Source organism: Mytilus galloprovincialis, chromosome 7 (genome assembly GCF_965363235.1).
Source record: "Mytilus galloprovincialis chromosome 7, xbMytGall1.hap1.1, whole genome shotgun sequence".
Lineage (NCBI taxonomy): Eukaryota > Metazoa > Mollusca > Bivalvia > Mytilida > Mytilidae > Mytilus > Mytilus galloprovincialis.
The window spans coordinates 70431963-70485679 of NC_134844.1; the positions used below are offsets into that span (position 1 = coordinate 70431963).

Here is a 53717-nt window from a genome sequence, read left to right on the forward strand (position 1 = left end):
GTCACACATTATATTGTAATTATGTATAATATAACACATTAATTACACATTTTCATTGTGTAATAAACTTGTATGAGGGTAGTAGGCTTATACCCAGTTGATATTAAAGAAAAGAAATGAAAATTTGTATAAGAGAAGGTCAAGTTGATATAATTGAACTGCTTATATTAGACATGTTTTTATGGGCTCTACAAGTGGTATGTAGGTTCTTTATTTGTATACTTTTTTTTTCTTAAATTATCGTACGAAGCTTCACGGTATTTGTAAACCTTTACACTAAAGATTTTTTTTTTAAACAGTCGATTGTTGTAGATGCAAATACATGTGGGTCTTGCTTGTACATAAGATAAATTCAACCGGGAAAAAATTCTCCAAAATTTAAAAGATTGATTTTTTAAGCATAAATGTGCATCTCTTCACCCGACAACAGTCTTTTGGAAAAAATCACACAAATTTGACATCTAAAAACGTGTAGTCTGCCCTTTCAACAAAATATTTAATTAGATTTATTTTAAAAAAATTTTGAACTTTCATAAATTCCCCCTGAAAACTGATCAGACAAAATTTTTAAGTTGATTGTTAGCAATTAACTGATGCTTAATAGATAGTTAACTCATTTGTCTTTTAAAATACAACTGTCATATTAGGGTCGTAATGATGCTGTGAATAGGTTTTCAAGAGCAAACTTTACACCTCGTCAAACTTGCCATAGATTAAATTTTTATAGCGCGTCATCCCTAAACTGGCTTACAATCTTACGATTGAGTAATAAGTAGCGTAATGGAGACATAACTTTGAAAGTAGAATCTTGACTGATATAAGGGTGTTGCCCGGGTAAACACACATGGAGGTCTCTTATCTTTTCTAGTTCGTCATTAAAATTCCATCGTCCTGGATTTATATTGAGATTAGTATATGTTCAGTCATGTATGGACATTTAATTCGATTAACGGTTTAAAATGAGAGTCACGATATCTGAAATTCAATGATCCCGTGCAACAACTCTTTGAACGGTTCCTAGTTGCAAATACTATAAGTTATATGGTTCGCTACTGACCCTTTACGGATCCATAGAGGGTAAATAAAATCCATAGGGGATGAGGCCGGAGGCCGAATCCCTTATGGATTTTATTCACCCTCTATGGATCCGTAGGGGGTCCGTAGTTAACCGTATAACGAATTTATCGCACGTCGGTCTTTTTCTGCTGCGCTTTGTTGGAAAATAAACAATGAAACACAACAATATTAATAGATGACATCACCATTATCGCGTCATGATTCCCCAATGAAATTTACCAACCCCCTACGGTCTCATAGGGGGTCACCACGTGACGGCGTTAAACCAATCACAACGTTATAATTTACCCGCGGTGCGATAAAAAAAAAGTTTACTCTACCCAACACACTATTTTTTTTCCATTCACAGACCCAATATGTTTCACTGTCTTATGGGGTCACCTATATACCAGCATAACCATACAATTTGATTTAATTGTTTATCTATTGTCGTATGCAACAAATGATTTGACTTTATCTCAATATCCATCAATAATACGAATATCAATTATGTATGGCCCGAAAGCAATAAAAAAATATGATGAATAGAAACTAGAGGCTCCAAGGATCCTGTGTCGTTCATCTGCTATTTTTATTTACAATTGATGCATGAAAGAATTCAACCATTATACAATGTTTACCTTTGTTTTAATTTCAGATATTTTACCCCTATGTTATAGTTATATCCATGTGGGCCATGTTGGTTGGCAAGCAGGGTCGTAAGACAGATTGTTTAAACAAGATACCCTTATGATAATTTTTGCCAATTTTGATTAGAAATGGTCTAGCAGTGTCAGAGAAGTTTGTTTGTAAAAGTTAACAGACGATGACAGACGACGAAAAGGAACGACGACGGACGCTAAGTGATGAGAGAAGCTCACTCGGCCCTTTTTGGGCCAGGTGAGATAAAAGGTTGTAAAAGGGGGAAAATAAAACAAATCTAGGGGAACTTGAATATTTAAGTGCATACGACACAGTTTAAGGAAGATATTGACGTTGTTTACGTAAATTTTTCTCGACGTCAGACTGCGACATATCGGGAAAAGATGCATTGCTCGGGTATTTTCATCATAAGCTCGAAACTAGTACATGAACTCCTCTTTTTAAAATTGATATTTGACATATTGCTGTAAAAAGATTATTTATTCCATTTTATTATGGAGAAATCACCGATGAAATTTTTTTTTTAATTAAGAGAAATATACAGAAAGAAATGCAGGGTTTTTTCTTATATCAAGAAAATTCAGTAAAAATGAATTATTTACAAAAAATGGTTACACAAATAAATGTACTACTTTTGTGACGAAGATTTTCCGAATTTTTTTACACAAATTTGCATGTATTTTTCTTTCAAAACACAAACGTTAAGTATATGTATGTCTGTTCATAGGTAATTGAAATTTTAAGTAAGTGTCTAATATTTTGACCCCGTTTATATCTTAATTAGGCATATGAAGGTAGATTTTTTATAACAAAGGGGAAGTATAAACAAATCTAGAGGAACTTCAATATTAAAGATTGTTATTCATATCATTCGTCAACAATTTGTATTACAACTATTGCTACTTAGCTGTGCATTTATATTGAAGACAATTGAGTAATTTGATAGAGTAATTGTATTGCAAGCTTTTTAAGGACGAATGCTTCGTTTATATAATATCTCAACATTAGCAAGATTTTGTTGTTAAAATTGAAGCGTTAAGCCAAAAGAGTTTTGAAATATTTGGCACATGTCCTGATTACGATATTGTGGTATTTTGCATTTAATTTAGCCTTTTAATTTTTTGTTTCTATCGTTACTGTTGCGTCTAATGTAGACTAAACGTGTGTCTTATGACGACTCTTTTGCAGACAAACACGTGTCTGGCATACAAAATATAAACTTGTATCTTTGATTGATTTTGTTCTTTTAAAAAATGAAGGTTCATATGATTGACACAAAAGTTCACAAACATCTTGATGTGAAAGAATCCAATTCAAAAATTATTAAACCAATCAAAACTATGATAAAAATTTAACAATATTGTTTAACTTACTTTCACAGTTGACTGTTTTGTTTCCAAGATTAAATTCATAAAACAAAGTTTTAGGCAAACAATCCTCTTCAAGATCATAGCAATCTTCGTGGTTTTTACAACACCTGTGAAATAAAATGAAGTATAAAATTGAGAATAGAAATGGGGAATATGTCAAAGAGACAACAATCCGACCATAGAACAGACAACACCAATGGGTCGTTAATGCAGTGAGGATTTCCCGCACCCGGAGGAGTCCTTCAGCTGATCCCTATATAGATATATATACTAGTTCAGTGATAATAAATCCCATACTAAACTTCAAATTAAACACAAGAAACTAAAATTAAAAATAATACAAGACTAACAAAGGGCGGAGGCTCCTGACTTGGGACAGGCGCAGAATTGCGGCGGGGTTAAACATGTTTATGATATCTCAACCCTCCCCCAATACCTTTAGCCAATGTAGAAAAGTAAACGCATAACAATACGCACATTAAAATTCAGTTCAAGAGAAGTCCGAGTCTAATGTCAGAAGATGTAATTAAAGAAAATAAACAAAATGACAATAATATAGTCCATAAATAAGGGCAACAATAGTATACCGCTGTTCGAAATTCATAAATCGATTGAGGAAAAACAATCCGGGCTACAAACTTAAACTGAGGGAAACACATCAAATGTAGGAGGTAAACAATGACATAACATCAACACAACTCTAAAATGATTAATTCAAAGAATGTCTCCAAATATATTAATGAGAATTGCGATAGGGTTGATGTGATAATGGAAAAGAAAACATTTTTGTTCTTTAATGAAAATAAATGGACAATTTTGAAGAATACTATAGTTTTTAATTTCTGTGTTATTTAGTTCTCTTCTGGGTGGAGAGTTGTCTCATCAGCAATCATACCACATCTTTTATCTTATAAAGAATAATAGATGAGCAAACAAACAATAGTAAAAAAAGGCCTAAAATGTTTTAAATACAAACAATAAGGACTCTCACTTTCCATTCTCTTTAAGAATTGAAAAATTATATGATATAAATCGATCGAAGATATTCACAAAACGGTCATAATTCAAATCAGAAGTAAATATGACTCTGTGTCAAGTAAAATGAAAGAGTTACAATCTGTTTTGTTATTGATATAATTATATCTTACTATGTTAAAGAGATATTGCAATGTTCCTTCTGTGTTAAAGATTTCTCAATGATTATACATTTGTTCATAACATCAGACTAATGTGTTATTTTTTTCCCTGCATTTTTTGTGGACTTTCGCTTATGTTTGTAACAAATTCTTCGTATTGTCGAACAAGACTCTTATCTGAAACTAAATTTGAATGATTAACATTGAACAAATCTGCAATTTGATGCATTGTTACAAAGTTTTGGTATGTTTTGTCATGAAAAATAGGGTATGTTGAAGTTGGGCAGACATTTTTTTTCTACATTGGCTACCTATGTAAGTGTAAAGATTGTTAATATCTGATTTATAACTTTGTGCGTTTGTCCTGAATGTTTTGCTTATTGCAAGTAGTGCTATATCTTAACTGCGACTATCCTTTCATTTAACGTTTTTTTTATTATTTATTTTGATATTTTTCTAAATGAATTACAACTCTACGACATACTTTCATCTTAATCGGTTAACCCGGTTTATTTCGCAACAAATACATCATCTTTATCATAATGAAGATGTGGTATGATTGCCAATGAGGCAACTGTCCACAAGAGACCAAAATGACACAGACATTAACAACTATAGGTCATCGTATGACCTTCAACAATGAGCAAAGCCCATACCGCATAGTCGGCCATAAAAGGCCCCGATAAGACAATGTAAAACAATTCAAACGAGAAAACTAACGGCCTTATTTATATAATAAAAAAATGAACGAACAACAAATATGTAACACATAAACAAACGACAACCACTGAATTACAGGCTCCTGACTTGGAACAGGCACATACATAAATAGATATACTCCTTCAACATCTTCAAGCTGTTGAAATTAGTTTTTTTTTTATAAATCTGGGACGAATACACAATATAATGCAATAATATCGTATGCAATTTATTGTTAAACTGTATCCGTCGTGCATACTTACTGGTCCACATCATCTAGTGGGTAGCTTTCACCAGACTTTCCACAATAACATCCGTAGTTTAAAAGTGCAGTAGCTCGATCTTCTCCAAAATGATATTTTATTTGATATTCAAGCTGCTGTAAAGCTCTCTTATGTCTCATAGTTCTGGCCTCTGCAATGAAACTGACCATTATATATGTTTACATAGAACCAAGAATATCATGTATTTGAATTATAACTTGATACTAATTTTTACCTTTGCACATTTGTTGTTTTGTTTCTGTTTTTATTTTATTTGAAATATATTTTATGGCATACAATGTAAAAAAACATATAAACCAACCACATGCGTGGATAAACAAATGTCAGTTTAAGCAACAACTTATATATATTTCCCCCATTTGTCTTTTCTTAGTTAAAGTTAAAATATACTAACGACTTAAATGAACATCGGGGTTTCTGAGAATAGAGAATAGTCATGTTTACTGTTACTGCACTAGCTTACCAATCTACAGTATAACAACGCTCACCTGTATGAGTTAACGGAACTATGCATGGTTTTTTAACCGTTTAAGTATCCCTGTTTGGTTTAAGATGTGCTCATATTTCATACGGCCTACAACAATGACCAAAGCCAATACCACATAGTCGTCAGCTGTAACACCTGTGTAAAGGCCCCGAAATGACTAAATTTATTTCTATTTTCAACCTACAGTTCACGTACCTCCTTTATAACTGTACACCATTATACATGTTAAGAATGCAGCAATATTCTGAAATTTAAAAAATATATATATGAAAAGAGGCTATGCAAATGACGAGATAAATCTTTCACCAAATTAGAATAATTACGTAGCATGTATGTTTCACGAGAATCTGTTAGTTTGATTGGCTAATAACAATCGCGCGTCATTTGAAAACTAATCTTTATATCAAAATGTTACTTTCGTGATGACTCGTGCTTTCACAAAAAAAAAGAACACACTTTAAGTAGTTTTTCCTTTATCTTACTGTGACACAGTAAGATAAAAGAAAAACTACTTTAGACTTTTTTCACGGTCTTATTAGCATAACAATATAATTATAAGAAATGAATGCTTCTTTTTTGTAATTTTATTGGTGTGTAAAAGTGTTGATCGTGCATACATATTTAGAATGAAGCGCGAAACATACAAAATGCGCTTCGTTCAACACTGAAACTCCCCTAACAGAATTACAAAAGGAAGCATTCATTTTTAAATAAAGTACTTGTAAATGATTTGTTCTTCATAATTTAAAAAATGTCAAAAACATTGTTTATTGATATTTCTACAGTAACTATGAATAGAATTAAGTTCACACTTATTTCATAAGTTATTTTGAAAATTGCTCTTTTTAACATGTATGTCTAAATAAGAACAATGAGATGATTAGATTAAAAAAGTAAATGAACAAAAATAATCAATTCCAAGGAAAATTTAATGCGGAAAGTTCCATATCAAATGTCAAAGTTAAAGTTCAAAGACATCAAACGAATGAAAAATAAACAATAATAAAATGCAAGTGTGTTGGTACATATAAATTACATACATCATATACATTAAACAGGTTTAAGAGAATTGAAAATTCTTAGGAAATGTTCTGACCTAAAGATCATTGATTATATAAATTCATGAATTGCCAAATTCTCCCACTAATTTAATTGAAACTGTCTTTATTTTGGTTGTTGCTCTTGTTGTACTATTTAAAACGATTCGTTTTTGTTAGTTAACGTATAGTTCAATCTTGTTATTCCTCGTTTTGTTCCTCTATGGGTAATTCCAAACAAAATGAATTCCACAAATATCCTACGAAAATGATACTATTCAATTGAGAAAAAGCAAGATATCCAGCCACCAAAAGCAGGATGTTGAAATCATATATCCATCAAATAGTTAGATCTAATATCTGTAAACCAAACGACTTCAGCAAAAGACTCGTAAGTCACACTCGATCTTGATACTATATTCAGTTACTCACACGTAAAAACTGCATAATTGGACCCTTTTCGTCCGCTATTTGATAATAAGATATGCAATATATAAACGAATTCAAAGGCCGTCTTGTAAATAACACTGCTATTTTCAGACTTATCTAGACTTCTACTGACATTGTGTATATATATACAGGTCAAACTAACCTAATTTGCATTTATTATATAACAGTTGCAATGTGAATGTTTGTCATAATGACAACAGATGACGTTAAATTATACGATGCATGTAAGAGGTAACTGTTTCGATTATGACATCTGTTCTGTCTACTTACAATTTATTAAGGATATATATTAAGTAAGTGGATTTTTAAGTCGAACCGATGACGGGATAGCTCTACAATACGATGAAATTTTACATATAATATTTAATAACGATATCGGGATATTGGTGCCTGTATTTAGCCAAAACTTCACATGAAGATCTGATAATATTAAAAAACCGGCACTGCTAAAAATAAAACTTGTCAAAAAGTAAAATCACAAAAAAACTGAACTTAGAGGAAAATCAATTCGGAAAGTCCATAATCACAGGGCAAAATCATATAACAATACGCATAAAAAACGAATGGACAAGAACGTTTTGTATTGTTTCTTAAATAGTTAAAGCTAGGAAAATAATGTTTAAAAGAATATATAATAAATCACAATGTCATGAAAGTGTAAACATTCTAATTTGTGAGCTATGAACATCAAGTAGTTCGTGCATTAATCTGAGTAGGTTTTAAAAAATTTCGAACAAATATACGTTACTTGACTGTGAGTCTACTCTTTTATTTTACTTTATCCCTTTGTTCTGTGTTCCAATTCCCACAAGTTTTACGAGGCGTATTGAAAGAGGTTCATTATTTCACTTTCATATATTTGTAATTGATTTATTTTTAATTCGTTACAAAATTCATAAGTTTAATAGACTTGCTAAATCGTGTATTAAAGATATGTATTTTTTTTTTTACAATTTTTTCAATATAAAACACTAATATAAAGTACCTTTCATAATTTTATAAAAATAAAATATTTATCTACATTTCTGTTAGTGTCTATTCAACGACCTTTCCAACCAGAAAGGGTAGCCCTTTTGACACGAAATAATGTGGCGATTATGTAATCGGAAAACTGTACTATGGTAATTATTGTAGTTTGTTTAATGCTGTGTAAAGTGTGTTCACATTTAACGTTATGTAAGTTATACAGTGTATTACAATTGTGTTTCATGTGACATCTGTAGTCAGTCTGTCCGGCATAAACTGTTTTAATTTATAAGATGAAATGTAGAATATTTCTGTGCGCGACTTTTATCTTGAATTTCAAATATAAGTCTTTGAGTGTTGTTCTTGATGAAGTAAATCCAGAAAAGCTCTTCGAAACGAGTTGCTTTCATTTTTTATTTTCTTTATTTTTCTGTAAACCATTCAGTTGTTTGGATATATATTGTGTATAGTATGTCTCGTCAGAATTCAGATGAAGCAGACAAATTGTCTTGTTTAAAGACTTTAATATAAGGTCAAATGTTTTAGTGAGAGTTTATGAATGATACTTATATTTGCTTTGCATCACGGTGCGGAGCTATTAGTTTCCGTCGACATAAACGCCATCTTGAAATAATTACTTATCACATATAGATTATGATTGGTTGATTTATGGTGTGGCTGAGATACAACGACTGATATTGGCTTAACAGAGAATGTCTCAGGATAAGACATCAAATGCCGGAAAATTAACTATGTGTATTTCAGTTCCGATCAAATGTCACTAATTCAAGTTCGTTTTATTATACATATATTGCACAGTGAAATAAATTTGCTTTGTCAATCTGTAATATGCGCAATATGTTTTGCTAAACAATGTTCCTATTCAATACTTACAAAAATGCATTATCTGTAATCTATAATTCTGACAATCTTAGGTCTAAGTACACCTCCAAAGTCGTGTCTTTTGGTACATGTTTTAATCTTTAACAAGTAATTTCAAAATTTTAAAAGCATGGGTGTATAACGCACACTCTTACAGTTAATCCATTTCATATCGATCAATATCTAAAAAGACACCATTCCCAATACTAAATCAACAACCACATGCACACCTTAAATTAAGAAATAACGAAGCAGTCCATAGCTTTTAAGAAAGCTCAAACTTGTAGGCATTTTACTTTTATAAAAAGTCTATCTGAAAGATAAATTTGATAATCTCCCCGTAAGGGAAATCAAGAACCAACATGACCACAACAAACTACAAGAGGACCTTAAATCACTAGAAAAATGGGCCGACTTGGGTATGCGCTTCAACGCAAACAAATGTTATAGGCTAAGTCTTAAAACCAAAAGCCAGCGATTTTACAACCTTAACAACCACACGTTCGAACAAGTGTCATCCAATCCATACCATGGATTACAAATACCGGAAGACATAAAATGGACGGAAAAAATACATGCAACAAAGCTAGTTCCTCGCTAGGCTTCCTTAGGGGAAACCTACAACACTGCCCTAGACAATACCGTAAAACAGCATATATAGCACTCATAAGATCAATTATGGAGTATGGATCAATTATTTGGGACCTATAAACGCCAAAAGACATCGATAAATTGGAATCCATACAAATTGAGGGGATATATTCATCACTAAGTAAAATTAAGAATGGAAATGGGAAATGTGTCAAAGAGACAACAACCCGAAAATAGAGCAAACAAAAGCCGAAGGCCTACAAGTCAAGAGATGAAGGACGTATGACAAAAATACTAGTATAACTTCAGCTTCCGTCACTACAATCAAGACGTCAACAGCAACGACTGATTTTCTTTTTAAAAGTGGTGGAGGTGAAGATACCAGCACTCCCCCTGACGACCTCTTCAAATTTCACAGACCAAAATGAGAAATTAGAGCAACAAACCCTTAATACATGTAACTTTATGACTGAGGATATTATAGACCAACAAGCCCGTAACAACAAACGAGCAGCCATAGTTCCAAACAGTAAGACCGACCAGTTCAAAAATTCTACTTTTGTGCGCACTGCAGTAGTTTGGAATATTCTGAAAGACTCAGTGGCGAGCGTCACTACAACCCAGCTAAGACTTTAAATCAGCACTCTTCAGCAAGCGCCACGAATTTGTGTGCAGACCAACCAGTCACACAATAACCGAAAGGAATCTGTGACGTACCCATCTATAGAGAAAAGTAGTAAATACAAATACCTAGGATAGTGGTGTGTAACAAACTTAAAATGTGCCTTTCAATATCATCTTTTTGTTGCTTTCAAAACGAGTTTTCTAAAATATATTTCATGTGTTTGTCTTCCTGATGTCAGCCAATCGGAAACATATATTCAATCAAGTGGAAACAAAGAAAACACTTCTTTTGGCCTTTATGCATGTAATGCTCACAAGTTTGTATCCATAATTCAATGAAATATGAAAATACTTATGTAAGAAAAGTAACTAAGAGTAATGTGTTTCAAATTTATTATCACCCCTGACAATGTTTATTTTGGTCTACATCATGATTGTCCGGATTATACGTGTTGTTATGAAGACAGTCAACAAAAACTTTGTCACACATACATATTCTCCCCTTACAGGAACTGGCACGATCTGTAAAAAAATGGCATAGCATTAAACTAAAATGTTAGAAAAATTAGTAACATGGAAAGTGAGAATGCTATAGGTGTCAGACCACCAATTAAAAGTCCCTATCTGTTCAACCAATTTTCTAATTTTCAGAGCTTTTAAAATATTTTACCTTAAGTTTAAGTTTATAGAAACTAGGTATACCCTGAATTTTACATGTATCAGCTTTCTACATGCCAATTTTAAACATAACTTTAAAATCATGCAAGAAATCAGAGGTCTCCCGAATAGAGGTACCACTTAAAATAACCCCTGGTTTTCTTGAAATCTTAAATCAGTATATTATGGATAGCATTAATCCTCAATGGTGTATGCAAACTCATAGACTAAAAATGGTTTTCCGCTCTTTAGTTTCGTTTTCTAAAGACTCGACAAACGCAGTCGTGTTGTCTGTCATGTTTACAAACAAATGTTCGGAAATGAAGAAAGTTGCATGCGATGAAAGTCACAGACTTTAACGGAAAGGCATGTGATAACATTCCGGAAGCAGTTCATTAAGGTTCGTTTATCAGCCCGCCGAGGAAATTCTTAGGAATCTGGTTAATAAACACAGCAATCCTTTCATAGCCTATTAATATTTTTAAATGTTATTGAACTGTAATATTGTATACAAGTATAGTATGATAACGCTTATTATCATTTGAAGTAGCAGTAGTAGTAATCGTAGTAGTACTATTATAAGTATTTTTGTTTATCCTTATCACCATCATCTTTATCATTATCATTAATTAATTTACTTTGGCAGTTGACTGTTCCATCTTGAAGCTCATATGAGTAGGGCCAAATCTTAGGCCAGCATTCGTCCACACGACCATAGCAATCATCGTGGTCTTTGCAACATCTGTAAAATAAATAAAGTTTAATCATACCACATCTTCTTTTTTTATAATTAATTGATGAATGGTTGACAGAAATCTATACAAAACGAGAATACACAAAACAGTCTTTTCTGAACTCAGTTATGTTTCAACCTATAAGTTACTAATTTGTTAATGTATCCATAACCTCAAAATTAAGAATGGGAATGAGGAATATGCCGATGGGACAAAAAACGGGATCCTAAAGTGAGGAGCATAGAGACCTTCTCGCTCGGGCGAGCACTCCATACGCATGGGCATAGATATCATAAGAGCGTTAACCTGAAGCATGGTGAGACAAAAGCTTTAAAAAATAGAATCTATCGTCTACATTCGGAACCAAAGAGACAAAAACTCGATCATAAAGTAATAAACATGGTGAAGTTCTCGCTTGGTAAATACACTTTTATTATCTTGTATATTATATACTTACTGATCTACTCCATCGACTGGTGTACCACTACCATACCATCCACAAAAACATCCGTAGTCGAGAAGTGCAGTGGCTCGGCCCGCTCCAAAATAATAGGTTAATTGATATGCGATGTTCCAAATAGCTCTTTTACTTTTTACGCTTCTCGTCTCTGTAACAAATATATGAATATTCAATTTGGGTCTACGGCCATTCAATTTTACACAGTACTCGGAATGTAAATTTGGTACTAAGTACTCGAAACACCAAATCCAGTATTTTGATTGATTGGTTTTAGTCTAAATAGATTAGTCATACTTCGAGTTTCTAAGACTGCCAGGTCAGTATTTTGCATACAACCACAAATATATTTATTGAAATTAAAATGATATACATGTTTTCAATTCTTATTCAGTTTTATACTTTCGGTGTTTGGTACATTTTTTTTTCTTTTATAATATATCAGGTATCAAACATATAGGAATATAGAAAACGGATAAAACATACTACATGTACCAGTGTTTTCAATAAGGGTGAATATAGACAAAAACTACATTAAGGAGTGGGTGAACATTTAGATTAAACGAAAGATAAGTTGTCTATATCGGAAACATGACCAATAAACTGCTTGAAATATTTGAACTATCATGTCTATCAAATATTTATCAACCTGTCAGGAATTTAAAGTCGACGAACGATTATTTTCTACTAGTTGCTTACGTACCGACTTGATTAAAGTCAATGAACAGGATGATGAACAACACACATGCAGTTATATTCTGAAATAAGAATACAATTAAAAAATAACGTTTTTCATTCATTTTCTGTATCAGGATATAAATAAAACTAAGTAATTAACCGAAACGTACTTCGAAGTATTAATCAGTTTTTTAGGATAGAGTTATTCTTCTTTTTAGGTATAAAAATGAATTAAATGCAATCAGTTATATTTTACAATTAATTCCTATTGTTATAAAGTTGTTAAAAGAAGTACTTAATATCTATCTTGGTATAATTATTCCAAAATACATTTCATTTTGGTTATATTTAGTTTTATCATGAAGAAAAATATGTTTTCAAAGTGTTGTAAAGGACTTGAATGAAACACTTTAGTATGTTGTTAAATATGCACAATCGATAGTCAGAACGTTTTTCATGGTTACAAAGTTTATAGGATTTGGGCAATGCCAAACAATGTAGATACACAAATTTGCAACTGCATTCAAAATAAGAAAGCATTATGAACAGAATTAAAAATCAACAAACATGCCATCAATATTGCAGGTAGGATATGAAAGTTGATTTATATTATTTTTATAAGCTAGTTTTACCAATTATATGTCTAAATATGTACACTGCAAGTACACTGTTGTCATATTTACAATGTACAGAGGTACAGCAGTTGAGCCTGTATTCCATTAAAAAGATACTTACCCGTAAACACAGCATAATTAATCTGTTTCCGCCTGCAAAGTGACAAAACATGTAGAAATATATTGTCAAAACACTCGTGGGTTTGTATGGTCACAAAACGTTGAGAGAATAAGAAAAGTGGAACCAGATAGATTGGGATAATCATTTTATTATACAATATTTAAAAAAAAACTATTTTCACCAACACTTCCAATTACGTACTAGTTCATAATTATGCACAAGTAAAAACTAGCGAATGATTTTTCACAACACTGAGGTATGAGGGTTGTAATGGGGTTTACAGAATAAAGAAAAGGGGACATAAAGTAAACAATGATTTGCAATAAAAATTTAAAAATAGACAAAAATAAGCCAAAAAAGTAACGAATAGTGAACAATGGACAAAATATATAATAATACAGAAAAATGGCATAAATATTTAAAGATTGCAGCAATAAAGTACCACTTATTCAGACCCTCATATACAAAATGTATGCATGTCTCTCATGTCGTGAACATGACGTTTGTGGTTTTAAATGTAATGATAATAGCTACAGGATTTGTTTAATTGTTTAACGTATATATATGACGATTATTGTGTCAATTTATTAAGGAAATATAATTAATTAGAAATTGAAGAGATCTAGTGATACATTCGTTGATAATCATACCCCGTCGTTTTATTTTGTATACACAAGTTAAAGGACAGACTAGTTCTGGCAAAAAAATAATATATAGCATGTCCTAAAGTCAAAACTCTTACGATGATTATGGACCAACGAATGTATTTTTAATGGTATAGTTATACTACCAGTAATTTAAAGTACACAAACGGCCATCAATAATGAAACTATTGCTTTCGAAGAGCTTTTATAAATAATCATATTATGCATATCTGCAAAACAATGATTTATCGCACGTGTGACAAGCCATAAAGGTGAAGATGCTCTCTGGAGGCTATATATCGACATTAAAATAATCAATTAATACAATACACTTTAATATGATGAATATAAAAAAAAAATATGTTTTTATGATTGCTAATGAGAAGACTCCCCAAAACAGAACAAATGGAGTAGAAGTACGCCGCTGTATAGGTTACCATAGGCCTTCAAAAATAAGCAAAAACCCGCAATACATTGCAAGCTAAAATAGGAATTTAAAATCTGTAATGTTTATCCTAGTCTTTAAATTTGAAACATGAAAACTTATTGAAAAACGATTTTTATAAGTCATGGACGACATAGCCAAGAAATATCATTCCACCAGCAGGAGAGCTTAAACGTGATCAAAAAGTCAGTCCAGGTCTTTGTAGCATTATATCCGTTGGTGGTATTTGATCTCCTTAGAGAGTGTTTTGGCTAACGATTAAAAAAATATATTTTTAAATAGCTTACCTGAGTTACAAATCAATTGTACAATTTGCAAATTATTGAATAGCATCAAGAGAGATTTGACTGAAATATATACCATTGCTCAAGGACCCCGTGAAATTTCCAGTTTGAGTTTTAAAATCGGGAAACACTTGAGATTATAAAATTTAAGGTGTATACATTTGTAAGGTGGTTTCCATTTAAAAAAAAGGATCGTTTTAGTAGAAAATATTTGGGAAATACTGTGCTACTGTTATAAACAAAACAAGGTACATAAAATAAATACTTTAAATCTTGTAAAATATTAAATAATGACGCCATTACAAACACAATTACAACTTTTTAAGACGGAAATCGTATCGGCAACAAACCTATGGCGAATAATCTTTTTGGTCAGGAACTTCCTTAGTGGGTGTACAAGTGCTTATTTTTGTAATCATTTCAATATCATACTTTTTTTGTTTTTATTTCATCAGAAAGTTATTGATACACTTAAAATTGTCCGTTTATACATACATTTTATAAATTATTAAGAAACTAAGGTTTCAACTCCCTCAGGCAAAGTTGGCTTTATATGAATTTGGCTATTTATTTTAGGTATTTTGACATATAGCTCTTCGACGGTTTCGGTACTTATACGTCTTCAGATTTCAAATGTTTGGAAGTGAGCTGTGGCTAAGTTGAACTTGAACATTTATTTATAGTACTCAGTTGAAGTTGAACTTGAACTATAAAATGAAATTATCAGTTGAAGTTAAATGTTCAAGTTCAACTGATAATATTATTTTATAGTTCAAGTTCAACTGAGTACTATAATTAAATTTTCAAGTTCAACTGAGTACTATATTTAAAAGATCTAGTTCAGCTGTGTACTATAGCTATAAATGTTCAAGTTATATATATAGGGCTCACAATTTTTCTTTATACTAATACGTATGTTAACCAATACCACTGTGTTAATTGTAAGATATGTTTTTTCAAAATAAAACATCAGTTAGCTATAGAATGTAGATGTTACTCTGCCGGTTACTCTATAATTTCTACTAGAAGATTGGAAATGACTTTAAACGTTTAGTTAGGATGACATTGAGGATGAGATATACGTTTCCTTTTAAATTGTCCTATCTTTTAAGGTCTTAAATATTTTTTAAATAAATGTAGTCATTTCAGGTTTATAAAATTGAATTTGTCAGCTATTTGGACTCCTTTGGTTTTTTCCTACGATAAAGTGTAAACTATTTTACCCTATATCACCACTTTTCTTTTCTTAGAAGACTTCATTAGATCATAAAAGTTCATTACCCAAACTTAAGCAGATTCGAGATTTTTTATCTTACAATTATCAGGTTAAAGTCAGAATCAGTATTTTCCTGACATTTTAAATAAATCAAAATGCTTGAAAGGAGTTTTGTAACCTATCATTATATTTTTGTTCGCTTATTGTGTTCATTAACTAATAATACTGATCTTTTGAATTAATTTTAAATTGAAGTTTTATCTTAATTGCATCGAACTACATCTTAATATTTGTAAGTCGTCTTATTGGGGAAAAACTTCTATGTAAAAAACAAGATTATCAATGAGTTTAATGAACCTGAAAGGGCTATGTAATGTAAGTAAATTCATGGATGTGAAGTTAGCAGCTGGTTCCTTATTCAATATTCGATATCCAATATCCATCCGACTGCTAGTAGTCGGTTGGATATTCCAATTTATTTGAAAATCATAAAAAAAATATAATATTTGATAAGATTAAAGCATGATTTTCATAGTTCAAAGGAGCGAAAAGATACGTAGGAAATCGTTTTATGACCCAATCAAGCTGTCTTAAAACTTCGTTGTCCTCGAATATAAACCCCTATCAATGCTTATATAAGTTGCATATTTGTCTTTATGATGTACAGGTTTTCATCAATAAAACGAAATAAAAAAATATTATTTTATATCTTGTATTTCTTAAACAAAACCCGAGATCAGGGGCTCTCACCATTACCCTGTGCCCTTTGTCCTAAAATTTTGATAATTTTCAGCCCTCTATAGATATCGAATATGACATTGTTCTGTGAAATCCTTCTAATACAACCTCTATATATACAGAGTCTATGATTAGTAAAATGTTATGGACATCGAAAGACCAGCAGGTAGGTTTTCACTATATATTGTGAATATCGAACTGGCTCTTTGGGCGCTCCGTAAACATGAAAGAGTTAAATTGTACACAAATTCCTTCTAGTCACGTTTGTATCTACTTATTGACTATATGTCTGCATAATATTAGAAAGATTGAGAAATCAGGCGGCTCTGGCCATTGCCCTGTGCCTTTTGTCCTAAATTTTGATATTTTTAGCTGATAAGTGGCAATCAAAGCCGTCCATAGATATCGAATATTACATTATTCTGGGAGATCCTTCTTATACAACTTTATATAAACAAAGTCTATGATTTAATTAAATTTTATGGACATTGAAAGACCAGGTGGTCTCACCCTCATTTAAGCTGTCTCAGGTAGGTTTTCACTAAATATTTCTTTTTTGGGCTTTCCATTAATATTTCTATTTATATTCCTAAATGTTTTCTAGAGGTATCGGTTTTTCTTTTTGTTTTAAAAAATATCATGTATAAAAGTACATCTTTGGAGTTTTTTTATTGACAACAAATTATCTATATTACATAAAGACAAATATGCAAGATGGAAACGGGTTTATATTCGAGAATGTACGACAGGTTGAAGAGGTCATGAAACAATTTCCTACGTATCCTACGTATCTTATCAGTCCTATTAACTATGAAAATCATGTTTTTAATGTTATAAAGTGGGTTGTTTTATGATTTTCAACTTTTAGCCGGTTGGATATTGAATATCGAATATCGAATAACGCTGCTAACTTTACATACATAGTAAATTCTCTTTTCGTACACACCTAAATTAAATTAGGAAAAAAAAAACAATTATGATATGACATATATGACAATACGTTTTAAAATACCTGCTTTATTTCTATATGCATGCACGTAGCTACGTTTACGTCAAAACGCCCGGACGTACACTTGAATTTCGGTAAAAAATATTTTAATCTAAATAAATTAAAAAGAAATGGTTAAAAGCACATCAGCCCACAGGCAAGTGCCTGTGCATCAGCCTTGTAAATCTTTCTTCAGTAGCTTTAACAATTGCGAATAAAAGTGACGACATTTACTTTTCAGTCTAATGGTACCGTGTTATATATTTGTTCATTTTCTATCAAAGTCTGAATCTACTGTGAATTTTACTTACTTTCCTTTTGTTTAAAGCATTTCATTATCTGCTGATATTTGGTTTGATTTTTTTTTTCGAGCCTGTGACATTTATGTCGCGGAAGCGAGACATAGCGATCATAGATTCCGTTGGCGTCGTCACCATTTAGTTTTAGTATGTAGTTTTAACTTTATTAAACCTTCATGAAATTTTACGAAATTTGAACAGAAGCTTTTTGTGATCAAAAGACTTAGAGTATCTAGAGCATAATGATGAAATAATATTTTTAATTTGCCTGTATTTTACTGATAAACGGAATTTCTATTTGAAGTTAACAAATAGATACATTCTGGTGTTAAAGTTTGTTACACATCAATTATTTTGTCAAACCCTCATCGAATTTTATGAATCTTTGGCAGAAGCTTTTTTATGATTAAAGTAAAAATTTTGAAAGTATTTTTTTTTTTCATTTTTCAGTTGACAGACGGACTTTTCTTTTCGCAATTAAAAGACGGTCTGGGATTAGTATTTTTTACATAATAAAATTGAAAACCTTCAGAGATTGTCATGAAACTTGAGTAGAAGTAATATTCCTGATCAAGAAAACATATCTTAAGAAAATGTTTGATTTTTTAAAACCTGTAATTGACTGATAAATGGATTTTCTTTTTGCGGGAAGTAATCCCAGGCGAGAACCAGGGTTCCAAGGAACGCTTTACGAATTTTCATAATACACCTGAACATCTATGAAAATTAATTACTTTATGTCCATTAACGAAATTTGCACAAATAAGGGGTTTTAATCGAGTGCGGCTCCTTTTATACATAACTGGTTTGGGCATTTTCTCTTAAACCAATGACCATTAGATTCCAAATCAACACAATAAATAAATTAAACAAGAGTATTACGATAAATAAATTAAACAAGAGTATTACGATAAACAAATATGATTAACAGCAACACATGTCAACCAGTGAATTACATGCACCTGACTCCAGATAGACGCATATAAAAGGTGACGGGGTTAAAGATGTTCAAATGCGTCCAACCCTACGATGATCTGGTACAGTGGTTTAACAGCACAATATATGAATAAACACAAAAATCAGTTGAAAAGGGCTTTAAAGTTAACTCATCAGATCTATACAAATCAGAAAAAAAGTAACAAAAACACAAACCGGACGTGGCAGGGTGTATACATTTCTATAACAAAAAGACATTAAGTACAGATCTGAGAGTTTTCGCAGTTACTGACAGCTAGTTGAAACCGAAAGACAAACTAATAAAGAAGTATGTACTGTATTTAAGACTGAAAATCATGTTTGTAGGCACTACAGAAAGAAGTCAAAGTAAAATCGATGCTTTGTTCTCTATATTTATATACTATTAGTTACTTATCAATAAACTGTTGTCACTATCTTTAAGAAATAAAACGTACCAGATGGAATTTAGTAGATCTGTGTGGCAGCGAATGCATTTCACTCCTCCATATCATAACGTATCCATACAACTAACAGGATAATAGATACAAATAAAGCTTCTTTTCTGTCACAACAAATAATGTTTCCTTTTGAGATGTATTAGAACAAAGACATTATATTGTAATGATTTATTTAACTTATTCATGTATAAACGTACTTGCAATATATTCGACAAAAACTATTGCCAGGTGACGTCAGGTAGAGGTAAAAACTGAAGATATAAGACGACTGCATACATTGTTGTCATTAAATGACGATTATGTCACTCATTTGTGTGTACTTTCGTCATTCAATTTGTCGAATTGATATAAATGTACCTATACAAGGTATTTTCTCTATGACTTCACAGACATTAATATTAATGTAACTTGTTCTAGAGAATGAAGGTGTTATCGCTTTTAGGATTTGCACCGAGATGTTGTTGAATGAAATTGGGATAACATTACCCTTCATGTATTATGGTTTTCGATAACATAATGGTCAAATCGCTGAAAGACCCCATTCTAAATTATTGAAAACTATGCATAGGCGGATCCAGGGTAGGCCCTCTTTTGTGTACAAATTTGGTTGCTTAAATAGGGAATCACTGACTCATACTAGAGGCCCCTTTTTGGTTCAGTCAGTGCCCACCCTTATAAAAACTTCTGGATCCGCTACGAAATAACACAATATTGGTGAAAGTGGCGTTAAACTCAAATCAACTTATCAGTTTTATACAGTTGAAGTGATAATTTATTTAGGAAAACAACAGCCCTCGACGATAAACTAATTGGACCTTAATAGTTGCAGAATTGTCTCTCGTTAACGTTCAAAATGCACTAGATCAGTTTGAAATGCTCTATAGCTTCGTGCTTTATTATAGGTCTTATAACTTTTTTGATCCGAACGTTATGGATAATGGGTCGCTGCAGAAGAAACCATTTGCTAGTGTACAAACTTGTAGGCCTGGTTTTATACGAAAAGTTTATTTCATTCCCGACACATGTATGTCTGACTGTGACATGGTAGTCTGCTTAAATGCCCTAAACATTCAAAATCTGGAAAACTATTACTCATATAGTTAAATAGGAATATATAAGTAACGAGTTTGACTTTGATAGTTGATCCTGTTATTTGAGTTGTTTGCAAATAACGATTGGAACGTATCACATTGCGTATCCCACCGAAATCCGCGGAGGGAACATAATCCTTTGGAGCAATTAATGATAAGTGTGTAATTGTGGATAGCATGAAAAATCAAGATCCTATTCCCACAGAATAATTAGGCTCTTCGTATATTATGGCCCGCATGCATGAAGCTACTAAAGTTAGGATTATTTTTTTGAATAGACTGAGTTGCCAACGAGGAATAGGTACTATGATTGGATTTAAGTGATTGTATGCATAGGGCCCGAATCTAGATTTATTCTATCCATCGTAGCATTTTTATTTCAATTGATCCTTGGAATTCGGATCCTTCCGCATTTCTTAATTGGAAACGTTGTTGGTATCCATGGGTTTTCCAATCACAAAGCATTGATTAATAAGTACTTGTTCTACTTCCTGTGGCAAATTTTTAATGTAAGTGCAGAGAGAAGAAACAATCAAAATGATACAAATGGTATTTTCGAAAGTATGTCAAACAGGTTAAAAATATAGAAATTTTGACTCCTGCTCCATGGTACATTCTTTTCTTTGTAAATAATTGTACAGCACATTTAATTTAACACATGTCACATACGAACCCTAGGACATTTAAAGTCGTAGCAAGCGTACTATGAAGAAATCGTGCCATGAGGAGAAGCAGAGCCGCAAATAATACAAACGAAAGGTTAATGAAGGCTTTACGAGTTTAGAGGGGAAGCAGTAAAGCAAAATAGTGAGCCATGGATTTATCGTTCTAGTTCCAACTGGACGCGCTTACGTATCTATAGATCGCACACAGCTGAACAGACACAAGTGAGAAGATTGTTAATCTAAGTGAAAACAATACAGGCAGAAGAATATATACAAGAGCTACTAGTACACCTCTGTGACTCAAGCGTTAGAGTATATGATTACCAAAGAAAGCGGAGCAAACAGAATAGAAGATATTTTCAACAACAACAAAACTCCTACCGAAGCTCTGTTAAACTCTCCGGACACTGTCTTCACCATTAACAACTAACCGCAATGAAAAAGCACAATAGAGTTGAAAATGTTTTTTTTCATCAATCAATCATCAAAGAAAGAAATATACCATATTTATGCAAAAAATCTTAACTTAATTTAACATTTGACAATTTTGCAAGCATCCCATTTTTTCGCCATGCAATTTCCAAAAAAAAAAAAACCGGTTTTGAATACTGTTTTACTGTTTTTATAACTTTAAATCGGAAATCTTTCTTTATCCTTTATATTTCAACATTTTGATACGTGTTCAAATCGATTGTGATAAATTTTAGGACTGTTCATTTTTCTTCCGAAGGTCGGTGTGGTGTGTTCTCTTCAAATACTCCGGCTTCTTTCGCCGATCAAAACTGGCCGCTAGAATGAAGCCAAGATGGAATTAAACACCATCAATAACAAATAACAAATCAGATGCACATTTATTTATTTCTATAGAATTGATACTTTAAAAAATACATGAAAAATATAGTCTTGCTTCAAAAGTGTCTTCAACATCAATGCTTAAGAACAAATATATATATATATATACCCTGTCAAAATTGTGCTTTGAAAATAACCACTAGTATTACATGTATAAGTCTTAAATGTTTAGGATTGTTTGTAATATCTAATCATATTTCTTAATAAGCACATTTTATAATGTATGCATGTCTTGAGTATAAACACTTTTAAGTATGTTTTAGCGTAATAAGAACATAACACAATCCTAAACACCACTTCGACCTAGAAATGTTGAGAAATATGGCCAGTTTAGACATAATAAGGTGCACGAAAAAAATGTGTTCTTGATTTAAACACTATTTTTACAATGAATGAAAATATTATGTTGGCAATGCTATTAATTAGTTGAATACCCATATATCTTAAGTTAAAACGTTTAAAAAATATCCATTTTTTTTGTAATATTTGTAAAACAGTACACCAAATTACGTTCTAAACAATTGAAATTGAACTAATGATGTGTGGTAGATTTCACAATTCTCGTTAATGTTATGTGTACAGGTAGCAATTTAATAAATAACTATACTATTCATCAAAAGAAACGATACAATGCTATGCATTTTCCATATATAATGAAGTTTGATTCACTGTACCAAGGTTAATGGTTGCCCAGTTAGTCTTATATTTACAGAGTGTTATTTTCTTATAAAAACCAATGATCTAAGGCAAATACGCGATTTTTCTTTTGTAATTACAAAAATCATATTTTCACAAAAAATTCAAAATATTATAAAACTTCAAACTTTAAACATGAAAATAGTATCCTTAAAATTTTGAATCAGGCCTTTGCAGATATTTGAATGTTTTAATCTCATCTTAGAAATTAAATATCGACTTTTGTTATCAGTTTCCGCAAAATAAATTTGACCTCTTTGTTCAATAACACGTTTTTTTTCTAACTTTCCAATATGGTCAAATTCTTTTAATCATATGTAATGTATTTGCTTTGCAAATGTATATTTTTCACCAGATAATGAAACAGTTTGTCCTATTTATCATATATTATTATAAATTCGATCTCAAATTGTATATGTTTTCTCATGTAACACATATTTTGTGTCTGAAAGTAAATAAAGTATTGGAATTGTTAACTAGTACAAAATGTATAATGTAAATAGCAGGATAGCACATTAAAGACATTGTGTGTAGTTTCTATCTCTCTTCGCACTTTTCTTCTGTATCTAAAAATAAGCTTTCATCGTTGTATTCCTCAATGTGTAAATGGATACAATCTACAAAAATCTTTTCACACATACACACATCCCAATGACAACTGTCTTTTTCGTCTGAAAAAAAAAAAAAAACAAGAATGCGTCACTCATACTTTCATTTTCTATGTTCGATCGACCGTGATATTGGGGTCAAAACTCTATTTTGGCTTTTAAATTAGAAAGATCATATCATAGGGAACATGTGTACTAATTTTCAATTCGATTGGACTTCAACTTCATCAAAAACTACCTTGACCAAAATCTATAACCAAAACCTTTAACCTGAAGCGGGACAGACGGACGAACGGACGGACGCACAGACCGAAAACCATAATGTTCCTAAAAGATCATAATGTATACGTCTAGTTCTTCAACATTTTTAAATAGCTTCCATACGTTTTAAAGCTTTTTAGTGGATATCTGTATTCTAATTTTATTCTTAAACAAACATGAATATAGTGTTACATTATGAGCTGGTACATAAAGGGTCCGACTGAATATGTTGTCGGCAGATTCGGTGGTCGATTGGTCTAAGTAGATCAACTACTATTGTACCAGCAGCTTGTCGACACTAAGGTTGTGGGTTTCAAGTCTGAACGTGGCAGATGCGTTTGACCCCAATCTTAATTGACTAGGATTGTCAGTTTTTCTGTCGATGGTATATGGGTTTCTCTGGTCCTCCTCTGAAAATAACTAACCCCATGGTATAGTGAATAAAGCCGAAAGTAGCGTTAAACACCAACATGTATATACATGTATGTATATAATTCAATATATCCCATTTAAACGCATTCTTCGGCTTTTGTATCTAATATTTGTCACTGGTCGGTTAGCAATCCCTAATAAAACAATCCACTCATCAAAAAATGCAATAGGGCAAACCAGTTTTTTTTTTATTTTCGTTGTGTCCTGTTTGTTTTTCAAAGGCAACTATAAAGCAGTGTAAAAACAGAGGACAAACACGCAAATTTACTGAACATATCATATACCTAGAAACAATCTTTTGTTTAAACAAGAAGACCATTATTTTTTTTCAACTGTTTTAGGGAATACTAGTAGTATGACTCATTTCAGATATTGATGTATACTCAAGGTTGCAATTCTGTAAATATAGACAATGTAATTTTCCATAGGAACTCCCTTTGCGGCTAAAACTGTGCCACTACAGGGAGATAACTCTGTAAAGTCAGCTAAACGTTTTAATAACGTTGTGTTGTAAAGGGAATATTAAGCTTCTCAGTGATCAAAACTGGCGTTTGTCAAACTGCTATATAACCAGTGTAATTTTTCTGATAAAATGGTTGGTTCAAAATGTTTGAAATTTTTATATTTTTGTTAAAGGGTCAAAGTAAATACTTTGTCAAAATTTTATGAAAATTAAACGAGCCAAATTAATTTTAGTGAAAGTGTTGGGTACCACCTTAATATGAAGTTCTGTGAAAAATTATACCCCAGAACGGAAAGTTGATCTACACTACTATTTTATTCAACACTATTTTATTCAAAGATAAAAAAAATATAGAGCTGTGCAGTATGGCATATTTTCAACATTTATATGCCCTGAATTTCTAAAAGTTTAAACTTATACTAAAATTCTATACTACCACTACCTTCAATTTTTGTAGACTTACTAAGAATTAAATTTTAGGCGCTACCATATTTTTCTATACTGGTAACATTCCCAAGTTATGTCTCTATGAGAAGAAACACAGAGAACATATCTGGGAATCAGTACGTTAAAAAATTAATATATCTATGGATATTATATATCTTCCCAAAAGAGGCGGTATTTAAAGTGCAAAAGTGAAAAAGACAACATTGACATTATACATGTTTGACTTGCAGATATCAAAGATGTGAAATTGCTTCTTCGTATGATCATTGAAAAGAAATGATTGACATTAAGACAACATTCAAAACTCCGTGGACAAAACAAACGTTGACAAAAAGTTAAACAAGATCACAAACGATACAAAGTACTACTAAAGTGTCAATCAATACCAAATAACACAACAAAAGACCGTATACTACCTCCTTTTAAAGTAGCCTAGTTCTACAGACAGATAGTTGGTTATCTGTCGGACTAGTCTACTCTTAAAGAAGGGTAGTTTAACTAACCTTACACTGACTTCTCGGTTCAGCTAACAAGCAAGCTAACCAAAGAAATTACCTTTGCCTACAAACTCAATGCAATCGGCTGTAACATTTAGATGCTGTCTTTTACAAGGACCATTATACCTCAAGAACGGTAAAAGTTAAAATCACCAATATTACACTTTGACCTCCATTTTGCCATCAGTAACAACATATTAAAACGGTTGAATGGTTCATGAGTAAATGCACGGGCACCGTTTGGCAGACGCCCACTAGCCCGCCGGAACATCTCCATCGGAAATCCGGTTAAAATATGTTTTTGTACTGAATAACTTATACATTTGTAATTAATTACATTAATCATACCTTTACATTCTACTCTGTTTTTCCCTGTTATGTTAGAAATAATGTAATCATAAGGAGTCCATTTAGGATGAAACCAGCATTTGTTTTCCTCTTCTACCATGGAGTAGCAAGCGTCGTGGACTTGACAGCAACTATAAATAAAAAAATAACACGATACTGGTACATGTATCATGATAACAGGGCATTGCAACATTTATATCATTTTTCCTTTTTTCTATACTTTTTTAATAGGGGAGGGGGGTATCGGTTGAAGGACCCAATAAAGATCCGTCGTTTAATTGATAAATTAGATAACAATTACTGTTACCTTGGCAATATGTTGGGTTTGAATATATTCAAAAAATCTGTAATTACAATATACTACGTAGTGCTTTAAATAAATCTGAATTAACAGAATGATAATTTTAAAGATTTCATGTATTTCTTTCCGCACGTGAAACTCAAAAAAAAAAAAAAAATCGAAAATATTTGTTTTTTTCAAGTTTGGCTGTACCTGTAGAATTCTTATTATAAACGAAATATCCCATGTACCCGGTGAATAAAGACCTATACATTTTTATTGGATATATCTAATTAAGGAATTGTTTTCAATATATTTTTCAATCAATGACATTAAGGGATTGGGGCATGTGTCCTGGTATTTTAAATAATTTCGACGTCTTTAATATTTTAAGACGTCCACTCTGTGTAGTATATCTATTTGGATCCATCTGATGAGTTAGGCCTTTTTCAAATGATTTTTATAGTTCGTTCTTATGTTGTAATGTTACACCACTGCCACAGGTTAGGGGAAAGGTTGGGATCCTGCTAACATGAATAACCCCGCCACATTCTGTATATATGTTCCTGTCCCAAGTCAGGAGCCTGTAATTCGGTGGTTGTCGTTTGTTGCTGTGTTACATATTTGTTTTTCGTTCATTTTTGTACAAAAATTAGGCCGTTAGTTTTCTCGTTTGAATTGTTTTACATTTGTTATTTCGGGGCATTTTAAAGTTGACTATGCGTTATGGGCGTTGCTCATTGTTGAAGGCTGTACGGTGACCTATAGTTGTTAATTTCTGTGTCATTTGGTATCTAGTGGAGAGTTGTCTCATTGGCAAGTATACCACATCTTCTTTTTTATAATAATATTTATTTTAACTAGTAGTATCCTGGAAACAGATTCTACGCTGAACAAAAATAAACGTCTTACCAAGGCTATTAGGAATATAGAAAAATATATATAATTGTTGGGTGGATATTTAAGGTGGTACCTAACACCTTAGCTAAAATTAATTTGGCTCGTTTAATTTTCTTTAAATTTTGACAAAGTATTTACTCTGACCCTTTGACAAAAATATAAAGAAAATCAAAAAATATGAACCAACAGTTTAATCAGAAAAATTACACTGGTTTATATAGCAGTTTGACAAACACTTATTTTGATCATTGAGAAGCTTAATATTCCCTTAAGAACATAACGTCATTAAAACGTTCTGCTGATTTTACAGAGTTATCTCCCTGTAGTGTTAGGTACCACCTTAAAAAATTGTTGAGATATTGAACGATTTACTTTGTGAAGGAATAGACCATAGCCCTCATGAGCAAATCCTTATCATTAGTTGTTTAGAAAAGTCTTTCATTGACGATCAAGTATATACGGTTTCGATGTAGACATCTGGAAATATCAATTATTTGACCTTGAAGGTCGAATGTCATATTCATTTATACGCGACAATTCATCTTAAGATACAATACCCATTAGTTAGATATCAATTCGAAAGAACCTATGTAAGTAAGTAATTCTTGGCACAATAATGTCAAAAAGGCAATCAAGGTAGATTCATGGTATACTGCCATCTTGGATTGTACAATCCCAGTACAAAAAATGGTCTAGTTATTTGCCCAAATCTGCAAATTTGGAGACAGATTTGCAATTTATTTGTTAGACTATTTACTTATAAAAAGAAAACTTGGTGATTTATTGTATAACTCAAAATATTTAACCAAAAATTAATTTTTGTGTTTTTAGAATTTTACAAATAAGCTATTTAAGGGGAGATAACTCTTTTAGTAAAAAATATATACTGGACTGATAGGGAAATTTTAGATTTTTACTTGTAGCAAGAAAACAAGTTCGGTGACACCATTTTTTTCTTTTTGTTTTCTTAAAACATATTATAAAACCTATCTTCTCACAATTTATTTCAAAATTCTATCGCACAGATTTTTTTTATGCACACAAATGTGTTTTTTTTCATGAACAATCTAACCAAATTTAAGCAGTTTTCAACGACTTATAACTTGGAAAATAGCACGGTGACCCATACTTTTTATTATATTTTTTAAAAAAGCATAGTAAAATCTTCATTTTGGCAAAGTATTAGAAAATTCTATCTCAAGAAATATATACCTATGATCTACCTTAATTGATAATATGATATGTCCATCCAATGATGGTCGCACACTGATACAAGTATTGTAATTTCAAAAAATCTAGCACTAAAGATTTAAATGTAAGCCCTCTCAGGCTTGGTGTTAACGGTATCCCCAGCATTGGATTGTTGAATTTTTGTTTTCAGTACGTCCAGTGACAATTAGTTCGTGCATATGTAGACCGATAACACATTAAAAAAATAGGTTCTGTTCAATTTAGTCCTGGTATCTTTGATGAGTTTATTCACTGGACAAACTGGGTTGTAAGATTAGAAATCCAAAATTGACCAAGAGGAAAGAAGGTAATAGGGGTAGATATTTTGACTTCAAAGAAACAACACACAGACCCATCAAAGAGTCAGACAGGACATTTAGGTTTTTTTTTCTATTCCGATTCGACCAGCCGGCGTATTTATACATCCCGCATTTCATGTTATTTAGTACTGGATCAGATTACTCTTGTTGACCAAACTTGAAGTTCCAGTGCTTTAAAATCAGGCGATTAAATGATATTGAGAATAGTAATAGGGAATGTGTCAAAAGGACAACAACCCGACCAAGGAGCAGAAAACAGCACAAGGCCTCAAACGGATCTTAAACACATTGAGAAGAACCCCGCACCTAGAGGCGGGATTCATTATTATAAACTAGAACACACCCGTGATATCGCGGGTCCGTGACTGAATTAAAGTATATAACTATGCGTAAGCCTTATTTTAGTATTGGTATTGTCATCTGATAAAGTCGTGCCGATTATAAGATACACAGTTTTCTCTGCTTTCAAATCTTTCTGTTTGAACCCGTACGTCGACCTGGAACTTTTCAATTATTGGTAATATTCAGGTCCTGGAATTGAGTATTTTTTAATCAACAGCATTGTCCAATAAAGTTCAAATCTTTGATTTGCTGTTTTGCGTCATGCCCGCTAACAAATTGAAAACTGTACCTATACGCCTTAGTCCAAATTTTTAGTATTCGTATTGCTATCTTAGAAAATTTTACTAAATTAATTAAAAAACTACAATAGGGAACAATTTGACAGTGATTGAATTTAGTTGTGTCGACTTTGTGATTATGACCCGTGTATATAGTAAAATCAAATACACCATTTGGTGGTGTGCCTGTTAGATGCGGAACGTACAGATAAGGTAATGGGTAACAGGTGAATATACTTTTGGTATCGGTACCGGATTCGACCCGGAACTTGTTAATTATTGGCAATATTAATTATGTGGAAAACAAAAGGGTCTGGAGTGGTGTAATTTTTAATCTACACAAATTCAATTGTCCTATATTAGCTATATATAAAGTTGAATTCTTTGATATGTCGTTTTTACCTGATGCCGGCTGATAAATTGGACCTCGTAATTTTAGTATTATAGATATATATAAAGGATGTGTATAATATTCGGATATCTTAAATGTGTATCCATTATTGGTGACTCATGATGTTAAACTTACTTGTCGATCGTGTCAACAGATTCACCATGACCCCGATATCCACAAAAACAGCCATAGTCAAAGAGAAAAAGGGAATTACCCAATCCAAAAATAGACAACATCTGATACGTAAAATTCCACCAAGCTTTTTTTTGGATTGTACCCCGTTTTTCATGTCTTTCTGAAATAAAGTAATTAATATATTAGCATATACATGTACATACATGTAACGTTACATGCAATTCTAAGTTACTTTACTGATTCAAGGCATGTAAAAACTTAATTAACTCTTTATCATAGGACTTTTTTTATTGGAAAATTTCGCCGTTTGAAATTTAAATGACAATTATTGAACGTTTCGTTGTTCTAATTTCATCGGTTGAATGATACATTCTTTTTGTATTTGTTAAGTAATCAGTTTTATTAACTATCATCATAAATTTAGCATTTTCATCAAGTAGAATATTTGTCATACAATCTTAACAACTAATTCTTAGTCTAGCTGACTTTAACTTAGACAGAGTGGTGAAAATTCTCCGCAAACTGATCTGTGCTGAGGAAATGTACTTTTAGAATAAGTGATGAACACGGTATATTTAAAACTTCATACAAAAACATTAGATATAAAATATTTTACTCCAATTCTCCGGCTATGTATACAAAATTGTATGGCTAAACTCATATAGTAATACATAGATCGGTAACAAGCACTATGTATACCATAGTTTTTACGAGTTAACAAAATTTTAACAAACGAATCCTAAGTAAGAGACATGGTAACTATATAACATTTGTAATATAAATAAAATGATTGACAGCTTAAACTAGCATAAGAAATTAATTGATCACGTTACCATTTTATGCAATGAGATGGAAGCTCGCGCAAGTCAGATATGCGCCCCGTGTTTGATCGTCTGGCTGCGTTGTTCATTATTTAGAAAGTATAGAAAATGCGTTCAAGTGAAGTTCTTTGAAATAATTTATACATTATTTACAGTCTTCTTTTTTTTCAATGGTAACCAATGATCGTGTTTAGTCATGACATTTTCAGTGCAAGAGGCTTACCTGCGGGACTTGAAATCACAATAATGAACAAAGCACATATTGCCATATACTGAAATACAAAATAGTTAATTACGGTATGGAATCCTAACACACTAGTCGCAATACTGTAAGCGGACTTCCGGTTCCATACCCGTAGCCAGGGGGGTTCGGACCAACCCCCCTTGAAAACAAATAAGCACTGTTAAAGTCAACGTTTTGTTCGAATTGTGACTGTTAAAGTCGAGTTTCTGAGTTCAAATACCCCCCCCCCCCCCTTGGACATTTCTGGCTACGGGCCTGGGATTCGAATATAGAATGTACATTTGAATTGAAGCTTGCAAAATGGAAAATATTTCATCAGGATTCTATTTCAGGTTTTAAGGTGTTTATTCACTGTACATTGGTCATGTTAGTATAACAAGTACTAGATTGAACTGCAGTATTTCGTTCATAACTAAGTAATGTATTATTTAATAATTGTTTATCTATAATTTATGTTTAGTCAATGTACAAAATACGGGAGGCTAGTCTAATACAAGACAAAGACACACATTAAAAAGGAGGCAAGTATCGCTATTTGGTAATAACAAGGATACATAATACAGTTAAGAATTCAAACGGTAATATTTTGTCAGACAGATCAAAGAAAAGAACACAGACCAATGGCTCTTCAACACACGGGGAAAATTTCGCACTCGAATGTGGGCTTCGACTGGCCCTTTTACAAAAAATGTGTACTAGTTTAGAGAAAATTGACGTCACTCTTAACTCCGAAACATAAATGAACCAAATAAAAAAAAACATAATATAAGACTAAAAATTACCAGAGGAAGTTGCACATAAATTCGGTGTTAAAAATATTGTATTATGAAAATATTAACACAAACTTTACAATAGGAAAGTTTTATTAGGATTGGAATACAAGGGATTTCTTCTTACAAATTCCTCTCCCACTTATAAAATTCAAGCGGTTTTTAATGTAAGATTCGGCAAAGGAAATACCATAACAACTGGGTTTATCAACCAAATAAAATGATTAATTAAAAGTATTAAATAGGAAAATGTTACAGAATGATAAGGTATCAAGTATTATAATATATACTTACACGCAAGAAAATCATGATTGATTCTGAAAAAGAAGAGAAATTGTTTTGAGCATAATTATCAATAAAAATTAGTATGGAAACAGGGAATGCGTAAAATAGACAACAACCCGACAAGAAGCAGAAAACCGTTAAAGGCCTCCACTGAGTCTTCAACACAACGAGAAAATCCGTAGGTCAGCTTCACTTTTAAAAATTTGCTTTAACCTGCCACGAATTTATTTACCGGTCATTATTAAAAAAAATCCTCTGACGTCAGTAGTTTTGTGCAACATTTTTGTTTTGTCATTTTGTGTATGTTGTACATTTTGTAAAACTATAAAAGTATTTGATTTGTAAATAATTGATAATTTTTTAAAAATTATTGACTAATTGTAAAGATATTCATTAAATGTTGAACATATTATTTTTAACATCGAAACATCTTTTAAAAGCCATTTTTGTCATTGAGTTGCTGTATCTTTGACGTAAAGATACCATTTTCCATTATTCATTAAAAATTGTGATATAAAAACGACTCCACGTGATTAAAAATAATGCATACTTTGATGGCTATCCCTAAATCGATTGCATTGTCGGCTGATTCCAAGTCAACCTTTACCACAAATTTATCGGCAACTTTCAAAATCGCCCAAACACCATTCTTCCTGTGACTTCACCGATTGTGACGCTTTGCAACTTTACCTTTTTTTTTCATGTATACCACACACGTTCGGTACTCCTCGGACATTTAATCTAGCCTGGCATCCTGACCCAATCTAATACTTCGTCGATAGGCTAGAGTAATGAGCCAGGAAACATAGGCTAATATTACATACCGAGTAGTAAATTAGTAATTGTAACGTTTTAGTGATAATTACCTTATGATGGCAGCTACTTGTATTAATTTCCTCAACGTTTGAATGAAGTAGCGAAACTAACTAATTTGCATTACCACTTTCGATGCAATTTTAAAATTCAAAATTATAAAATCTGGGCCAAAGAGTTTAAAATATGATAAGATGTATTTAAAAGATAATAAGTTCACCACATGGTATCAAATCTAACCTTTTACATTTATGTTATTTATATATCTATATAATATATATTTATCACTCATGCATACATGTATTTTGTTTATTTAAAAATTTGATTTGGGTTTAAACGAAATTTCTTCGTACGTTCAACTATTTACTTCAAAGAATGTTGACGTGTGTTTCGATTCGGTTCTTTAACGAAATTTATTTCATCGTACATTAAACTTTTAAATTCAAGAGACGTTTAATTTCTTACTAAATGATACAGTGTTTGAACTTATTGAAACAACTGCGTAGATATATTAAACCTTTACATGTTGTATAACTAGAATATTTAATGTCAGTTGCAAAAGTTGAGGTTTTACAAAAAAAGACATTTTATAAACTTTGTCAAATACTTCACAGGAAAAAAAGTAGGAAGATAAATAAAAGATTTACATTATTCTACAATTACGGCATGTTTTTTTTTTTTTATCCCATAACACATGAAAACAGTTACAAGCAACACCGCATCACAGAACGCTCACAAAATATATTTTAGATTTGGCTCAACGCACTGCAACCTGATATTTTGAATTTATTTATCTAATGGTAATATTATTTTCTGTACGTCACAGTATATTTCATATAGTATACAACTACAATATAAATAGTTAACGACCATCAGTAATGCTCAGAGCAATGCCCACTCCAAGGAATATGATTATTTATATGTGGATTTTAGAAAAAGATAAATATTGATGTATACTGTAGTTATTGTTAATTTGTTCTTGTCCCGAACTTCCATGAACTATTTGCCACTGGGGGTTAAGTAACCAACTGTCAATCATCAGAACAATATATGCGCAGGTGTACATGTACAATGACCACCATATTTAAATCTTACTAAATTTAATCATAAATATGCAAATGGATATTATCCGAAAAATATCCGATGCAATGATACTTTGCAACAGACTTACATTCTATGTATTCGATGGAGTGTTCTTATTTATCTCTCCTTTAACAAAGTTATACAGTAGTGTAAACTCTTTTTGGACATGCTATTACAACAAAAACGGACATTAACAGACAATTATAACAGCTCCAGGCCACCGATGCTTAATGCTGCGTACTGAATGGAAAGAGAGGCGTAAGATACAAAAAGAACATCCATATTTATACGCGCGTTATAAGTTCAAAATAAACTGACAACGCCATGGCAAAAACAAATTACGAAAAAAAACCCACCAAAAGATATACAATAGTATAAAAAAAAATACAACATAAAATACTCAAGACTGAGCAACACGAACCACATCAAAAATCTAGAGACCTTTCCTATTTTTAAGCATGTACATGTAGTTCGATGCCGCTATGTTTCGAGCCAATGTCCTCCCAATGAAGAAGTTTGCACCAAGCAGACCAATGATGTTCCTGATTATCTTACTATTATATCTATATTTTATCTGTTAAAGGATAATAAAAAAAAATATTTTCTTTATTTACTTTTAAATTAAAAAATTAGAAAATTAATAGTACTATATTCTAGTATAATTTACATACCTTTAATGTGACAGGACACTACTTGCTGCAATGGTTTATGACAACAAACTGAGCGAGTTTGGTTTTCGTCAGTTTACGTCGATCTGTGTTCGTTTCATCAAATTTCACCCACATCAATATATCAAGACAAGACTTGCATAATTGTTATGTTTTTAATATATTTTATCAAACGAAATGCTAGCAAAATTCTTATGAATTTAACAGGATCTGTTTGGATGAATCTTCACGTATCACTTAACAAAGGTGTAATATTCATAATTGTTTGTAATTAAGATGAAAAATGCTGTTAAGTAAAGTCTTATTCAATAGAATTAATACCTGTAAACATCCATTAAATCGTCATCAATCAGATTCACGTTAATACTTATACAATTAAACGATGATTTGGTTAAATTTAAAGTTTTAATACTAAGGTAGGCGAGTGATGTTCTTGATCTTGGACATTTAGTTAAAGTACTCTCTCTCTCTCCACATTTTACTGTTGGTTTTTTTTTTAAATGAAAAGAAACTGAATGTTTTATTTGAAGGCCGTTTTTTTTCTTTTTGCAACAATCGACTTTTGTATGAGGTCGATGCGACGTTCCATACATGTAGACATAAGGGAAGAATATAGACTGAGGACTAAGTCCGAGGTCAATATGGCTATCTAGGTAAATGTAACATCGTGTTGGCCTCAACCATATGCTGCGTTTGGTATATTATTCATCAAAAACTATTGCACAAATATTGAAAAAAAAAACGGGATTTATAGAATGTGATTGATCTACGAAAAACTAAACGAAACAGTAAAACTGCATTGGCGTGCAAACTGATTAAATACAAATGTAAATTAAAAAAAAATGATAAACCGTACACGGTTCTGCATCCGGATCACTCTGCATGCAAATAGTGTATCATATTATTATAATATTATTATTTTAGTACTATTGTATTTAATATACAGCATATATAAAAGTTTCCGTTTCATAAGTCAGTTATGGCTGGAAACTGATATTTTAACTTCGATTTAAATTTTTATTTTTATACTTATATTATGATGTATGATATTGTTCTGTATTCGTATGTGACACTATAATACAATATTCTGTCTGTGTTCTGGTCGTATTTAGTTGTTTTGTTCAAATCATCATGTACTATCCGCAGGAGTCCTGGTTGTATTTTAAAGCCGTATAATAAATGCGTGACTGTTTTCGTATCCACTCTGTATATAATGCATGAATTGTGCCATACAGATTAGTTGGCATAATACAACATGTACAAAGCCTCATTTCAAAAAACAAATTCTAGATTTTAAGATTTGTTTGTCCATCTTTCCCGACAATAGTTACTCAATTATTCAATATATACGTTCAAATAACGCGAACACTATGCTATTATTAATAACGGATCATACAAGAGACGCCGTGTGTACGCCGTTAAACCTTTCGAAACAATTTGAAGTTTCGAAATGATAAAAAGTGAGCCATAGATCAAAAGTTTATACTATTTGAAGATGCATGCCAAATATAATAACCACATGATATGAACTATGACCAGCTTATTTTTAATTTGAAAGTTTTGATTTTAGTTTGGTTACGAAACTTTATCATACGATTCACTGTTTACTTTAAAATAATGTTATGTCCGATTCAATTCTTTTGCGAAACTTCGTTGTGCGTTAAACTTTTTACCTTAACAAAGTAATGTTAGATTAGGTTTATGAATTTAATAAAACATATTTATCGTGCGTACAACTTTTTATTTCAAAAGAAGTATAATTCTTACTTACTTATACAGTGTTATTATTTATTAAAAGAGGCCCCTCATGGGGGGGTCCTAGTAATCACATAATCACCATTTTTTTGCCAATATAATCACATAATCATTAAATATTCGCTTATCTTTAGTAATCAAATAATCATAAACTAAAAATACAGTCCTAGGTAATCAAATAATCATGAAATATTTGGCTTAATAATCAAATAATCATTAAAAAAACGGCCAAGTAATCACATAATCAAAAACCCCATGAGGGCCCTCTTAAAAGTACTTTGTGTACGTAGATGCAATTACATTCAACTGTAACAAGTTTATAACGTACAATTGAAACAAGAGGTATTTTTTTGGATTATATAAGACCAATATTTAAAAATTACTTTCGTTTATAAAAAGACAAAAGACCTTGACAATGCACACACTGTAGGTTAGCAATATCAATCAAAATGGTCACTGGTGAAAAACATATATGTACTTTTGTCTAAGCTTAGGAAACGAAGGGCAGTCGTTTGGATGTTCGGGATGTAAAAGAATGCAGCAACGTTCAGTCACAGAGGGATAATTCAATCCGACGCTCCCCACACAAACAGAATGCCACGATCTCTACACGTTAAGAAATTTGCAACAACTTTTCCCTACCATTATCCCAGACGGCCACTTTTACAGAACAAACCCATTGTATATACTGTTTATTTATTCGCGTTCGAAACATGTATGAATACCTGCCACTGGATTTCAAAGAACCTACTGCCAAACAATGAGAACAATTCATCCAGAAATGTGCAATGCACAACAGATTTTAATCATACTGTATTAAATATGAAATGAATATAATTTTTATCCGAAAAATCCAAGATTCAATTATATACTGTGCATCAGATCCAGAGTAATAGGTGATCGCTCTTTTTACTATTTTTTTTAGAATTGTTACCATTTTTTGTTTTGTTTCATAAAGATGCAAAACGACATTTTAAACAATAATTAAATGTTGTGTGCTTAATGTATGATCACAAAAAGAGGCAAAAGATACAAAGGAACATTCTCATCATTAGCCGAAAATAAACTGAAAACGCCATGATGGTAAAAACCAAAAAAAAAAACAAATAACAAACCAAAGTTCACAAAACAAAACAAAGAAAACTACAGACTGAGCCCAAGATCCCCACCAAACACTGAGGGGAATTTCAAATTGATAAGTATTTTGTTCGATGTAGTCATATTTCGAAACAGTCTACCCGCAGAAGGTGTTAGCAACGTTACGAGAATCTAGGCTGCTACTATTAAGTCATAGATTTAAATTGCAACTGTAAAAGCATATACAATCTAATTTCTTATCCTTTTCAATTGCTTTAAATTAAAAAAAAATATATATATTGAGTCAATAGTAAATTATACATGTTATATTATCATCTACATACATATAATATGACTGACACCACTTGCTATTTTACGTGCATCTACGTTCGTTAAAAAAAAATGTCTATACATGTTCAAGTTTATGCTCTTATAATATACTAGATTATGGAGTGTGTGTCCGAGCGAAAACTGCTCTAGTTCATTTCTTTAGGAATATTTATCAAAAAGTAGTATTTCAATATTCATCCCCATTCTACTATTTAGTCAGACATCAGTCCTACCCTGATATACCCTACCTTTTTCGGGTAATTAATACTGATAGCGTTTGACATTTTTAGCCGAACAAATTTATCCATTTTACATAACTTAAATTATTGTATGCTGGTTCATATTCTGGACGCCAATCTTTGCTCCTTTATTATATAATTCACTAACAAAACAATTATGAAGCTTCGAAATGGAAAATTACTAAATACTAAACTAGTTCAAAGGGTATCTACACGTCTCAATCTTCAAAATCGGTTATCTAAAAATACTACCATCGCTAACATTTTTAACAATAAAAATCGTGGTTACCCTTCTATCGATAAGTGTCATGCCAAAAAATGACTTACATGTCCCCGTCTTTCCACCAACAATACGGTAAGGTCCACGTTTAATGGTCGCACATTTTCTTTAAATTTTGAAATTGATATAACTTGAAAAACAAACATTATTATTTATTTACTTACATGAAACATGTGTGGTATTCAGTACGTAGGAAAAACTGGACGATATTTATCAAAACGCACTCAAGAACATCTGTATCGTTTTAAAAGACCCAATAAATTCAAAAGTATTATTTACCAACACCTTAAGAAGCACAACCATCCTTATAAATATTTAGCAGTTCAACCTTTAGAAGTAGTAAATAAGCAGCCTGGTGAATCGCATTCAAAGTTTGTACGATCACGGAAAATAATTGAATTAAATTGGATTAAAAAATTACAGACAGTTTACCCTCTCGGTCTAAATGATAATATCATGGGAATTGATAATATATCTAGAACCAATTCCGTTAACATTTTGGATATAGTTTCTAAAACTGTTCGTAAAAAACGTTCTCACGGTCGTAGAACAAATCGCAATCAAAGAAAATTTCGGGCCAATCATACCAATATTTCGGACCTAATTTCTATTTCAAAAAACAACGGCAGACATTATCTGTTAACAAAACTCCGTTACCGGTTAATAAGTTAAATAAAATTTTGGAGGATTGCAACACAATTTCATACAGCAGTCCAAAGTATGAAATTGTTCAAATTATTATGGCATATTGTTATTCTAAATTATTTCCCAAAATTGATCGCCCTGAAGATCATAAAAAACATTTTATTAAAATTAAGTATGTCAATAAAGGCTTTGATTTTGTAAATATTGCCGGTATATTTAACGACCATTCTGTTAAAGAACAAATTCCTGGATATTTTGACAATACTGAGCTACCTCTTATTTGTTATATTTACAAGAAATCTACCCGGAAATTTGTGTTTGATTATAGTCAATTGTGTAAAGATGTTAATATCAGTGAATATACACCTACTTCATGTAATTGCAGTAATTTCGAATATATTTATGGACCCATTTCCCATGTTATAACAGGAGATCTTAACATCGTTCAAGACCGAGAGTTAAAATCATTCCTCAGTAAAGGACCTAAATATCGTCCCCGTCAATTATTAATTGGAATGAGTGTCGTAATATCATTCACGACTCACTCCATACTTACTGTATGAAATGGATAAAACGGGAAAAAGCTGACAAAAAATCTTTGGACTCTGTTTTTACTTCAGTAATGAATATAGTTGGTATACGTATTCAACATTTTAAAGAACATTTTACTATTAACAATAACCACAATAAACCTATTTCTCGTATCAAACATAAACTAAAAGAACTAGCCAAGGAATTTGTTTTTGTCCCGGCCGATAAAGCTGCTAATAATATTATTATTGTTTGACGTAAATTTTACATTGAGGTTCTGAAAAAGGAAATCACCAATTCACCAACATTCCAACTCCATTTTCAGAAAACGAAATCTGTAACAAACATAAACTTTTAGCCACCGCTTTACAAGCAGAGCCAAATACAATGAAAGTCCCAACTATGTATTGGCTTCCGAAGCTACACAAAACCCCTTACAAATATAGATTTATTTCGTCTTCAAGCCATTGTTCAACTACTAAATTGTCTATTCTTCTTACCAGCACACTTGGTACAATTAAAAACCTGATAATAAATTGTTCAAATAAGGCCTTCGAAAATAGTGGAATAAATCACTTTTGGAGTGTCAAGAACTCGTTGGAAGTATTTGATAAATTGCATGCTTATATTGGTGATTTTGAATCTGTTCAAAGTTTTGATTTTTCTACCCTGTATACCACATTGCCTCACATTCTCATTAAGAAAAAATTCACACACCTAATTAAATGGGCATTCAAAAAATCAGAATGTGAATATATATGTTCAAATTCTTTTAGGTCATTTTTTAGTAGCAATAAACAAAAAAACTATGTCAATTGGACATGCTTTGATACTATATATGCCCTTCAATGTTTACTAGATAACATTTTTGTTCGCTTTGGGGATTCCGTATATCGTCAGATTATCGGAATTCCAATGGGGACTAACTGTGCATCACTTATTGCGGACCTGTTTTTGTATTGCTATGAGTTACAATTTATGACAAAAATAAGCAAAGACTCATCGAAACAACATCTGATAAACAAAGTTAATAATACTTTTAGATATTTGGATGATATTTTGGCTCTCAATAATGACGACTTCAGTATGTATATTAATGAAATTTATCCTGTTGAACTTACTTTAAATAAAGCTAATACTAACAATGACCACTGCCTTTTTCTCGATCTTGATATCTATATCACTAATGGAAAGCTGAATACTAAAATTTATGATAAAAGGGATGATTTTTCATTTCCTATCGTTAATTATCCGTTTTTAGATGGTGACGTTCCCTTGTCACCATCTTACGGTGTTTATATATCTCAACTTGTACGATTCGCTCGTGTATGTAACAATGTTTTAAATTTTAACGAGAGAAATTTATGTATTACTGAAACATTATTACACCAGGGTTTTCGATATCACAAACTAGTCAAAACATTTACTAAATTTTATCATCGGTATAAAGACATCATTCGTAAATATAGCTCAACATGCAGACTTCTAATACGTTCAGGTATTTCACATCCAATTTTTTATGGAAATATTCTTTATAAAGCACAAAGGTGTCAGTATTCACCTCAGAAACTTACAAAACCTTTGAATAGACTTATTAAGAAGGCATATAATTACGATACTGTTGTCAAGTCATTAAAGATTGCATATTTTGGCGTTAATATTGAGTCACTGATAAGGTCTTTGCATCGGAACTAAACACATTTATTCTAAAAACAGTTGTTGGCATGACACGGGTTATGTTCTTCTCATATATGTTATGATGGTATGATACTAAACCCCTAACGGGAAGGATTGTGCCTGATGTTCATATGATGAAATCATAATCTTTCAGTCAGTTTAATTGAAGTATGGAGCTGGCATGTCAGTTAACTGCTAGTAGTCTGTTGTTATTTATGTATTATTGTCATTTTGTTTATTTTCTTTGGTTACATTTTCTGACATCAGACTCGGACTTCTCTTGAACTGAATTTTAATGTGCGTATTTTTATGCGTTTACTTTTCTACATTGGTTAGAGGTATAGGGGGAGGGTTGAGATCTCACAAACATGTTTAACCCCGCCGCATGTTTGCGCCTGTCCCAAGTCAGGAGCCTCTGGCCTTTGTTAGTCTTATATTATTTTAATTTTAATTTCTTGTGTACAATTTGGAAATTAGTATGGCGTTCATTATCACTGGACTAGTATATATTTGTTTAGGGGCCAGCTGAAAGACGCCTCCGGGTGCGGGAATTTCTCGCTACATTGAAGACCTGTTGGTGACCTTCTGCTGTTGTTTTTTATTTGGTCGGGTTGTTGTCTCTTTGACACATTCCCCATTTCCATTCTCAATTTTATATCATTACAGAACTAGCAAATTATTCTTTTAATTATGATACATTTTATCAAACGAAAAGAAATAATAGTGCAATCATAAATACAAGTCTCTTATGAATTTAACAGGATTTTTGTTGGTAAAGAGAAGGCGAAAGATACTAAGGTTCATTTAAAGTCCATAAATTTTCGCGTCAACATGTTATTCAATAGAACTATCATCCGTTAATGGCTGTAAAAACTATTTAAAAGCGTCATAAATCAGATTCATGTTATAAAATAAATGTTGATTTGAATAAATTTAAAGTTCTGATCGTAAAGGTACATGTAAACAAGTCGTGTCAGACTCATTGATTTTGCATATTACTAGTATTCTGTTAAAGTACTTTCTCTCTTTTAACTGTTTAGTTATACCCCACCTAGGGATATCATGTTTTCGGTCTATGTCTCCGTCGTTTGTTTGTCCGTCTGTCTGTTCGACCGCCCGTTCGTCCTTCTTTTCTGTTTCTTGTAAATGTTTTCAGGTACCAATCGAAATATTTATACAATTTCTAAGAATTATTTAACACTATTATTTACATAGTGTGCAACTGTCCTTGTACGAGAATTTATCGGGTCAATAAAATTCATATCGGTTGAGGCTAAGCCAAACCCGATATGCATTTTATTGACCCGATAAATTCCGTATTAGGACAATTGAACACGGTGTAACGAATTAATCCTGATTTTGTTATATAACATATAGTTATATTCAAATTCAATATCAGGACAATGTCAACCAATATGTTTTAGATATTTAATCTAAAACTTTAAAAAATTATAAAGCAACTAGTAAATAATATTTATTAGGTCAATGGTATAAGAGAGATAATTCCAATTGATGTATTACATAAGGGAGATAATTCCAATTCACGTAATAAAATTGTACTGAAATTTATTAGGACAATATCAGCCAATCAAATTGCGAGAAATTACTCTAAATCAGGATAAAATATTTTCCTACATGTAACAGTAAACCTATCGTCGATATACAATGTATTGTATGATGTCTCAGACAAGACGCAACATGAATTCCTATCGATTGATAGATAAACGGCGACGCTAGCCATCTATAAGGGAGAGTAGTATATATATATAAAATTCACCGAACTGAATGTCAAAATATGCCTCAGATGATTCTTGCAATTTGACATGGTCATAGCCCGACTTTTCGTGACATGTAATTATGAATGCAGTCTCTTGAGCCTACCTGTAAACAACTTATAAATTCTCCAAATGAGTGGGTATATATTTGACCCATAATTTAAGGTTCCTGTCGTCATGGCATAGCAGTAGTTTACTTAGTTATTGCTCTGTGATATTTTTTTTTTATACTTGTCTTTCATTGATGTCAATGTGATTTGTCTGCATGCCTTTTTGTGTTTCATTTAGACATATGACATCCCGTCATCTTTTAATTGGGCTTTTGTAAATTTTTCGTTTTTGTCTTTCGTTTTTGCTTATGTGAATTGTCTATATGCCTTTTTGTGCCTCTTGATATATATTGGTTTGTTTTTGAAGTGATTATGATAATAAAAAACACAATGTTGCCTGCTCTACCCTAATGTGTGAAATTTTTACCTATTATGTGTCTTTGTTTTGTTCACACATCGTTATCAATATTATGAAATTGGATGCAATTGTCATACCAGTGAGAGGTTTAGCTAGCTATACATTGTTTAATTAACAATTCAAAACAGGATGCTAGTACCAAGTCAGGAATATGACAGTCGTAGCCCATTCGTTTGATGTGTTCGAGATTTTGATTTTGACATTTAATTAATGAATTTCCGTTTTGCATTTTTTTTTTCCGGAGTTCCGGTTTTTTTTTGTGATTATACATTTTGGTTCTACAAATGGCATACAAACTTTAAGGGGTTTACCTTCTTAAAATATTGATGCACCCATTTGCATTTCTCTCGCATATTTCGAATGATATAAAACAGATTAATTTATAAAATAGCTGCATTCTAGAAATACTTACTTGGGCGTGTTTCACAATTAAAATGTCATACCTTACAGTTTTCCGTAAAACCATAAAAAAACTCTACTACATCAACTCCATCTTTAAGCCATTTCACTACGTCTTGATGTTCATCTTTAATAAGAGAAGCTTCCATTCTGATACAAACTCGTGTCACTGTCCAGAAACAATGTCATCAGGGTCAAGTAAAGGCGTGTATATCAAACAAAACATTATAATGAAAGACCTATTCCACACATGGACTGCGTTTTGTAAGTGATTGAACTCTGTCTTTAAGAATTAAAGCATTCGTTTATCTGAAGACCTGTACCTCTAAGACGGTATAACAATGATCTAGCCCCACTAGGCCTTGTATTCCTTTTAACTCCATTAAAATGAGCATACGATTGCACGTCTTTATAAGCTGGTTGATACGGCATCGGGTCCATGAGCGGGTAAAGAAATGGGGAGAGCGTAACCCAAATGAGAATCATTGCACTTTTGGGCACCATCCTGATCATGAAAAGATTTGCTACCAATATTGTTATCTGATTTTTTTCTGCTTTAAGTATTTGAAATAAGCCTTCGTTGCTTTTCCATATGAACCCGCAAGATACAAACTAGAAATATCAAGTTTAGACTAATGCCTATTCACCTGCAGCTGCCTATCTAGCTCTTCGTAGACTTTCGCGTCATCGTGATCCCTTTTTCAGAGGTTTAGCAAGCTATAAAACCAGGTTCAATCCACCATTTTCTACATAAGAAAATGCCTGCACCAAGTCAGGAATATGACATTCGTTTCATGCATTGACGCTTTTGATTTAACCATTTGATTAGGGACTTTCCTTTTTGAATTTTCATCGAAGTTCAGAATTTTTGTGATTTTACTATTTCGGCCTTATGACGAAATTATTATGTCTTTTAAATAAAACAGAATATACCATATACAGTGTCAAGTTCAGATGTTTTTGCCAAGAATTTATATTTGTTAATATTCTACTCATCTTTTTGTTGAAATCAAATAGACGCTATATGAGAAATGCATCATGTCATTGATTTCTTTATAACTAATCAAATGTATCCGTACATCGATATATAACTTTCAGTATCTTGAGAGAGTGTAAGATTCATATGAAGTTCAACGTGATGATGACAGAATGTGTTAAAAAAGAGAAGCACTTCCTGCTATGTATGCATCATACACGTGTTTAAATTACATGTCAAACCACATACATTACATAAATTCAGCAGGAGTTAAAACAAACAGTATTACAATGTCTTATTTGTCTAAATGCTTTATTAACCATTTTATGTGTTGGCACGTTTGATTTGGCATTTGATGAGAAACTTTCTGTTTTGAATTTTTCATGGAGTTCGGTATATTTTCAATATACTTTTTTTAGTGTATTTTTTTAGGATTAAGGGGCAACCTTGATTAAAGCTAACACAAAAAAAACACATTTAAATTGAAACAAGTTTTTTTATTTAGAAATGAATTATACGTAAACGGATAACATCAGTAGATATAGAGATATTATAATCATATAGAATAGAAAGGCATTCACATGAATGTACAAATAGTTGTTTTCAAAAATGAATAAGAAACATAAACACATATATGAAAGAATCAGTCTTCAGTTAACCAGGTATTTAAATTCTAAGTAACGAATGAACAGTTACTGTATTACACTAAATCAGTATTCTATCTTAAGATGGCGATCTTCATACAAATATAGTAGCCTGTAAAAAATCAATATCGCATGTTTTCATTTTAGACATGTTGTATTTCAGATAGTATTTGGTTTTGTTTGTCATATGTACGATTTCAATTGTATTTATAGAAAACTTGATCAATAGTTTGAATATTTAAGGAACGGCTTTTATATTGATTCTGTATATGACGAAATGACATGAAAAATGTGGTGCCACTGAATAACTCGCGTAGCGGGTTATTGTAAAGTGAGCACCACATTTTTCATAAAAATAGTAATTCGAACAGACAGAAAAAAATATTACAGTCAATTACAATTTAGTTCCAAATTCCATCTCAAGCCGGGGTAAATCATTAAAAAACGTTGGTGACGTCATGTTCATAGACAAAATAATGCTCATGAGCTGATATAGACGAAACACTGTCAGCCAATCAAGCGCGTTACATCCAAAATTTTATTATAGTTCAATGTTATCAGCTTAAATGTCATGATAATAATAAGAACGTTGAACAACAATTTAATCAATTTTGAATCAAATTGTTTTTCAAAATTGATCCTTTTATTCAAAGTAATATATTTATCCTCAAAATTTTTAAATATTGATATCGTATCATATGTCTCACATATTTCGAATTCATTATCAATTAAAAAAAACATTAATCTTTCTTATTGTTTATTTAACCATATGGTATTAAAAATTCAATTATCCATAATATTATATGTGACCAATAAAAATTGTTTTTGTGTTTTAAAGTTAATTCATATATGCTTCCTAAAATATAATCGACTTTGTTCACTGCGCATGACATTTCATGAACTAAATGACACAAGGAACAAGAAACAGTTTTCTAAACATAAAAATTAGATTACAGAAACATCACTGTCAAAAATCTTTGAATAAAACTTCGATCCTTTCCTTCAATCTGAGCTTACGCGAAACAGTTACAGCAAATCAATTGATGAATTGGAGGTATAGATGCCATTAAAGCAACAATATGTTATGGTTTTCAAAATTATTGCCTTCATGATCAGGCTATGTACATGTATGACTGATCTGGTTAGAGCTAACTCTCATTTTGGTCAAGTCAAAATAGAACAATTCTTTTCTTAATTATTTTGTTAATAATTTGTAATAGAAGATAAAATTGTAGACATGCTTACTTTTTCGCAGAGAAAATTAACTAGAAGATAACACGGAACATCATCCAATTTAGCCACCCACCATATCTGAATGCAGTCATCTCTTTTTGGTTCACCGGGGGTCCATAGTGAATCAGTTAATTGCAACTCTTTTCCAGACGTGGTCCACTGCCATTTTCCGTTATAAAGTCTGCATCCAATAAACACACTAGCTAAAATTCATTTTTATGATCAGCTATTAATGTAAGTTGCAATTTATATATAATTCGAGCTTGATCATTAACAAACAACGTTAATTACTTAATATGTTATGATGACAACAGTTTCTATACTTATCTTAGTATCTGATTGAATGTTTTTGCTTGGATAGGGTTTTCGCTTAAAATAGGGATAGAAGATACCAAAGGGACAGTCAAACTCATAGATTTATATGATTGTTGTTTAATAGATTGATTATATATTTTCATCTTTTAATGAACGAAATAAAAAAATGTATCATTTTCATTATTTCTTTACTGAAACAAAAATTATGTAAATAGATTACTGTACGTAAATTATATATACATTTATACATTTGTTTGCGTATTAGGCTTACAAATCCAATTGTTAATTTTTTTATGAAACATACTAAAGGAAAAATGAATGCACAGGCCTTTTTGTGTTTCTTTGTTACATATGACGTGGCTCTGTACTTATATATCCCCTAATGTGCTATGTGGCATGGTAAATGTTTGTTTACATATTTGTTTGTTTTATAGTGATTAAGATTATAACAAAATGTTGACTTCTGTACCCCTATTTTTGACATTTTTACCTATAATGTCTGTTTGTTTTGTTCACAAATCGTTGTCAATATAATGGAATTGTGTGCGGCTGTCATACAGGTGAGAGGTTAACCTAGCTATAAAACCATGCTCAATCCACCATTTTCTACATTTAAAAATGTCTGTTCCAAATCAGGAATATTACAGTTGTTCTTCATTTGTTTGATGTGTTTGAGCCTTTGGTTTTGCCATTTGATGAGTGACTTTTGGGGAATTTTCCTCGGAGTTTAGTGATTTTACTTTTTTTCGTTCCAAATTTTATTTCATTTCTTTACTTACTTTAATTGGGGACGATCCACTGAAAGGTTTTGAAGCCAAATATTTATAAAGATATGTGATGAACTGAGGCCTAGTATGACAAAAAAATACTTTAAAAGAGCAAAAATCAATCGAGGTCAACTTTGACTGACAAAGTTTAAACCATAGTGTATTTATAATTTGCTACCAACCGAACATTTTAAACGAAAATATCACACCAATCATAGAACACTAGCTCCTAAACTGACGCTACTTTCGGTTTTAAGCAATCTATTAGCAAAAGTATCTACCCCAAATAAGAATATACTTAAAACAGCAATTAATATTTTAATGCACTCGACAGTTTTCAAGATTCACCGTCTTTATGAACGCTGAAACTCATAAATCTGAAAACCAAGCATGTATGAGTATTTGACAACGTAAGGGAGTTATATGACAAAACATTGCATACAAGGTATAACTTAATCAAATGATAAATCTATGGTTTAACCTTTCCCAAGGTTGTTCAAACCTTATTTGTGTAATAGTGGAGTTATATTAAGTTTTTAAGTAAATTTCAAAAGTATCAACTGCTGTAATAACATTAACGGAAAATGTACCAATGTGTCTGCACCAGATGCGCATTTCGACAATACATGTCTCTTCAGTGATGCTCGTGGCCAAAATATTTGAAATCCAAAGCTTATATAAAAGATGAAGAGGTATAATAATGATAATCCAAGAGGTCCAAAACGTATTGCCAAATCCGTGTAAAGTTGATCGAGTTAATATTCTCTTAGAGAATGTCATTTATGTGAGAGATTAAGATAACAGAAAAACAAGGTTTTATCCATCATTATCTACAGAAGGAACTGCCTCTACCAAGTAAGGAATATGGCAGTTGTTTTTCATACGTTTGAACTTTTTATTCTGCTATTTAATAAGGAAATTTCCTTTGATTTGGTATTTATGTTCTTTACTTTTTGATAGTGTTAATACTTTACGCTTGGTGTGTATAAAGCTCTTCTCAGTTTATTTTGTGAAAGTTAAAACCTTTGAAAAAATTGAATACATAATGGAATCAATCGTTTTGAGTAGATATAGTTCAAATAAAAACAAACTTGTTATTAATGAATCAACCAGCTGAAATTCTGCTTCATCTGTCACTTCCGCTAGATATCCACCTTGAGATACACAGTATTCCTACAATGATCAATTATATTTTGTTTCTTTGTTATGGAAGTAAAGGGTAATACAAGTTAGAGAAATGAAAACTAAACAATACCCTGTATCGAAGTCTTTCGATTGGGCAGTATGAATTCAAATGGATCATGTGTTTCTGAAAGTTCCTATCTCGGGATAACAATACAATAATAAAGGATTGGTGAAAAGTTGATTACTTTTTGACATTTTTTCAAACTTTTCATAAATTATGCGTCGATACCTGTGCAAATTACGAAAAAAAAAACAGGCAACATCCTCATGCAATGTTGACCTTAGATACATTTTTTTTTTAGAATAACCCATAGTCAAGTAACTAAGCATCTGTAGATTTCAATTTAGATTTGAATCTTTTCTGATCAACGTGATTAATAAGATAAGTAAATATGCTGAAAACTAACATGACTAACGACATAAAATGACTGCATCATGCTATCATGTGTTCAGACAGACTGATACTAGCTATTATAAACGGAAAAAAATATAAAAGTTGCATATTATATTTAAAAATCCAATTTCAGGTCTCTTGTTATAATAATGGTACCTAAATGCATACATTTGTACTAACACTTTGTACCGAGAAGGCGCTAAATAATTGAAGATAGCATCTTCATATACTTCATACATATATTATCAATATAATGCGACTGTCATACATTTGAGATATTGAGCTAGCTATACAATAAGGTTTAATCTACCATTTTCAAAATAAGAAAATTCCTGTATCAAGTCAGGAATATGAACGTTGTTTTCCATTCGTTTGATGTTTTTGACCTATTGATTTTGCCTTTTGATTATGCACTTTTACATTTTTCTCGAAGTTCAGTGTTTTTGTGATTTTAATTTTCAATTTTTACTTACTGTTGCGTCATCCCAAGATAATGACATTGTGTTGTCGTAAAAATAGCAACTGTTTCCTAACCATTTCCAGTCATCCTGGCAAACTACAACAGAATAAAACCCACAAAATTGTAAACATATCTGTACTCGACTGTACTGATTTTCACTCGACCAGCCTGAATTCGTCTGAGATTTACTTGATAATACTCGACTGTATTCTGAAACATACTTAACAGTCTGAATGTGTACTTGACCAGTAATTAACCATTTTATACGAGTCTGAACCGTACTCGACCTAGTCTCAACTTTACTCGACCTAGTCTGAACCGTACTCGACCTAGTCTGAACCATACTCGACCTAGTCTGAACCATACTCGACTAAGTCTTAACCAACGTTAACCTAGACCTATTCTTTGTATCTATCAACTGAATTTTATCAATTTAGGACGTTTTTTTTTAATAAAAATGAAATTTGAACAACAACTTGAAATTAAAAATGTATTCAATATAGTATTGAAATTAAAATTTCACAATTATAATCAATCATAATATAACTTCAACTCAATATTAATCAACACTTACATAATAATATATATCAACTTTTAAAATATAAATAAGACAAGCTGATCAAATATTCAAAAAAAATGAATTGTGACTAATATTTTCAATATTATTCAAAATTTTATGAATATTTCGGAAATATTTTATGGTAACTGGACTATTTTCACCATTAACTTAAGCCTAGTATAGATTTATGGTGTCAATTGAGTTCAGGTAATAATGCAGTGAATGTCTTTTTTTATTAAGATTTATATAAAATAGTATATAAAACAACTTAATAAATTTAAAAAAAATGAGAGCTTAATTGTTTTGTTCTATTAAACCAAGAATTTAATATAATCATGATACATGTAATAGAATTTCCATAGCAATCCTTGATAACCTTTAAATAAAAGAAATGTGTTCCAAAGTAAGAGTTAAAAAAAAATTCAATTAATTTAAGTATTTTTTGTCAAATTAACATGGCATACATAAAGCACTTTTTAAAATATGTTCTAATTACCTCATTACAAGTGTGTTTTACAGGTAAAAAGAAAGCCCTATTTTGTTAAATTCGTGTATTACTTATCTAGTACATACATGTATATTCGAAAGGCCTTGTTATTTAATTTCAACAGGATGTTACAATTTTGAATCAATGTTATTTAGAAATTAATTCCTCTGACCAGGTGTGATCTTATTTATGAGTTTGCCCCCAGGCAGAGGTTATACTTTATATTTCACTACTAATCAGAAAACAATTTTATTTATTTATTTAATTTTAACCCTTTTTGATATAAGTTATATATAATATTTTTTTTTATCCTAAATATAATCAGAGATATATGTCTTTTATAGGGTTAATTTCTTTTATAAATTTTGTTGGCTGTTGTTATATATGTCAGTTAAGAAGAAATTTATTTTAACAGTTAAAAAAGTAGAGGTTTTTTGGTCTAGTATGGTTAAGACTGGTCGAGTATTGTTCAGACCTTTGGTTAAGTATGGTTTAGACTGGAAAAATAGGTCGAGTACATGTCGAGAATGGGTTTAGACTGTTTCAGACTGGTCGAGTAATAATTCAGACTATTTTCAACGGCAAAGATAAGGGTCAAGTACGATTCAGTACAGTCAAGTATGGTTCAGACTTGGGTCGAGTAATGTCAAGTAAAATTTAGACCAATTCAGACTGGTCGAGTAAAAATCAGTACAGTCGAGTACAGATATAGGCCATTTCAGACTTTAATGGTTTGTTGTGTTTTCACAATATAATAATTTGCGCTTCATTGTATTATTCAAAATTTCAGAAGACTATACCATGTATACACATGATACAATCTTTATATCTTTTTGTTTCTTTTATATCACCAATACTTCTATATCTTTTCAAAATTTTGCAATTTGAACTTAACTTCTGTAAACCTCTCCTCCCAATGGAATTTTATTAAAACATGTTGAATATTTTATGTTTGGATTTGGCTATAGAGAGCAATATTCATTATTAAATTGTGAAGAAAAAAAAATCTGTTTTGCCTTGTGTGTTGGAATCTTATAATTATGTTTCCTGTTTTGTTAAGTTTATATAAGAAAACAAAAATTTGATATGATTACCATTGAAAAACTTTCGATCAAATACAAATTTGTTTTAAACGAGGCCAGGTTCCCATCTACATCTCACAGTACGACCATGTAAAAGGAGCAAACAATTACCAGCATAGCAAGCTATTACAGGCCCCGATATGATGAATATAAAACAATGCAAAAGAAGAAACTAATTGCATCATATATCATGTACTAATATATGTACCAAAAATTAAACGAAACCAATATGATAAACAGCAAAATCCACACTAATGAAATACTTGCTCCGGATATGGTACACCACCATTCAGAATATGTCTGTCGAAAACTTTCCCTACTACCATCAACAATGTTGACCTAAGATGAATTTGTATTGTAACATGATTCCCTCCCCTCCCCTCCCCTCCCAGACCTTTGTAAATGGTGAAATAGTGCAACAAAAACTATGAACAGCATTTTTGTGTGCGCATAATAACGATTATTTGGGAGATGGCATTACATTAAACAAAGGTGGGTTTTTTTTAACACTGTTATTGTTTATAAGAATTCTTTTGATTGTGTTGTGTTACGTTGTTGTCGTGTTGACGAATGCTTACACTCAAATCGACAAAAATACAGAATAATGGTTTACAGAATGTTCAAATAGTTTAAAATAAGACATGCTATTTAAAAAGAAAATATAGGTGCGCAGCATATGATTAGAACATTACTAAACGACTTGTAGTCCGAAACAGTATTGCTGATTTAAACATCTTTTGAAAATCATCAACAGATGTATAACTGTCATTTTTAAAGAAGAAATATAGGCAAAAAATATAACGATGTCAAATTTATGCTTACCATTTTATAAGACAAAAGTTAGCTGTGTTAGATGCAGGTAACTTTGTAATCTTCTCCGGATAATATATTTCGTAATTTCTTACATAGCGAAGGGTAGCGTTTCAAACTTGTCCTTTATTAAACCCACAAGCATTTTTAAAAAAAAGCAAGGATTAGATAACATGCAATGTTTAGTATTTCTTACCTGGTAATTTAGTAAAAGTCATTCTTCCATTCTTTTTGGAATTCAAATCACAGTTTCCAGTATCAATTCTCTGATGTAGACGACACATTTTGACCAAATCATCGTAGGTAAAAACATTGCATTCATCTATTTCTGTGCACAATTGTGCACAATGTATGGCTGATACACAAACACTTTCTAAGAACGGAGTTTTGCTAACAGATAATGCCCCTACTTGTATACATTTTGTATACGCCCCTACATACTGTGCCAGAATTACAGAGACGGTGAAATTGTGAAAAGCGATACAGTATGCAATATATAGCATTGTAGTCTTAATCTACACCTCAGTTGAATGAGGTAATCTGCAAAATACTACAATAAATCATTAGGGAACTCAATGTATATGCATCTAAAAATATTCATTCAAATTCATTGGTCAATTATAATTTGTTAAAGTTCAAAATATTTTCTTTAAATTGCATCGAGTAAAAGACGTAATCAATTACACGAACGTAACTGATATCAAAACTATATTTTCCAATCGGATCTTTAGAAATACAAAGCAGACGTTTATTATGAATAGAAAAAAATGACAGAAGTTTTATCGGATAAAGAAATACAAGTGTTTGGGTTTAGTTTAAATTGTACCATTTTCTATAAAGAAAATCAGTAAAAATGGACAAATTTGTGTATGCATTGTGTCAACTATAAGTAATGATATAATATACTTAATTGAAAGCACGTACTGTTTTGGGCTTAAGACTTAGCAACATGAACTGCAGCAACAATTAAGGGTGGTCTTAAATGCCCCGGCAGGATTAGGCGCTCCTGCTCCATATTTGGCACAGTAGTATTGCTAATTTTGGGAAAAAACCCGATATTAAAACTTCACATATAGGGAAAGGTGGGCGAGATTATAGTTCCGACATTTGGAACATATCCACTTTCATCTGGGAAACGGATATAACATACCAGTAACATCATGAACATACAGCT

At 31.6% G+C, this 53717-nt stretch overlaps 1 protein-coding gene and 2 long non-coding RNA genes across 5 annotated transcripts in view; all 3 read right to left on the minus strand.

Annotated features, from left to right (window-relative positions):
• Window positions 1-7232, minus strand: part of LOC143081920 (basic phospholipase A2-like) — a 9471-nt gene extending 2239 nt beyond the window's left edge. Inside the window, exons 1-4 of one of the 2 annotated variants that reach the window (XM_076257563.1) lie at window positions 6792-7232; window positions 5891-5939; window positions 5188-5338; window positions 3093-3196 (exon numbers count right to left, since the gene is read on the minus strand). In XM_076257563.1, coding sequence (XP_076113678.1) covers window positions 3093-3196; window positions 5188-5338; window positions 5891-5912 — 277 coding nt within the window. In that variant the 5' untranslated portion in view covers window positions 5913-5939; window positions 6792-7232. Of the gene's footprint in view, window positions 1-3092; window positions 3197-5187; window positions 5339-5696; window positions 5822-5890; window positions 5940-6791 lie in introns of those variants that run through there. The other variant, XM_076257565.1, reaches the window with a different exon arrangement.
• Window positions 7233-10626: 3394 nt separating this feature from the next.
• On the minus strand, window positions 10627-19656 carry LOC143081921 (uncharacterized). 2 transcript variants are annotated; one of them, XR_012980159.1, is made up of 6 exons: window positions 19533-19656; window positions 13507-13538; window positions 12797-12851; window positions 12094-12244; window positions 11541-11644; window positions 10627-10767 (listed from the first exon to the last, which is right to left on the minus strand). It is a non-coding gene; the product is annotated as an uncharacterized LOC143081921 (long non-coding RNA). The 2 variants fall into 2 exon arrangements; XR_012980158.1 differs by lacking the exon at window positions 19533-19656 and having other exon boundaries at window positions 13507-13609.
• Window positions 19657-23276: 3620 nt separating this feature from the next.
• Window positions 23277-30930, minus strand: LOC143081922 (uncharacterized). Its single transcript, XR_012980160.1, has 4 exons — window positions 30816-30930; window positions 29772-29931; window positions 25896-26026; window positions 23277-23510 (listed from the first exon to the last, which is right to left on the minus strand). It is a non-coding gene; the product is annotated as an uncharacterized LOC143081922 (long non-coding RNA).
• Window positions 30931-53717: the final 22787 nt, after the last annotated feature.